At 43.4% G+C, this 72,089-nt stretch overlaps 4 protein-coding genes across 10 annotated transcripts in view; 1 reads left to right on the top strand and 3 right to left on the bottom strand.

The window, feature by feature from the left end:
• The window catches only part of LOC135528494 (dihydropyridine-sensitive L-type skeletal muscle calcium channel subunit alpha-1-like), a 48,303-nt gene extending 44,394 nt beyond the window's left edge, over nucleotides 1–3,909 (bottom strand). Inside the window, exons 1-2 of the mRNA XM_064957610.1 lie at nucleotides 3,384–3,909; nucleotides 840–945 (exon numbers count right to left, since the gene is read on the bottom strand). Coding sequence (XP_064813682.1) covers nucleotides 840–945; nucleotides 3,384–3,580 — 303 coding nt within the window. The 5' untranslated portion in view covers nucleotides 3,581–3,909. The remainder of the gene's footprint in view (nucleotides 1–839; nucleotides 946–3,383) is intronic.
• Nucleotides 3,910–5,230: 1,321 nt separating this feature from the next.
• LOC135528500 (proton-transporting V-type ATPase complex assembly regulator TMEM9-like) lies at nucleotides 5,231–15,769 on the bottom strand. Of its 3 annotated transcripts, none has more exons than XM_064957618.1 (6): nucleotides 15,720–15,769; nucleotides 15,187–15,349; nucleotides 13,082–13,173; nucleotides 10,348–10,456; nucleotides 7,332–7,463; nucleotides 5,231–6,991 (listed from the first exon to the last, which is right to left on the bottom strand). In XM_064957618.1, the coding sequence occupies exons 2-6, from the start codon at nucleotides 15,280–15,282 to the stop codon at nucleotides 6,839–6,841; spliced, it is 582 nt and encodes a 193-aa protein (XP_064813690.1). In that variant the 5' UTR covers nucleotides 15,283–15,349; nucleotides 15,720–15,769; the 3' UTR covers nucleotides 5,231–6,838. The 3 variants fall into 3 exon arrangements, with proteins under 3 accessions (XP_064813690.1, XP_064813689.1, XP_064813691.1); XM_064957617.1 differs by having other exon boundaries at nucleotides 15,716–15,756; XM_064957619.1 differs by having other exon boundaries at nucleotides 15,687–15,754.
• A 22,784-nt stretch (nucleotides 15,770–38,553) lies between these two features.
• On the top strand, nucleotides 38,554–67,501 carry LOC135528503 (complement C1q-like protein 4). Its single transcript, XM_064957625.1, has 3 exons — nucleotides 38,554–38,745; nucleotides 40,216–40,881; nucleotides 65,094–67,501. Exons 2-3 carry the CDS (start codon nucleotides 40,330–40,332, stop codon nucleotides 65,271–65,273), a joined length of 732 nt encoding a protein of 243 aa, XP_064813697.1. The 5' UTR covers nucleotides 38,554–38,745; nucleotides 40,216–40,329; the 3' UTR covers nucleotides 65,274–67,501.
• Nucleotides 67,502–70,237: 2,736 nt separating this feature from the next.
• The window catches only part of LOC135528501 (myosin light polypeptide 6-like), a 13,306-nt gene continuing 11,454 nt past the window's right edge, over nucleotides 70,238–72,089 (bottom strand). For all 5 annotated transcript variants that reach the window (XM_064957621.1, XM_064957620.1, XM_064957623.1 and 2 more), the window contains exon 6: nucleotides 70,238–70,896. In XM_064957621.1, coding sequence (XP_064813693.1) covers nucleotides 70,868–70,896 — 29 coding nt within the window. In that variant the 3' untranslated portion in view covers nucleotides 70,238–70,867. The remainder of the gene's footprint in view (nucleotides 70,897–72,089) is intronic.

Genomic DNA, 72,089 nt, shown 5'->3' with positions numbered 1-72,089 from the left:
GCAGTTCAGACTGGCACCCAGCCTAGTTGATAGCGTAGCGGTGTTAAGATGATGAGTGGCTGTTGTCCAGTGTATGCGGGCGGAAATTACATCCTGGCTAATCTTGGAACCCAGAAACAAATCTCTCCTGCTAACAGTCTGTCATGATCGACTATATCCAAACTAATGTCACGGTCTCATTTACCATGCTGGTGTGACACTGTCAAAAAGGCTCCAAAATCTCAACCTCATACTCTGAAAACCTCTATATAACTTTCAGCATGTAAACTAAAACCCTTCCACTGATTCCCTTGCCTCCTAGTCAGTATATTTCCACATGTTGCCCTACGTATAGCACTGTTTTAGCTCTGGAGGCATGTTGAGGATGAGGATGGGACTCAAGGGGCCGATGTACTATTGCTGGAGCAGTTAGCTACTGGACATGACAGTCTGACCTGGCGATGACTCGAAAGGGGAAGCACCGAGATGACCAACTGACTATGACCAAACACTTTGTTTCGAAGGAGATTACTTGGATTTCAAGCATTTGTGCCATGTATTAGCCTACCAGTCATACGCTAAGGATAGAAGGACACAGCTGTTGTCCAACTGACGACCGGCAAGTTTGTTCAACATGCCTTAGTTGCCATCAGCCACAAAATACCCTCTTACTGCAGGTTGATGTGACATCACTCCACTGGGAAAACCCCCCAAATGTAGCCTCAACTGTGGGGTCATTGGAGTCAACACGGGCCAGTAGGTTTTCCTAATGTATGGTATACTCAGTGCATGTCATAATTATGTTACAATCAGAACAGCTTTACACACACAAACTGAAGATCAGGTCAGTAGGTTCTCACCAGGCTGGTATTGGTAGCGTTGTTGTCGTCTTCAGGCATGGGTAGGAACACAGCCAAGGCCACACAGTTGGCAAAGATGGTCAGCAGGATGATGATCTCAAAGGGTCTGGAGAGGATGGCTCAGGAAGACAACAACCAGGCAGATACACACAGGGCTAATATTGAAAAATATGAGACTGGACCAGACAGGAACATTGAGCTATTGAGAGATATGCTGTTGATTTCACTGTGATGCTTCCTGAGATACGACCTTGATGGTGAAAACAGTCAAGTGATTTCCTCATTTGTTTTGCGTCTGCATGTCCGTGAACCGATTATTTTAAAATCGTACGCAGAAGAAGTTCTAAATGTAATTGAGTTGCTACTGGCAGCCTGCATTAACCCTGTTGGCCTTGAGATACTCAGCTAGCCTCTAAATCGAAATGCACAACAGATTCGAGCCAATGTCATTTAAGTAGTTGAACATGTTGTTACTCCAACTTGGCGAAAGTGAAAAACTGACACATTTTCATTTTTGTCAAAAACAACTTTATATCAAATTAGTGCCTTTGATTTGATAGCCTGCACATGCGCAGTTCGACGCGAGGTGACCGTTAGACCCGATTACGTATTTCTGCGCATGAGTTTAACTAGCTAACATCGCCTTGAAAACAAGTGTGATCCGGGATTTCTATTGGGGAAGCAGTTTCTGACTATCTTCCTACTGTAGATTTATGTCAACATGAAACACCATTTTAGCAAACTAAAACCGACTTCCTGAGCTTCAAATGGGCCATTGAGTCTTCACATAGGAATTAATGGTGTGGAATCATCAATCACTTTGTCCATATAAAGTTGGACCTGACCCATCATTTTTTGGATTACTGTCCCCAGTGGCAAAAAGTGACATCCCAAAAAACACAGAAACTATACAACACCAATGGCTTCTAGCCTCCCACGTATACCTTCTGTCCCTAACTGAAACGAAATAAAAACTAGCAAATCAGGTCTGAAAACGAACTAAAACGAAACTGAATTAAAAATAAAAACGAATATAAACGGACCATGAACCTGCCATAATCCTGCCCGCCCTGCTCATTCCCACCTCTAAGTGGAGCTATGTCAGAAATCCCCTGCCAGCTCAGCAGCAGTGTCTCAGTGTGATGCCACAGGACAGCTGCACTACTGACCACCAGCCCAGAATATTTACAAACCCTTTAAACACACTTTATACAAACTCAAATAAGTCCCACAAACTCAAATGAGTTGCCTATGATGATGCATTACTAAGGTCGGTCTCGTGCATGGCGTTGTGTCTGGCACATAGGAAAAGTCATTTTTACAAGTGTTGTATAAAGAGCATATATTTTTAGCTTCTATTTCTAGAACATTCTTCTGCTCAGAGTACCTGAGGCCTGGATTCTGTGAGCACAAAGTGATGTGTAAACAATCAAACTCTCTTTTTATGGTTGAATGCAAAGAGGATGCTTCATCCTAACAACCGACAATGCCTGCAGAAAAACAAAAGTAGGTGCCATCTTTAATCTATGAATAGGAAGGACATCCTGTCAATTGGCAAATCATTCTACAAACCATAATCTATGATGGACACAAGCAGTGGATCTAAGAAATAACAATCTCCACCTCCACCATCAAAAGTCCTTTTGCCTCTGGCCAGGAGAAATAGTGTCGACGAATACTAGATGAAATCTAGATGAAATGTTTTTACCAATGTATAACCAGCAGACAGCTAAAGTAAAGGAGACTGATCCGAAAACAGGGTGGGAAACCCCCAGAGTAGGAAAACATCCTTCAACAACCTGTCTTCAGGATCAAGCTGACTGTCATAGAGATAGAATAACTAGAAAGGGTGGAAAAGCCCCTCAGCTCAGACCATGGCAATTTGAAAGTGCACCCAATAACACAGTAGATGCCGTATATAATACCGTAGATATTATGGCTACTCAACTATATGACAGTGAAAAGACTGGGGTTACATATTTCACATAGACTCTGGGTGGGCAACCCAGGCAGGCTGCATAACAAATGTTTTAACACCTACAACAGTTCCTCAACAGAGATTTGAAAGAGGATTATAGACATGGCTGCGCTTAGGAACTAAATGCACCAGCTGGGAAGTTCCCTGTTCAACTATTCGTACACTTTTAGCATGGCAGGCAGATTGCTTTTGCATATGTACTTGATCTAAAAAAAACATTTGGCAAGTGACACATTTAAAGTCTGTGAAATGTCCAAACGAGAGTGATACTGTAGAATGGAACGTTCAACCATCAAGCACATAAATGTTCTGTAGAGAATATAGGCATGACATGAGTAGAGAGCATACAGAGAGTATAACACCCGACTTTGTCTCGGGCCTTAACAACTCCCGTGCCAACATATCCAACAAACACCGGGCTTCTCGGGCCTTATCACTTAAATAAGTCACATGGAACATTTCTTCGACAGAATCAAAGAGCAAGAGTCAGGATTGTGTTAAAGAGCGCAGGGTGCATGTGTGCGCGCAATGCATTTCTGTGTACTGTACAGGCCCTGAAAGGATACTTCCACTCTACGATGTTAATGCAGGCTTTTCTGAAGGGGTTTTTGAGAGTGAAGAAGAAGAGGGATCGGGCGGGGCGAGGGTTACCCCCCGTCGCCTGCATCTTCTTCAACTTATCCCTCTGCTTCCTCTTCAGCTCCTCTTCGTTCATGATGAACGACGTCAACGCAGCCATCGCCGGCTCACCGCTGGACGCCATACTGCCCTACTGTCCCGCCCGGGACAAAGCTTCTAAATCCTGGGAAGATACGTCCTCTCCTCTAATCACCACCAAATATTCCAGAAACAGTTGTATCTGCTACACAACTTTGTGTTGTGACTCCACTGTGGCCCCACTTAAGTTCCAGAGCTCCCACAATCATTAGGTCGTCGGTTCTGTGCTCTCTTCTCTTCTGCCTCCACTCCCTTCCCTCTCTCTCCTTCTTTCTGTCCTCCTGACTCTTGTCTCTCTCTCCCTCAGAGCCACAGGAACAGGGAGAGGACAGCGATCCACTTGGCCCAGGCTCCTGTTAGAGGAGTAAACTGCACCAGACCAGGAGAGGAAAACTTAGAGGAGCTGTCTCTGAGCTGCTTTAAGAACAGCAGCTGGCCCGGTCGCCTCCCTGATTTAAATATAGAGCACTGACGATGGACTGACTGTAGCCATGCTTGGGGATGGCTAACAGGCTGGAGGTGGAGGGTAGGGGGACTGACAGCAGGGGAGGGGGTGAGGGGGGGGTGAGGAGGGTGTAGGGGAGTAGAGGGGTAGCTTGGGGGGTGAGGGCGTGGGGGACGGTGCGCACAAGGAATGAAGGGGGAAGCACGATCAGTCAGTGATAGAGGAAGTCCTCCTGAGGCAGCAGAAAACACAGCCTGTACCCAAGAGAGACAGAGAAAGTGTGCAGCTGTCCCCTTACCGACTAGAGATCTAAAGAAGACACGAATCTGTGAACATGAAGAAGAGGAAAGCGGGAGACCATGAAGGAGGTACTTGTAGCAGCTCTAGCGGCATTGTTTGAACACATGAAAAAGAAGAGAGGAGAAACGAGGGAGGAGAGAGGGAGGAAAAGAGGTGTGGATGTTCTTTCTTGCCTTCAGTGGCCAGGACAGGCTGACTTGTTGTGCTTCTGTGACACAGTGCAGATGGAGTGTTTATATCATAGTACCAACCCAAACTAGTCTACAGTATAAACATTCTTCATCTGAACAGCACAGTGAGTTGGCAGGCAGGAACACAAAGGATGCATCCCAAATGCCACCCTACTCCCTATTTAGTGCGCTAGTTTTGACCAGGGCCCTGGCCAAAAGTAGTGCAATATATAGGGAATAGGGCCATTAGCGACGATTAAGAGTCTTCTCATGTTGTCATGATTTCTCTGAAGTGTTACACAACATATTTACCTGTTTGACATTGATCTCGACACCATAATTCCACAGAACCCCTCTCCAAGATAGGGCAGGTGGCCATGTCTAAACTGCATCAAAAGAATACCATTCACGACTTCTAACTTCCTATACCAAACAAAAACAACAACACTACAACACACAAGTATTTAATTTAAAACTTGTAAGGTTAATCATAAAGGCTGTGAAATAGCTTATCACAAGTCCTCTAGCTACTGCAACGTTGTTAAAAAGGACTAAGCTAAGTGTTCTGTTAACAAAATGTGCGGTTGGTAATTTTGTTCTTTGAAGTATTCCCCCCCAGCTAACATAGACAGGCCTATATAAAATACCAAATGATGTGCTGCCATCTAGTGGTCATGAGTAATACAAGCACAACAGAAGAGACAACAAGGGCTCTAACATAATAAATGAAGACAAAAGCGGCTTCAAACTACTTTAAACAGATTTCACCAAACAACTTCAACAGGATATATATAAGCTCAACCAAGGGAACATTATTTTTTTTATTGTTTTCCAAGCATGATGTAGACAATTACATCAAACAGACATTCTTTCAACAGTGCAAGATATGACAACTGTAATAAACAAATGTAATAACCGATTCAAACGTATCAGTTGATGTCTTAAAAATCAACATACAGGCCGATCATTTTCACATGATGAAAATTAGATTCAAAACAACGTCAATTAAAAAGAGTGCATCTGCATTTAAATACAACAGCTGAAGAACAAAGAAAAAATAATTCAACAGACATCTTCATCATTCCGTAACATGCATGTCTGCGTTCATCATTCCGTAACATGCATGTCCCCCCCCCCCCTGCACACACACAGCACAGAGCATCAGTCCTCGCTAACAATGTGAGAAACAATCCAACTGACTGCAATATTCCCCTCTGGAATCATTCAAAGCCATTTGGCAGTCCAGTAATTCCAAAAACCATTAACCAGTGATTCTACACTTAATAACTACATTATAAAAGAGCGTTTTCAAGCCAAGCCATTCACATTCAGCTACCTCAGAGGTTTCAACAAACTCAAGTCTCCACTTCAGAACCTCTCAAAACAAAGTCAGCAAAACTATGAATCATTATCACAAGGCTCAATAAAAACCCGAGGTACTGAGGTAGCTTCACAACACAACAATGCTACAATGAGGGTTGAAAATATATATATATATATTTAAAAGGTGCTTAAGCATATTAAGACATTCTGAATCAGTCCTATTTTTTCCAAGCGTTTTTTTTTTTACGTCATTGCAATATATCCAGTTTCATTAAACGGTATACACCGAGTATAACAAACATTAGAAACACTTTCCTGATATTGAGTTGCACCTCCCACCCCCTTCTTGCACTCAGAACAGCCTAAAATCGTTCCACAGGGATGCTGGCCCATTTTGACTCCTATGTTTCCCACAGTTGTGTCAAGTTGGGTGGATGTCCTTTGGGAAACTGTGAAGTGTGGAAAAACCCAGCAGCGTTGCAGTTCTTGACACAAATCGGTGAGCCTGGCACCTACTACCATACACCGTTTAAAGGCACAAATATTTTGTCTTGCCCATTCACCGTCTGAATGGCACACACACAATCGATGTCCCAATTGTCTCGAGGCTTAATCATCCTTCTTTAAAACTGTCTCCATCCCTTCACTCTACACTGATTGAAGTGGATTTAACAAGTGACATCAATAAGGATCATAGCTTTCCCCTGGTCAGTCAGTGTCATGGAAAAAGCAGGTATTCTTAATGTTTTGTACACTCAGTGTATGACGCAGAGATGCTGTTTTGTTATACTCCTCATTTGGTACACATCTATCACATCTGTATTCTTTAGCTTTGGAGTCATGACTGCAACCACCATTTTGGAAACAAAGGACAATTTGAGCCAGCCATCATTCCAAACAGCATTACTGTACATAAACTGTCCTAAAGGTGCTGGGAATGTATTGAAATGGCAAAGGAATTGAAATCCTGAACAACAACGATGTAGCTAATGACAGTATAACAGCAGCAGATGTGGACAAAGCTCAGGAGGTGACTAGCCTCTGATCTGAAGCCAGCCATTGGGGTTTAACTAAGCATCTTGTGTCGGTCAAAGACAGTCTTGCGCTGTTCCTGGACCTGCTTTTTCCACCGCTGTTGTGCCCCCTCGACCCTCTCCAGTACGGTGTTACTTCTGCCTCCCTGAGCAGCGCTGCCACCCTCAGGCTGCGGCCGCATGTCCTGTGAGGGGAGACAGAGACAGAGCACAGGACGTTAGAGACACAGGACGTCACACACACTCCTGTGTTCTTCACCTGTTGACCTTCCCCGGTTAACCTCAACGAAACATAGCGGTATCAAGGAGAGAACTAAAGTCATTCAAGCACAAAGCTTAATTGATAGGTAATGTGTGTTTATGATCCCTCTGTGTGATGACTGTGTGGAGGAGCAAAAGCTTTGGCACTCTACAGCGGATAACTGGAAAAAGAGCTCCTGTATATGTCTGACCTTCCAGAATTCAAACAGTTAAAGTAACTCATTCATTTGTGTATGCCTATGTGTATTTAAAAGGTTGGTTGACCTCAGAGTCCTCGTCGTTGTGAAGGGGCTGGATATAGGGGTCATGTTTACGGATCAGAGGGTCAACCAGCAGCAGGAACAGCATGTAGAGGAGGAGGGAGCCCACCACTGACAGGTAGATGAGGATGGTCACCTGGGACAGAGGATATAATGCAGCTTTGATTACATTTCGGGAAAACAAGGCCTTTGGCTGCTTTCTGAAATGCAAAGGCAAATATTAAAACATATGCAGGAATACAAAGAGAAGAAAATATGTATTATTACAAAAAAGCAGAGGGAGAGGGATATTTCACACATTACTTCTATATTATAAATATATCATTTATTATAAACATTATTGGCAAATGCAGTATCTAAAAAAGCATGGCATGTAAAAAGAAAAGAAGTAAAATGACCCATGAACACCAACATGTGAACTGCATAGGAGCATGTCAAATCTAGTGTCAAATTAAAGTTAAGAGTACAGATATTTATTTTAGAAATTAAGGCATATATACATTTTAGCAGCTATTTTCTATCCTAAATATTAAGAACAAGCAAAGGCTTGGATTTCTGGTCAGATAGAAAAGGGGTCTAAGAAAACATCGACCAGAAAAAGTCTTAGTAAGTATTAGAAATACATCAAAACACATTACTGTCGACCTAAAGACCCCTGCCAAATAATATCAACAGTTATATTTTGTTTTGGAGAAATGATTTACCTTGTGAAAGTTTAAGAAACATTGCCCTGTGCCCTGAAATTCCGTTAAAGATATTTTCTAATTTCTCTCCTTCATGAGGGAGCATAATCAAATCAAAGTTGATTTGTCACGTGCGCTGAATACAACAGGAGTAAACCTTACAGTGAAATGCTTACTTACAAGTTCTAACCAATGGTGCAAAAAAGGTATTAGGTGAACAATAATGAAAGTTCACAGATGTAACAAGTAAAAGGTAGACCTACCAATTAGTTATAGTGCTTTTACTAATATATATATGTATTTGGAATTAAGTGATTCAACTCAAAATTCTGTTAACAATTTAAAATGAACAAAAATATAAACGCAACCTTCAGCAATTCCAACGATTAAAGTTCCAGTTAATTAGGAAATCAGCCAATTGAAATAAATAAATGAGGCCCTAATCTATGGATTTTACATGACTGGGAATACAGATATGCATTTTTTGGTCACAGATACCTTTAAAAAAAAAAGGTAGGGTCGTGGATCAGAAAACCAGTCAGTATCTGGTGTGACCACCATTTGCCTCATGCAGCGCGACACATCTCCACATATTGGCGGGAACTGAAACACGCTGTTGATCCATAGACGTGCTCAAAGGGTGACATGGCTGGTGAGTATGCAGGTCATGGAAGAACTGGTACATTTTCAGCTTCCAGGAATTGTGTACAGATCCTTGCTGTGCATTATCATGCTGAAACATGAGGTGATGAATGGCGGCGGATGAATTGCACGACAACGGGCCTCAGGATCTTGTCACGGTATCGCTGTGCATTCTAATCGCCGTCCACAAAATGCAATTGTGTTCGTTGTAAAAGTAAATGTAATTGCTAAAATATACTTAAGTATCAAAAGTAAAAGTATAAATAATACATCATTTACAAACAAAGCACTTGTGTTTCGTGAGTCCGCCAGATCAGAGGCAGTAGGGACGGAGATTCTCTCTTGATAAGTGCGTGAATTAGACTATTTCCCTGTGCTGCTAAGCATTCAAAATGTAACGAGTACTTTTGGGTGTCAGAGATAATCTATTGAGTAGAAAGTACATATTTTCTTTAGGAATGTAGTGGACTTTTTATTCACTTGTATCTACTCTTCTCTGTGAAGACTAGGGCTGGGAATTGCGAATGGAACTCGTGACACAATATTATCACAAAACTTTGGTGACGATACGATATGTATAGCGATTCTCAAGATTATCAATGTACTGTGATTCGATACTGTCATTTCATTGATGTTCTAAACAAGCTATATGATGAAAAATACAGGAGTTTTGGCTCAGGTACAGCCAACTAGCGCTAGCTAACGATAACTAGCAAAATTATTATTATTATCATCATCATCATCCTTTTGGGGAGGAGGAAATCAATACTTTGACTCAAAGTATTGATATAATATTGTCCAAAATAACATTGCGATATGCAACCAAATCATTTTTTTCCTCCATCCCTAGTGAAAACTGTTTGCGTATTAACTCAGGTTCTTTCTGACTCGTCCTTTCCTGAAGTTTGAGATCTGGGAAAAGGACCTGAACTTAGATGACCACCTGGGAACCTGCACCACTAAGCTCCGCTCTGGCACTCACAGCGTAACCTGTGGTCTGAGTAGTGGAACCTTCTACTACACTTACAGTTACCAGTAAGCCAGCCATAATGTACAACATTCGGCCATTACATACCTTAATGAAATTGTAATGAATTTTACTGATAAACATTAAGGTGTAAAAAATAAACAAACATGCATTTCAGTACAATCTGGTTCTCTCATTATCTGGCATTTACACTTATCAGATTTGGGCCTTACATACAGTACATGCTGTATGGATAGTCAGTGAATGTATTATTTTAGTCATGGTTTTGAACACCATGCTCCTATACCATTTCCTCTTTAGCATTACCATCTGTCAGTTTTTACCACAGTTGGGAATCTTCGGTTGCTCAGGTGTGGAAATGCTGGAACCACAACTGTATTTTAAAGGGGGGGGGACAGAAACATTCTCCAGAGAGTCCGTAACATGAACCAAAAAACACAAAGAACAAAAACCCTATTATAAAAGCTGTTCTGTTCCGTTCTCCCACAGCCCACGCCATAACATAACTTAAGGCTAGAAACCATCTGCTAAGCGGACAGTAAGTCCTTAGTCCCTTTCCACCATTGCGGAGTTACAATCGGTGACCCTTAACCTCGGGAGAGTTATTTAAGAGGCAAAATTGTTCCTATGGGCACATGGAATTTAACCACACCCAACATCAGTTAATATCAGTTGATGGACTGTGTGTAAGGGTCAGACCTCAGTACCTTGATGGTGTTGCTGCTGCGTTCTTCATACTTGCACTCACACAGCAGACAGTAGGCCTCCACATCATGGCCCGGCACTGGCATGGGCTCCACCACATGGAGGCACTTACTGGGGACCGATAAATACACATATTATGATGGATCCAAGATGACATTATGGACTTGGCCAAGATGTAGTCTGCATTCTTAGAATAACAATAACGAGGACATATACAGGGGGCACCGGTACCGAGTCAGTGTGCAGGGGTACAGGCTAGTTGAGGTAATCTGTATATGTAGGTGGGGGTGAAGTGACTATGCATAGGTAACAAACAAACAGCAAGAAGCAGGATGTAAATTGTCCGGTGGCGATTTTTTGAATTGTTCAGCAGTCTAATGGCTTGGCGTTAGAAGCTGTTGAGGAGCCTTTTGGTCCTAGACGTGGTGCTCCGGTACAGCTTGCCATGCGGTATCAGTGAAAACAGTCTATAACTTGGGTGACTGGAGTCTCTGACAATTTTATGGGCTTTCCTATGACACCGCGTATTATATAGGTCGTGGATGGAAGGAGGCTTTGCCACAGTGATGTACTGGGCCAGTCGCACTACCCTCTGCAGCGCCATACCAGGCGGTGATGCAACCGGTCAGGATGCTCTCGAAGGTGCAGCTGTAGAACGTTTTGAGGATGTGGGGGCCCATGCCAAATCTTTTCAGTCTCCTGAGGGGGAAAATGTTTTGTCGTGCCCTCTTCATGACTGGCTTGGTGTGTTTGGACCATGATAGTTCTTTGGTGATATGGAAACTAAGGAACTTGAAACTCTCAACCTGCTCCACTACAGCCCCGTCAATGTTAATGGGGGCCTGTTCGGCCCGCCTTTTCCTGTAGTCCACGATCAGCTCCTTTGTCTTGCTCACATTGAGGGAGAGGTTGTTGTCCTGGCACCACACTGCCAGTTCTCTGACCTCCTCCCTATAGGCTGTCTCATCGTTGTCGGTGATCAGGCCTACCACTGTTGTGTTGTCAGCAAACTTAATGATGGTGTTGGAGTCGTGTTTAGCCACGCAGTCATGGGTGAACAGGGAATACAGGAGGGGACTAAGTACAAACCCTTGAGGGGCCCCAGTGTTAAGGATCAGCATGGCAGATGTATTGTTGCCTACTCTTACCACCTGGGGGCGGCCCTTCAGGAAGTCCAGGATCCAGTTGCAGAGGGAGGTGTTTAGTCCTATAGTCATTAGCTTAGTGATGAGCTTCATGGGCACTATGGTGTTGATCGCTGAGCTGTAGTCGATGAACAGCATTCTCACATACAGTTGAAGTCGGATGTTTACATACACTTAGGTTGGAGTCATTAAAACTCGTTTTTCAACCACTTCACAAATTTCTTGTTAACAAACTATAGTTTTGGCAAGTCAGTTAGGACATCTACTTTGTGCATGACAAGTAATTTTTCCAGCAATTGTTTACAGACAGATTATTTCACTTATAATTCACTCTATCACAATTCCAGTGAGTCAGAAGTTTACATACACTAAGTTGACTGTGCCTTTAAACAGCTTGGAAAATTACAGAAAATAATGTAATGGCTTTAGATGGTTCTGATGGGCTATCTGACATCATTTGATTAAATTGGAGGTGAACCTGTGGATGTACAGTTGAATTCGGGAAGTTTACAAACACTTTAGCCAAATATATTTAAACTCAGTGTTTCACAATTCCTGACATTTAATCCTAGTAAAAATCCCCTGTCTTAGGTCAGTTAGGATCACGTTTGACCCAAGTTAAACAATTTAAAGGCAATTCTGCCAAATACTAATTGAGTGTATGTAAACTTCTGACCCACTGGGAATGTGATGAAAGAAATAAAAGCTCTAATAAATCATTCTCTCTACTATTATTCTGAAATTTCAGTCTTAAAATAAAGTGAAATGTCAGAATAATAGTAGAGAGAATGATTTATTTGAGCTTTTATTTCTTTCATCACATTCCCAGTGGGTCAGAAGTTTACATACACTCAATGAGTATTTGGTAGCATTGCCTTTAAATTGTTTAACTTGGGTCAAATGTTTCGAGTAGCCTTCCACAAGCTTCCCACAATAAGTTGGGTGAATTTTGGCCCATTCCTCCTGACAGAACTGGTGTAACTGAGTCAGGTTTGTAGGCATCCTTGCTCGCACACGGTTTTTCAGTTCTGCCCACAAATTTTCTATAGAATTGAGGTCAGGGCTTTGTGATGGCCACTCCAATACCTTGACTTTGTTGTCCTTAAGCCATTTTGCCACACTTTGGAAGTATGCTTGGGGTCATTGTCAATTTGGAAGACGCATTTGCAACCAAGCTTTAACTTCCTGACTGATGTCTTGAGATGTTTCTTTAATATACCCACATAATTTTCCTCACTCATGATGCTATCTATTTTGTGAAGTGCAACAGTCCCTCCTGCTAGCAAAACAGTCCTGTAGTGTAGCATCCGCGTCCTCTGACCACTTCCGTATTGAGCAAGTCACTGGTACTTCCTGCACTAGTTCTTGCTTGTAAGCAGGAATCAGGAGGATAGAATTGTGGTCAGATTTGCCAAATGGAGGGCAGGGGAGAGCTTTGTATGTATCTCTGTGTGTGGAGTAAAGATGGTCTATAGATTGTTTTTTATTTTTTTGGTATGGAACTTGAAATCCACCACCCCTAGATTGGAAGACTGGGCTGTGAATTCAGCATTATGTGCATTCACATGTTATGCACTAGAAAATCACTCACCAATCTTTCTGGGAGACATTCCTGCTGTAGATATGTCCGGTGATGTTCCTGTAGGGTGGACAGATACACTTGCAGCGCACATCTTCAAAACTCTGAGAATATAGAGGTCTTTATTACTATACAGTGACATGTGCATTATCAAAAAAATGACAGCAGCAGCAGTATACACTAGCTTATACAAGGTCTATTTGTGCTGTCTTGTCAACGCCATTGCAGTCATTGTCATTTGTCACGCCAAACGCTGTAGGCCATCACAGCAATGCAGAGCTGCCAACTCTCACGCATTGGCTGTGAGACACATGCGTTTGACCCTCTTCTCACGGCACATCTCTAATATCTCACGTCATTGAAAAGTACTGCTTTTATTTTCCTAATTCGTCCATTATAGTCAGCGCATTAACTTTTCAACTGTGCTCCAAATCGTTTTGAAATCGGAGCATCTGCACCTGCAGGTTAACATCACGAGCAGAACCTCTAACATCGTCCTGTCTTGCCACAGCACTGTGAACCGCGGAACATTGAAGCATATGATTGGTCTCGTTATGTTAGGGATCAAGTGGATTGGATGCATGTTTTAGAGAAACGCCACTCAAGATTAGAGTGGAACTGAATGGAAAGAGAGAACTTTATCCACTGAGTTTATATAAGTAGAAACAATAGTAGCACGGTAGAGCTGTTTAATGTCCAATGTCAACAAAATAAGGCTGCTGTTGCTCCCGCCCCTATTGCAGAATGCAGCCGTTTGACAGCATGTTAAATCCACATTTGCACCTGGTTTGGTGATTGACATTTAGGCTGTGCCAACAAAAAGGCAGCAGCAGACAGACCTACAGTATGTTTTAGCAGGGAATTTTGGGCAGGGTGACCTAATTTTATTCTACAGAGGGGACAATAAATATAAACATTATTTGGTTAGGGTGTAGATTTATGTAATCTTGTTTTCATGAGTTTTTATTATCTATTTACTTTATTTAGTCTGATCAGTGGAACAATTCTCCTGCTTAACAATGGGCTAAAATATAGGGTTGATTCGTGTGCTTGTCAGCAAAACACTGCTGTTATTCCCCACACTTGTTTTATTATTCCACTTCGACACTATTTTTCCAGTGTAATCACATATTTAAAATCTTACCGACTTGGGTCTTTGAAAATGAATCATATTAAATAATGTATTATTCAGCCATTAATGGACCGTTTTGATTGAGTCATACAAATCGTCACCAGATATTATATGCTCCAGGAATCAAATAACATTTTAGACATTTTAGGGGGGACTCACAACTCATAAAACACATATTGCATCTATGTAGAGTGAGACGATGACAATGATATTAAACTAGAAGGAATAAGCCACCTGAATATTGAAATTCATTAGATGTTTATTGAAGGTTGGGTGATTTTGAGAAATGAATGTTATAACAAGAACATTTTCAAACACCCAGCACTTGGGGAAACATTAGGGGTGGCCAACCCTCCTGGAGAGCAAGCAGGATTTTCAGCCCTATTTTAAAGAGATAGTTTACCTAAATTACAAAATGTTTGTGCCCTTACCTTGAAAGCAGTCTATGGACAAGGAGAATACAATCTTATGATTTGGTTATCCACTGCCATAAACAATTAATATTAGTATTTACTGTACAGAGTTTTGGTGTAGTGGTAACACTCGCCGGCACATGTCAGATACAACTTTCCACATGAGAACAGGGACCAATCCCTGCATCCAACCTTCCCATTTTCCTGTCTCCCCATCTCATTTAATTACTGTCTGAATAAAGTGTCAAACAGCCAGATAATTATTTAAAAAATATTATAATAATGTGCATACTCAACGTAACAGTTGTCCTAAAATAAATTATCTTCCACTCTGGTCATAGGCCTAAATCATGTCAGAATATGTAGAATTGCAGGAAATTAGCTTTACAACAGGACCCCCAGACCCCCGTCTAGGGGTTGTGTCATTGGGCAATGAAATCCACATTGCAAATATCACACAAAGCTTTCTTCAAAAGTTGCCAGCTATGGCAAGGGAATTGGCAAGACAGCAGAAACGGATCTGGGACTCAGGCTAGAATACACCAGAGTTGATGGTCCTGGAATTGATATACCTTACGAGCGTGTGCAAAGGAGATGGCGTCACTGAGCAGTACAACCAGCAGGCCGACTAAAAGGGACTTGGAAGTCTGTTCTCTCCTGGACGACATACTAACAGACAGACCAGACCGGCCAGGTAGCAACCTCCTTACTCTGGACTGGAGGAAGAACACTACCCTATATGTGGAGGAAGAGGGCACACGCGCACCCACAAACACACTCTTTATGGCAAATCTTAGTTAGTTTAGTTACATGTTAGTTACATAGCTTGATACTACATATCATTCCATTAAGTTGTCTCCCACATGTTCTCTCTGGCTACATTTTGAAATAAACAAATTAATTTACAACTGCTGTCAACAGTGATACAGCAACAACAGCTAGCAAGCTGTCAACAGGGCCTAAAATGGAAGCGAAGCCGAAGACATTCGTGCCATTAATGTATATGTGTATGTTGCAAATTAAACAGAAAAAAAATACCACACCAGCGATATACTTATTAGCAAGTAAATACCTTGGAAACGTTATTTATTTCATACGCACATACCACAAGATGCCTTCAGCTGTTCTTCTTCAGTGGTGTTAACCGTTGTTGGCAACAACTTCCATAGTGCCACCTACTGGGTTGGAATAACAATTTTAAAAAGTGTGACCAATTAGGATCCCTGGCATTATACAATTTGTGTACATCATTGCATGCGATTTGATGTCTATTGGGAAAAAGCCTCAGTCCAGTGTGTGTAATCTATTGACAAATGTGTGTCCTCTGACTGACTAAAATGTGTATCCTCTCTCGCTCTGGTGGTAAGTATAAGGTAAACTTCTTGACCCGATCAATAGCTTTATTTCCTGGTAGTCATATCAATATCATATAGAGTCATATATAAAGAAAACTGAATTACATTATGAAAGCAGATCTAATAAAATGGAATAATCTTGCCATAAATCTCACAGGTAGAAAAAAAAATCTATAGATTGGCATGGTTGACAAAGTTTTGGTATTGACTTTCGGTAATACCAATTACCCCACCACAGACATTCTCTTTAAAAAGTACACTCGTTCATAACATACTTTACATGGGCAAATAAAATGCATAGAATAAAATGGAAAGTTTGACATCTTCCTAAGTCTGAGGGTGGTTTTACCCTTCCAGACATGGTATTGTATCAACCTGGCACCCAAGGCTTGTTAAATGCACCAAAGAGGAACAATGGGTACATATTTGAAGATGCTCATGCTCAACTCGAGAATATTGTTTGTTTTTTTGTCTATCTTCAAAGGCTTAAGCTGAGAACATGAACAACTTCATAGTTAAGAACACTATAACAACATCGAAGAAAATGAAAAAATGTAGTAATTTTGGACTGACCAAGATATCACGAAATTTTGATTTAAAATCTTTTCTCAAATTCTACTGCACAACAGCAGAGTCGTGTCTTAAGTGTAAAACGAATGACTCAATAATCCATGCATTCTGGGAACGATATAAAGAGCAAAATAAGTCATTGGGATAGAAAGTTGTATTACTGTATTACAATGTAAACATACTTTTAATCTGTCTGAATGCCTATTTCAATGTATGGTATATGGGGGCGTAGTGAAATGTCCAATGGGCTAGATGATTCTCTTCTCATCACTGATCTTGAAAAACAAAACGTATACTAACAAATTAGATATCAATCAATCCGCCATCATTAACATAATGGAAAAATCTAATAAAAAATATATATATTAAAATGGGCGACCGAGAAAAACAAATAGGTACAATTTAAGGACAAGCGGCAAACAATAATGCAGGCACTTATGGCTGGGGGGTGAGAACATGTGGGTAGGTGAGATGTAGTCATTGTTTGTGTGCGTCTGTAAGTTGTTGTTCCTATGTACACGTTTGTATCTGGAGTGGAGAAAAAAAAGTATTCTAAAACAAAATCTAAGATGAATATCTCTATAGTGAGCTACCCACTCTAGACCCTAGGCTACCCTTAATAAGCCGTACACACCAATAATGCACACAAGCAACTGAAAGGGCAGTTGGAGACACGGATACTTCCGTAACGAGCTATGTTATCCGTGTGAACGCTACTCTGTATTATTTGCTTGTCATCCTCTTTCTCGCCACCTGAATCTGTCCTATGTTTTTTTTTATTACGGTGAGATTCCCTCTTGATCTATTGGAGGGTCTTCTTGACCTGAGGACGAAAGGTCAGAATGCTGTACACTTCAGATTCAATACAGCTGCATTGTTGGGGAGTTATACAGTTCAAGAGTGCAATCCCCTTCCCACCTTTCCTATGTCATACATGTGTTAAGTAAGTACTGAGTACAGTGGACATCCGTGGTGCATTCCTGGTATCAGCCCCAAAATATCCTGCTTTCACGAGTCTTTCTCACCAGAATGAGGCTGTGAGAAATGACGCTTCACCAGCTCTGCCATTATTAGCCTCTTCTCTTCAGCATTCCTGTCTCCTGCACAGTGAGGGTCTTTACACCCAAAGGCTAATTGTCTGTTTAAGGACACCGACCTCTGCCCACTGAGGCATACAGTCACTGGCCTTTCATCACCTGAAAGGTCAGAACAGAACACTCATCATACGAATTTAGATCGTCTTTCCATTTCAATGGTCTCAATAGAATGTAAGAACGTCTTTTGAATATCCACCAAGAAGCAAAAGCATACAGGACATTTTTGTTGTTGTTGCAAAAAGTAGTCAGTTTGACCACTAGGTGATGCTACAAGGTTCCAAGTCCACAGTCACTGACTGGGCCCAATGGCTTAAGCTCCTCCATTGTGATACGGATACTTTATAATAGGGCTCATCCCTGTAGTAGGATGTGAGAGGTATTGAGGAAGAATAGCAGCTTTCAATATGCCTTGATTTCTAACGACCAGCTATTGTATGTTCTTGGAACCTCCAATTCAATCAATTGCACATATTCATGTAACCTTTACAACTGATTAAAGCACAGATATTCTCAGGACTGTTAGATATTGTGCATCAATTTGGAATATAGGGCTTGCTTGACAAAATGAAAAGAAAGGCTGTTAAGATTTGTTGTGAAATGAATGTTCCAATTAGAAACACAATATTGTAGCCTACCTTTTTCTCTGCCTCTTCACTACTCCTCACTCCACCTCTCCCACTCCCTCCAGTACTACTTCTAACCATTCTTCTTTTTGACCTTTACCTTTATATCTTCTGTAGTTCCTAAAGTGGAGTCCTCTCTTTCTCTCTATCATGTTATTGCAGAGTACACTGTTTGAATAACAAGACAACAACACCGGTAAGTGATACTCCTCTCCTCTCCTCTCCTCTCCTCTCCTCTCCTCTCCTCTCCTCTCCTCTCCTCTCCTCTCCTCTCCTCTCCTCTCCTCTCCTCTCTTCTCTTCTCCTCTCTTCTCCTCTCCTCTTCCCTCCCCCTCCCCTCTCCTTCCCTCTCCTCTCCTCTCCTCTCCTCTTCTCTTCCCTCCCCCTCTCCTCACCTCTCAGTGATGTGCTTTGGGTAGTATGACTATCACTATTCTAATAGACACAAGGTAATTACGGTGGTTGGTGCCTTGACTGTGTGTGCGTGTGTACGTGCTTGGGATTCCTGACATTTCTATTCTAATAGATACACACTGTAATTACATTGGTGGCTAGGAGGCAGCAGAGAGTGGTGATCCATCGACCAGGGACAACACAAAACTATAAATCACAACGCTATGGTTCCGCCCTCCCAACTGTAGCCGAGCACACTCGGCGAGAGAGCAATCCTGCCAACCTGGGTTTGCACATTTGTCTTCATCAAGTAGTAGGGTTGTTTTGGGCATGACTGAATTTGCTGCCAGTGCCATGGTTATCAAACATGGAGTTATTTTAGCAACTGCTGCTTCAGACCTTATTCAAAGCTTAATGTTCTACCATAGAGCACTTAACAGAACACTTCATACAGTACCAGTTTAGAAGTTTGGACACACCTACTTTTCTTTATATTACTATTTTCTACATTGTAGAATAATAGTGAAGACATCAATACTATGAAATAACACATATGGAATCATGAAGTAACCAAAAAAGTGTTAAACAAATCAAAATATATGTTATATTTGAGATTCATCAAAGTAGCCCCACTTTGCCTTGATGACAGCTTTGCACACTCTAGGCATTCTCTCAACCAGCTTAAGCTGGTATGCTTTTCCAACAGTCTTGAAGGAGTTCCCACATCTGCTGACCACTTGTTGGCTGCTTTTCCTTCACTCTGCGGTCCAACTCATCCCAAATCATCTCAATTGGGGTGAGGTCGGGTGATTGTGGAGGCCAGGTCATCTGATGAACATCATGTCATCACTCCTTCTTGGTCAAGTAGCCCTTACACAGCCTGGAGGTGTGTTGGGTCATTGTCCCGTTGAAAATCAAATAGTCCTACCAGATGGAATGGCGTATCACTGCAGAATGCTGTGGTTGCTATGCAGGTTAAGTGTGCCTTGAATTCTAAATAAATGACTGTCAGTGTCACCAGCAAAGCACCCCCACACCATCACACCACCTCCTCCATGCTTCATGGTGGGAACCACACATGCAGAGATCATCCGTTCACCTACTCTGCGTCTCACAAAGACACGGCAGTTGGAACCAAAAATCTCAAATTTTGACTCATCAGACCAAAGGACAGATTTCTACCGGTGTAATGTCCATTGCTTGTGTTTCTTGGCCCAAAAAAGTAAATTTTTCTTATTGGTGTCCGTTAGTAGTGGATTCTTAGCAGCATTTCGACCATGAAGGCCTGAATCACACAGTCTCCTCTGAACAGTTGATGTTGAGATGTGTCTGTTACTTAAACTCTGTGAAGCATTTATTTGGGCTGCAATCTGAGGTGGACCTTATCCTCTGCAGCAGAGGTAACTCTGGGTCTTCCTCTCCCGTGGCAGTCCTCATGAGAGACAGTTTCATCATAGCATTTGATGATTTTTGCGACTGCACTTGAAGAAAAGTTCTTGACATTTTCAGGATTGACTGACCTTCATGTCTTAAAGTAATGATGGACTGTCGTTTCTCTTTGCTTATTTGAGTTGTTCTTGCCATAATATGGACTTGGTCTTTTAACAAATAAGGCTATCTTCAAATGAACTTTTAACAAGGCACACCTGTTAATGGAAATGCATTCCAGGTGACTACTTCATGAAGCTGGTTGAGAGAACGCCAAGAGTGTGCAAAGCTGTCATGAAGGCTAAGGGTGGCTACTTTGAAGAATCTTAAATATGTTCAACACTTTTTTGGTTACTACATGATTCCATATGTGTTATTTCATAGTTTTGATGTCTTCACTATTACTCTACAATATAGAAAATAGTACAAATAAAGAAAAACCCTTGAATGAGTAGGCGTGTCCAAACGTTTGACTGGAACTGTACATTTGAATGATAGATTTCATTGAAAATGTTAAAGGCTTCCTCAAACCCAGGGGGACACCACAACATGATGTTGTGTAACCCTATGGATCGAAGAAGTACAGCTACTTTCTAATATTGGTTTATATAAACTGTGAATCTCTGTAACCGTAGAAGCCCCATGGATCATTCTGGGAAAGCCTGAACTATAGAGTTGTTAGTGAGAGATCATTCCAAATTAACAGCCGATAAAAAGAAAACACTGGCTCAGTCTGAGAACTACTGTTGTTCTGTTGTTCTGTTGTTGAGTCCGAGACAGCTGGTGGTATTCTCCTGCCTCGACTGAGAAGACAGCTGTCAATCACATACCCACCTGAGCCCAGGGAGAGGAGGAGGGGGAGAGGAGGAGGGAGAGGAGGAGGTGTCTGGTGAGTGTGGCACCAAGAGATGAGGTGAGGCGAGTGCACCTGAAATAGATGCAGAGTAGTAGTTGAGGTGGCAGCTCCTCCAGCCTGGCCTGCCTCTAAGGGACAGAGATGCTCGGTGAGGAGACAGAGAGGAGACTGACCACTGGAGCAAAGCGGGATATTGAGCCAGACAGAATTTGAAACCCTAGGAGCTACCATGACACATGATGGACACACGCACATGCACGGACGGACGTGCACACACACACACACGGATGGACGTGAGTGCGTGCACACATAAGGACACGCACGCATGCACTCACACAAGCAAACACACACACTCTCTCTCAGACACACACACACACACTCCATCCCACCACCTCCACACATAGAGACCCTGGTCCCTCCACTGTTTTCCTTAAGCAGCGTATGTTTTTTTGGGGGGGGGTGGAACCGATTTACATGTGCAAATGTCAGTCAGTCAGCTCCCAGCAATCACGGAGGGGTGAGACATGGACTGAATAAAACAGCAGCTCAGTGCCCTGTGTTCTGGGGTCACAGCCTTCTAAAGTGATGACAGAAATCTCTCCCCAACGACCATAGACACACACACACACACACACACACACACACACACACACACACACACACACACACACACACACACACACACACACACGGACAGACGGAAGCACACACGGACAGACGGAAGCACATGCACACACGCATGTGCGTACGCACTTTCTCATACAGGCACATACGCTCCATGCACATGCACACACACACACACTTGTAACTCTCTCACCCACACATGGACGCATGCACACACACATACACACTCTCTTTTTCTCTCTCTCTCCTCTCTCTTTCTCTCTTTCTATTTATCTCTCTCCTCCTCCTCTCTCTCTCTCTCTATTTATCTCTCTCCTCCTCCTCTCTCTCTATATTTATCTCTCTCCTCCTCCTCTCTCTCTCTCTCTCTCTCTCTCTCTCTCTCTTCTCTCTCTCTCTCTCTCTCTCCCCGTTGGGTATCAACAATCATCCACACTGTATAAACAGTGTCATAAAACAAAAACACAACTAAACAATGACATTTTCATAGACGTCCCCCAAGTCGATGCTAATCCCTGCCTGTAATAAAAACACCCACTCACGCGCGCACGCACACACACACACACACACACACACACACACACACACACACACACACACACACACACACAGAGAGGGAGGGAGCATCAGAAACCATTCAGGAGAGTAGATAAAGATCATCATCAAGAGATGACAGGAGAGACATGGAGAGGTAGAGGATAGAGGGGAGAACTGATCCCTCTCTCCGTCCATCTGACCTGCGCTACCTTTCTATCATTGTCAAAGTGAGACACCGTACATCATCGGACCAGAGCGCTCATCGCTCCTCTACACCTCAGCTGGGACCGGGACATGACAAGGATAAACGGTGCTGTCCAACAAACACAATCAACAGATTTAAGCATGTAAACGTGACATATTGGACACTTTAAATAACATAACAATTGATGTTATTATAATTTATAAACTATGCATGCTAACTGTATTATTCTGTGTTTTAATGATCGTTTAGAAGCGTTGTTAGTCAGTTGTTTCCCTGAAACTACCACACAAATAAACCTCTTCATTACCATAGTGTATATACAGCCATCCATGCACTATATCCTCATAAGATTTATATTGACAAATACTATTGATCGGTGAGGCTAAATCCCGTAGCACGCTATTATGTATCAATATGCTGTGTCTTTCTATTGTAACCATGTATGTAAAGATGTCAAATGTTTAGGAAGAAGGCTACTCTTCCTGTCTCTCTCAAATATCTGAAGCTTTAATGGAATGTCAAGAGAACACAGGTGAATTGGGTATCAGTAATGCAATGGATCGTTTCCATGGAGATGTCAAGACAGTGTTGCCTTGTTAATGCAGCCTCTGACATGCAGGATCACTAGCGATGCCTTGTAGGAAATGTACAGCATGTACTGTTTTCTTCCACCGTCTGCTATTGTACCCTGACACGTTGTGTGCTTCGCTGATGCAGCCATTAGTGATTCTCATCCAAGGAACTTGAGTACGTTTTCAAAGGGTCCACAAAAAAAAAACAAGGGAAGAACTGAAAAAAGCTAAATATCATCAGTGCGCCTCAAAATATTGGACATAAAAAGGATGTAACGACAGCCCAAACTGTGGAACGGACAAGTGCCTCAATGGCCAGTGGTTTGACCTGATGCTGTGGTGGTACCAAGGGCATCGGGAAGAAGAGGAGGACATGAGGGATTATTTGGTGATTTATGGTTGGGATTTAACGATAAATGGTGGCAACCAACAATGACACTCTCCTTATTACTGCATGTATATCCCTTCTCCCCCTCCTTCCTTGCCTCGTCGTCCTCTTCCGTCTCCCCCTCTTCCTATAAATGCAACATGTAACAATTTCAAGGAGTTTACTGAGATAGATTTTATATAAGGTAATCAGTCAATGGGAATACATTCATTAGTCCCTAATCTATGGATTTCACATGACTGGGAATACAGATATGCATTTGTTGGTCATAGATAACTTACAGAAAAATAAGGTGTGGATCAGAAAACCAGTCAGTGTCTGGTGTGACCACCATAGGGGCGGCAGGTAGCCTAGTGGTTAGAGCGTTGGGCCAGTAACTGAAAGGTTGCAAGATCGAACGCAAGATCGAATGTTGCATCTATATTTTTGTTCAGCGTACTTGCAATTACTTTTGGAGTCATATGTCCTCAGTTGTCCTAACATGTTCAATACGCTGCTTTTAAAAACACTGTGGTTGATGTTGTTTGATTCTCTCTCTGTTAATTCATCACTGTTGTGTATAGAGTAAGCTAACGACACGACATAGAGCCCACCAAGTACTTATGTTGGACGGCACACCTTTCAGAAGGTCTGAAATGACAATCTATTCCCTAGTGCACTAATTTTGTCTCAGTACTTTTCTGCTTGACCAAAGTTAAAAGTAGGGCACTGTGTAGTAGGGAATGCTGATTTTAGACCCATATTTACTTCAGGGTTTTGTCTTTCATCCTGTTCCTATCAGGAGACATTTCCTCTCTGTCTAATTGTCATTCCCTGAACTGGCTGATTAGGGATCAGAGATGGACTTCCCAGTGTAAATGCTGCTTGCATTATTCATTCTAGCCAGTCTGCCTGTCAGGGGTGTGTGTGCGTGTGTGCGTGTGTGTGCGTGTGTGTGTGTGTGCGTCGGTGTGCCAGTGTGTCATGTGTACGTTTGTGTGCATGGGCGTGCGCGCCGCCAGGCCCCTCAACATGAATAATTGATCTGATCTGATTAAAGTTTTGCCATGATTACCCCCTCACCTCACCTCTCCTGGTTGATGAAATGACACAACACCTGCCTGTGTTCACATCCCTGTCTCTTTAAGTTGTTCCCTTCATCCCCTCAATCAAGCTAGTTTCAATTAAAAAAGGGTGTTAAAGTAGCTTTGTTTTCCGATTGTTTCTGTGGTTATATGAAAGACAGTTACTTGTCTTCAGTGCCTCCTTTTCATTTGGTTCCTCCCGCAGTAACACAATTCAGGCCAATAAAGAACCCTGATTGGACTAGTGCTGAACAACAACTGTATTTTCCTCCAACTGCTTCAGAATGATGAATCCTTAGACGCCGATTTTAAACACTTTAACAAGGTTCCATTGAGAGCAAAACCTTGATCACCTTGACTCTCCTGTCTGCCTCCGCGCATCATCCATTCCCTCCCTTGTCCACTCCACACATTCTGCTCATTTTGTAGTTGGATCACTTCTCACTCTCTCCTCTCGTAACCTTCAAAGCCCAACTAAGTATGTCACTTTGATCTGTCTTCCAGAGCCAAGGAACGAAATGCATGACAGAGAGTGTCTTCAGGAGGGAGAGATGGAGGGAGGGAGGGACGGACGGACAGTCGGAGGGAGGGAGAAAGAGAAGAGTGACAAGTAATGACCGTGGCTACAAGCTGTGACCTTTGGAATGATCAGGGAAGCATGACTACCAGGCCCCACGTTACAGACGAGGAACAATTTGGGGGAGAGGAAGAGGAACGGACAAAGATTTTGTGTGTCTGGTTAGTGGAAGACGTGGTAGAGATGATTGATGGGATAGCATTTCTATGCCATTTGCCCTTATAAAGAAGACAATAGATGACATGCACCTCAACCCAGTATCAGAAGTGAATATATCACAGAATTGTTGATGGGATTCTAACTGTTCATGTTGATCTGATTGGCATGAGAACAGAGTGTACAGGACTAGAGCAGGACCGGTGATAAGTGAGATGAGCGGAAAGGAGAGGTAAAGGGAGTACTTGTCCAGCCCAAGTCCCTGGTGAGGAGCTTTCAAGTCGCTAGTCTTCCCGTCTGCCCTGTCAGGCCTGAACAAACACCTGTCACACACGCAACCACACCACCCAGCAGCAGCATCACACAAGGCTGGCCTGGGCCTCACCCAGGGCCAGTTCTTGGCATAAGCGATGTAAGCTGCTGCTTGGGGCCCCTGGCCGCTAGAGGGCCCCCGACACAATATATACAGTGCCATTGGAAAGTATTCAGACCCCTTGAATTTTTCCACATTTTGTTAGGTTACATCCTTATTCTAAAATGTATTCAATAGTTTTTTCCCTCATCAATCTACACACAATACCCCATAACAACAAAGCAAAAACAGGTTTTTAGAAATGTTTGCTAATTTATATATTTTTTAAAAAACTGAACGATTCTCGTTGGTGGAAGGAGAGGAGGACCAAAATGCAGCGTGGTAAGTGTTCATCATATTTTAATTGAAAACTGAACACTACACAAAATAACAACGAAGAGAAAACTAAATAGTTCTGCCAGGTGAACAGGCACTAAACAGAAATTAAACACCCACAACCAAAATGGGGAAAACAGGCTACCTATGTATGATTCTCAATCAGAAACAACGAACGACACCTACATTTACATTTACATTTAAGTCATTTAGCAGACGCTCTTATCCAGAGCGACTTACAAATTGGTGAATTCACCTTCTGACATCCAGTGCAACAGCCACTTTACAATAGTGCATCTAAATCATTTAAGGGGGGGGGTGAGAAGGATTACTTATCCTATCCTAGGTATTCCTTGAAGAGGTGGGGTTTCAGGTGTCTCCGGAAGGTGGTGATTGACTCCGCTGTCCACCTGTCTCTGATTGAGAACCATATTAGGCCAAACACATAAATATAGCAACATAGAAAATAGAACATAGACTTCCCACCCCAACTCACGCCCTGACCAATCTAACACAAAGACATAAAAAAAGGAATTAAGGTCAGAACATGACACTCAGTGCTTTGTTGAAGCACCGTTTGCAGCGATTATTTACAGCCTCGGGCCTTCTTGTGTATGACACTACAAGCTTGGCACACCTGTATTTGGGGAGTTTCTCCCATTCTTCTCTGCAGATCCTCTCAAACTCTGTCAGGTTGGATGGGGAGCGTCGCTGCACAGCTACTTTCAGGTCTCTCCAGAGATGTTTGATTGGGCTGGGTCACTCAAGGACATTCAGAGACTTGTCCCGAAGCCACTCCTGTGTTGTCTTGATTGTGTGCTTAGGGTCATTGTCCTGTTGGAAGGGGAACCTTTGCTCCAGCATCAAGGATCTTGCTGTACTTTGATCTTTCCCTCGATCCTGACTAGTCTGTCAGTCCTTGACGCTGAAAAATATCCCCACAGCATGATGCTGCCACCACTATGCTTCACTGTAGGGATGGTGCAAGATTTCCTCCAAACGTGATGCTTGGCCTTCAGACCAAAGAGTTCAATCTTGGTATCATCAGACCAAGGAAACTTGTTTCTCATGGTCTGTGAGTCTTTCAGTGCCTCTTGGCAAACTCCAAGCGGGCTGTCATTTGCCTTTTCCTGAGGAGTGGCTTCCATCTGGCCACTCTACCATAAATTCCTGATATGTGGAGTGCTGCAGAGATGGTTGTCCTTCTGGTAGGTTCTCCCATCTCTACAAAGGAACTATGGAGCTCTGTCAGAGTGACCATTGGGTTCTTGGTCACCTCCTTCAAGATTTAGGGAACTCCTTCAAGAATGTTGGAAAAGTATTCCTCGTGAAGCTGGTTGAGAGAATGCCAAGAGTGTGCAAGGCGGTCATCAAGGCAAAGGGTGGCTACTTTGAAGAATCTAAAATCTAAAATCTATTTTGATTTGTTGAACACTTTTTTGGTTACTACATGATTCCATATGTGTTATTTCATATTTTTGATGTATTCACTATTATTCTACAATGTAGAAAATAGCTTACAAAAACAAAAAAAAACCTTGAATGAGTAGGTGTGCCCAAACTTTTAGATTGGTAGTTGGTCTAGCCAGCTATCTAAACTTGTAGTAATCATGGACAAATACCAACCAGCCATGAAGGGCTTGTGCACAGGGGCCCTTACCTCCAGAGGAGCCCCCATTGAATCTGTTAGTCATTCTCACTCAGATCATATTAACATGGCATAAGTCATTACAAAATGTGTAGAATTGCAGGAAATTAGCTTTCAAACAGCAACATTTTCTTTATTCCCCATGACATAATATGTAGAATTGCAGGAAATTAACTTTAAAACATAACATTTTCTCTCCCCTGTCAAGACGGGGGCCACAAAATGTTTTTGCCATGAGGTGGGGGGCCCCCAACCAAATCTTGCTTAGGGCCTCCAAAAAGCTAGAGCCGGCCCTGGCCTCACCAGCAATCCGCTTGTCTGCGTTCTCCTTCCGTAGAGGCTTCACTAGAGGATGGGAGGAATACTAAGAAAGCAGCCATAGATTTTCTTTCTGTTGGGGAAAGAGAGCGAAGGAGGTTAGGGGTTTGAATGCTCACATCAAACTCCCCTCCTTCTCTTTTCTCGCACCCGTTTCTTTCGCTCCTCTCTTCTCATCTGCTCTGCTCTGGAGGGACCTTCTGTTTGTCAGCCAAGCACTGGAGCGTTTCCCCCTAAACCCACCCCAACGCACCTCTATCTCACTCTCTTTCTGTCTGTCTCTCTCCCACCATCTTTCTATCTCTGTCTCTCTCTCTCTCTCCTACAGCCTCTTTCATTCTCTCTTCCTCTGCTTTAAACTGCCTTCACTCTTCCAGCAGTTAGGAAAGAACCTGATGAAGTCAATAAGGGAGAGAGACAGAGAAAGATGGAATGTGAGAGAGACATAATGGATGGAATAAAACAGGGTGGGGAAGCTGTGCACTACTTGGGTGCAGAGGAGTGAGAGAGGCAGCGGGAATGAATTTCAACCATGGAGATGCTTCCTAATAAGAAAGGCAAAGGCTGCACAGAATTACAAATAAGAGAGAGAGAGAGAGAGAGAGAGAGAGAGAGAGAGAGAGAGAGAGAGAGAGAGGAGAGGGAGAGAGAGAGAGAGAGAGAGAGAGAGAGAGAGAGAGAGAGAGAGAGAGAGAGAGAGACAGAAAGGTGGGAAGAGAGAGAATAACAGAAGAGAGAGGCAACAGATTTGTTTTATATGAACAAAATTCAAGTGCAGCAAAGGGGTTAGGCTTATGTTTACTCTACAATAAATGTACAACAAATGTAAGACATCAGTTGGTAAAGATGAGAGGACATTGAAGATAGTGTGTACCCTCTCTCTCCCTCCCAGGCCTCTCTGCAGGTCCCAGCCGCCGCCAAAAGTGCTCACACGTGCTGGGGGATCAGAGTGTGAAAGTGGGGCTATATTGATTCTTGAAGCTGTGAGATGACAGCTATGGTCTCAGATCACCCTTTTTGTTTACAGTTGATTCACAGCAAGCACTTTTTCAGCTCTCAGCGAAAGACTGTGTGTGTGTGTGTGTGCACTCGTGTGAGTATATCTACTGTACAGTGCATTCGGAAAGTATTCAGAACCCTTGACTTTTTCCACATTTTGCTACGTTACAGCCTTATTCTAAACTGGATTCAATTGTTATTCCCCTCATAAATCTACACACAATATGACAAAGCAAAAACAGGTTTATAGACATTTTTGCAAATTCTTTTTTTCTTTTTTTTAAACACCAGGAATATCACATTTACATAAGTAGTCAGACCCGTTACTCAGTACTTTGTTGAAGCATCTTTGGCAGCAATTGCAGCCCCGAGTCTTCTTGGGTATGACGCTACAAGCTTGGCACACCTGTATTTGGGGAGTTTCTCCTATTCTTCTCTGCAGATCCTCTTAAGCTCTGTCAGGTTGGATGGGGAGTGTTGCTACACAGACTTGTCCCACTCCTACGTTGTCTTGGCTGTGTGCTTAGGGTCATTGTCCTGTTGGAAGGTGAACCTTCGCCCCAGTCTGAGGTCCTGAGCACTCTGGAAAAGATTTTCATCAAGGATCTCTTTGTACTTTGCTACGTTCATCTTTCCCTCGATCCTGACTACTCGCCAAGTCCCTGCTGCTGAAAAACATCCCCACAGCATACTGCCACCACCATGCTTCACCATAAGGATGGTGACAGGTTTCGTCCAGACATGATGCTTAGCATTCGGGCCAAAGAGTTCAATCTTGGTTTCATCAGACCAAAGAATCTTGTTTCTCATGGTCTGAGGTGCCCTTTGGCAAACTCCAAGCGGGCTGTCATGTGCTTTTTACTGAGGAGTGGCTTCCGTCTCGCCACTCTTCCATAAATACCTGATATGTGGAGTGCTGCAGAGATGGTTGTCCTTCTGGCAGGTTCTCCCATCTCTACAGAGGAACTATGGAGCTCTGTCAGAGTGACCATTGGGTTCTTGATCACCTTCCTGACCAAGGCCCTCCTCCACCGATTGCTCAGTTTGGCCAGGCAGCCAGCTCTAGGAAGTTCCAAACTTATTCCATTTAAGAATGATGCAGGCCACTGTGTTCTTGGGGACCTTCAATGCTGCCGAAATGTTTTGGTACCCGTTCCCCCGATCTGTGCCTCCACACAATCCTGTCTCGGAGCACCAAGGACAATTCCTTTGACCACATGGTTTGGTTTATGCTCTGACAACAGTGGGATCTTATATAGACAGGTGTTTGCCTTTCAAAATCATGTCCAATCAATTGAATTTACCACAGGTGGACTCCAATCACGTTGTAGAAACATTTCAAGGATGATCAATGGAAACAGGATGCAACTGAGCTCAATTTCAGGTCTCATAGCAAAGGGTGTGAATACTTACTTAAATAAAATATACCAAAATAAAATAATAATACATTTGTAAAAATTTCTTAAAACCTATTTTGCTTTGTCATTACGAAGTATTGTGTGTAGATTGATGAGGAGAAAACCTTTCATATGAAATAAGAAGTCCTATGGGAATAGAAAATCCTTACTCCAGACCATCCTTAATAGCCACAATACTCTCTCACGTGTTTTAGGGGACACAGGGCAGGATGGTGTGGAGCGCTTTCAGAGCTGCCAGGTTTGATAATGTTGTGTTGTCTGTGGAGGCAGAGGAGGGTGAGTCACTGTGGCATTTGGTAGGAGAGCCCCGGTGGAGACCTGTCTGCCTGCAGACCTCTATGCCTGCAGTTTGGTGCCGCAGCTGGAGCAGCTGGATCAAACTCTGCCGCTCCAGGGGGCTCCAGGACGCTCCAGGACGCTCACAGGCTCAACACAGCACCTCCCCGATGAGGGGCATGTCGGAAAACCCCCACACTCCCCAGGTGTGTGTGTGTGCGCTACTCCCCAGACTAGAGCACTGTGAGGTTACCCACGTAGAATTAGAACTGACAACATGCTTGTCTCTCCTCTCTCATCTGTCAGGCTTTTTACCAAACAAACACCTCTGAATGACCTTTGATGGCTTAGCATGTTACCCACAATGCTTTGGAGGAAGCTGACATAGAAAAGGCGTGTCACATTTTTTTGACATGTGAAAGATTGTCATAGGCTATTGGTTCCTGAGTTCTTAATTAAAGAGTGCTACTCAACCCCCCAGATAGAATGAGAATATTCAGTGTATTTCCACCTTTATAAATCAGACTTTTTGTCATTGGGATTGTGCTGTGGACATGAATGACTGTTAGTTTATCGACCCTCCTACCAAACCATGTTAAACCTACTGGCAGGTCTCACTGGAGACCAAAGCTTACATCCCATCCTTTAATCCCAACACAAAGTGCCATCCTTCCCTCCAGCTATTTACACGACCTCTCATTCCATGGCTCCTTTCATTTCTCTGTTTTTACATTTCTCTCGGCTTTTCTCCCTCACCCCCTCACCATGTGACGGGTGTGAGGCGCATGTGGATTTCTGTCTGTCTGTTGGTTTCCATCCAACATGCTAGGATTTCCTGTAGTTCCCCTTGAAGCTTCATATAACACATCAAGGGACACACATTATGTGGGCAGAGTTCAAATGGCTCTATGGGTATCAGCTCTGTTTGATACAAGCACGGCCTCGTCTTCTTCATATGAAGTTCATTCTCTGAATCTGAGTTCACCCGCATTCACACAACGAAAACCACAGTCAGAACTCTTGGCTTGTGGAATCCAATTAAAAACTGCTCATACAAAATTCCTCTACTTTATGCCACGACTTGAGTACAGTAGTGAGGAACAGTTTTAAATATACACCAGAGTTGTTTCTAGTCTATGACAAAGATAAACTTAGTGACTGGGGAGATCATTTTAGAGGGGATCCATCGAGTGAAAAAATACAACGCATACAGAACTTTTAGTAGTGTTCCCGAAATACAGTATTATTATCCTATTAAATTCCATTCTGAGACCAAACCCTTATTAGTGTGCCCACTCCTTGTCCAAATCCTTTAACCTATTTGACTAATTTGAACTTCACTGATTTTCAAAATGAACATCATAAAAATGTCAGTAGTGGGTAGCTGTCAGGCGGTGGGTGTAGCTGGTGCATGAAGTCAGGCGCAGGAGAGCAGAGATGTGTGAACAACGCACTTTACTCAAGAAAATAGCACAAGTAACAGTACCAATGTGCGAACAATAACGGTTGCCACAAAACACGGGTGAAAACAGCACTAGAAAATTGTACAGTATATCATAGACTACAGTTGAGGAACAATGGAAAAATAATTCTGTTTTGAAAGTTGATAAACAGTAACCTTAAACTATCTGAAAATGTAGCTTGCTAGACTATCTTACATGGATGGATGCATCTCCCTGCCATGGTTGCCCTTAGTTTGAAGATGTAATCCGGAGGCAGGTGTTTTATAAACAGCCTTCTGTGTGTTCTCTTTTCAACTCCCTCTGCATTTTTGCAATCAAATGCCAGAATTTTCTCCATCTCCTTAGCTATCATACTCTAATTCCACCAGACATTCCACTGATTTCTAAAGTCGGTCCTCCTTGAGGGTATATTATTTGAGCCATAAAATGTTCATATGATAGGTAAGATATACAAAACCTTGCAGAGAGCATTTCCAACTGACAATCTCTTAGAACGAAATATAAACTATTGGAACCAAGACTTCAAAATAACTGATGTTGGCACAAGATTGAAGGAATGTTGAAGCATAACTAACAAAATTACATTTAAGGAAAATGTATGTGTAATCCAGTATAAACTAATGTATAGAATTTATTATACAAGAGACAAAATTCAAAAATTATCCAGCACAACGGCAGTCATGTCTTAAGTGTAAAACTAAGAATGACTCAATTAATCCATGCATTCTGGGAATGCTATAAAGTCTAAAAGTTATGGGCGGAGTTAGAAAGTTGTCCGTCATAAGTTTTACAACGTAAACGTTTATTCCGTCTGTCTGCATATTTCAAGACATGGTATATGGTGGTGTAGTGTCATATGGGGGTGTAGTGAGACACCCAATGGGCTGGATGATTCTCTTCTCATCACTCATCTTGAAAAACGTCTACTAACAACCTGGAAATCAATCAATCCGCCATCATTAACATAATGGAACAAGAAAATGATTTATTATTGAAATATTGAAATAGAATGGGAGACCAAGAAAAACGAATTAGTACAATTTAAGGCCAAGTGGCAAACAATAATGCAGGCACTATGGATGGGGGGTGTGATCATGTGGGTCTGGGGCAGATGAGATGTCGTCATTGTTTGTGTGCGTCTGTAAGTTGTTGGTCATATGTATAATAAGTTTGTGGGAGTAAATATATAAGTATTCATTATACATCAGACTTTTTGTGTACAGATAATGCGGCCGTAAATTATATAAATAGGAAAGCTTCTTCTTTTTTTTAACCAAAAATGTATGTGGACTTAAAGAGAGAAAGAGAGAGTAGAACATCTCTCAGTATGCCTGACCATGTCTCAGAGCTTGGAATGGAGGAAGAGGGGGAAAGCAAGGAATAACTGGACAGACCAGGAGGGAGACAGGGAGCGATTGAAGAAAGAGGAGTTAAAAAAAACAGACGGAGAGACCGAGAGAGAGAGAAAGAGAGAGAGTGAAAGTGAGAGAGAGGGTGGAGCATTGGACAGGTGACAAATAGTGATTAATAAATGTGGTCTGGGCCGGCAGTGTGTAGGGAGGGAGGGAGAGAGAGAGAGAGAGAGAGAGAGAGAGAGAGTGAGAGAGAGAGAGAGAGAGAGAGTGCAGGGCATGTAGCTGGTATTATTAATAGGGAGAATGAGAATGGCTGTGCAACTCAATCTGCACACTGTCACTCTGCATCAGGCCTCCTAATCAGAGTCTAATGGAACAGCACAGCACAAACATGTTGTACACACACACACACACGCACAAACACACAAACACGCACACGTGCTGTGCGGGCAAGTGTATACCTTCCCTTTTCCTGCCTTAAGAATTCTCTTTCCTTCCATACCGTTGTTCTCATTGTTGAGAGGCCATACCAAACTGGGGGGTATTGACCCTATTTCTAACTAACACCATATCAAAGTTGGGCAAGACATCCTCTCCATCTTTATTTGGAGGTCAGGTCATGCCTTCCTTCCTTACTTTCTTTTGTCACTAACCACTTGTAGTATAGATGCCCCACGTTCTGTTTCTTTCTCACCCCAGCTCCCACAATCGTTATATTGAGTAATAACTCTCTCCTGTCCGTCGTTTGGTGTGTGTGTGTGCGTGCATGTCTGTGTGACATTCTGGCCTGTCCTCAAACAACCCTGTAGAAGCCGTTGTATCCTCTGTATCCTAATGACCCCCAGATTGATTGCTATCTGTCCCCCTGGCAGTGGATGAGGATTAGATAGTTGGATCTGTGTTTAGTGGTAGTGTAGCTCGAGCTGTGGGTAGCTTTGTTGCTGAGGAGTGGGACCCTAGGGAGTAGCAGTGGTGGCCGTCAGACATCCAGCTGTGACCTGCCTCTAGGGGATCCAACAACCATCCTTCCGATGTTATCACTCCACCCTTCACCATCCCCTTCACCCATCTCTCCAACACCATCCGTACATCCCCCTCAGACTGGAACTCACACTGATGCTGATCTAATATGCGGAACGTTCTCGCTGAAATCTACCTCGTGGTCTATCGTCAAGCAGGTTTGTATATTTTGTCGTTACAATGTTGTAAGACAATTCTGTTGAAATTGAGGTTCTGAGACTATTGCAAATTCTGTGGCCTGCTTTCCAACCATACTCAAAAAGGGGAGAGATGTCTCCTTGGTTAAGGCGAGACCCTAGCTAAACAAACAACTCAAAATGTAAATGGAATGTCCTGTTCACACCTCTGCTTACCAGAAGCATGGATGCACACTGCTCAATAACGCAAAAAAAGAACTCTTCTCACAATAAATACAAATCTAACAAGGACAAGTAACGGTAGATAGAGAGCGGGAGAGAGAGAGAGGGAGAGAGAGAGGGAGAGGGAGAGGGAGGGAGAGAGAGAGAGAGAGGGAGGGAGAGAGAGAGAGAGAGAGAGGGAGGGAGAGAGAGAGGGAGAGGGAGAGAGAGAGAGAGAGAGAGAGAGAGAGAGAGAGAGAGAGAGAGAGAGAGAGAGAGAGAGGGAGGGAGGGAGAGAGACAGAAGGAGGGAGTGAGAGAGAGACAGACAGCTCAGAGACATATGCAAATTTCAATATTAATGAGCTCAGTAATATTTTAACAGCCCCTAAAAATCCAATTCGGACTATATTGCCTCTCACTGCTGGCCATGATTATCTATCTGTTGTCCTGTCGGTGACTGAGACTGCCTCTAGAGCTCTGAGGAGTGTTCTATTATGTTGTAATGTTCTAGAATTCTAATGGTTTTAATGGCACTGGCAGACTCCCCAAGCCACAAAATGAGACTGACATACCATTTAACACAACACATACCTGTGTTGGATAGGACTGGACTGCACATGTTAAGTCCTCAAACATTACCCCATGGAGCCCTAGTAACCCAATCTAGCTTAGTCCCGCACCCACCCTTTTCCTTCTCTTAACACTCCATCTGAATCTAGTCTCACGTTGTCATACTTTCTAGACTTTGACATATTCAGTAGGCTAATAGCGAGAAAGCTTAACGCTTGTTAGGCACAATTTTGACCTTCTCTGTTTTTATCTCTCTGGCGGGCTTCTCCCGCGCTCCCTTGACAGTGGTCATATCTAAAGAAAGAGGGATAGAGGTAGAACGATTGGCAATTGATGAAAAAGAGTCATCATCAATATGTATTTCCCCAGAGCCTCCCACCAGCTTCCCATCTCAGTCAATAAACTTTAAACATGCAGAGGTGTGATTACGCCTGTCATGGAGAGAGACACAAATCTCGGAGGATACAGAGGTAAAACCTGCATTTAAAAACAAGTTATTAAAGCCATTAAATGTACCAATACCTTTATAATTATGCATACATTTATTTTACAACTATGTCCCTAAACTGTTTTGACCACAATTGTTTAGTGAATGAATTGGGCAATTGAGATGCAGTTACTGTAAATTACTATTATTGCAATTATTTTAAGTTATTTATTTTATTATCATATAACTATAATAACACCTGATGACAAAAAGAACGGAGAGCAAAAACATGGATCTTGGGAAAAAAAAGTGTGTGTTTGTGTGTATGCGTGTGTGTGTGTAAGAGAAGAACAGTTCTCTGTGTGGCTCAGTATCTCTTCCTAATGAGGCCTGATAACGAGGGAAAGCGACACACACAGACAGACAATAGTCTAGGCCTGCGTGCGTGTGTGCGTGCATGTGCATGCGTGTGTGTGTGTGTGTCACTCAGACAAATGTCTGGGGAACATTTAGTGTCTTCTCTCCATTCCTCACCCATACGTACAACAATAATTCTACTTAGTCATCCTCGCCTTGTTTCTTCCTCCTTCTACTTCTCTTTCTTGCAGGATTGCGCCTACCATTTAATGGTTTTGCCACAGAAGTCTTACCAACAGGTAACAACAGGTGGGTTAAGGACATGTGATGTAGTTGTAGAGAAGCACGAACAAGCAGGCAAATTGTAGGTATTTTTTACAACATTATATAGCTGTTTGTTTCCTTCCTCCCCTCTCATCAGGGTAGGTGGAAATATAACCATTAGCATTGCCATTCATCCCATCTATTTTGTGTCCTTTTGAAAAGAAAAATGGTTACAAACTATGGAAGCCCATCTCTGCCACCATTTTTTTTTACGTCGATACTATCTCAACATTTCAACATAGTTAGTAAAAATGCTGAGTAACGTAAGTACAAATTGAACTTATACTTATAGGATATGTTCCTTAATTTGTAACATTGTGTGGTGATTTCAGAGGCGGTACCACAGGACTGTTTTCCTGGAGCCCAGAGTTTTCCCTAATCTGGTAGGTTAACATAACCAGGTAAAACTCAGAACCCTAGCTGTAGGGTGTGACATGGTAATAAAGCAGCTGTAAAACGGTTTTATATGGGCTATGATGGGACCAGATTTTTCTAATCAGGTCATATTGTAAAAAAAAGAAGAAAAAAGACAACAACTATGATTGGATAAAATAACTAACAGAGCTGAGCTTGATTTATGCAGGGTTAGTTCTATTGTCCATTGCAGTTGTTTTCTAGTTTTTTTTTACGTAGTGTCCACTGCTGGAACATTGCAGCGGGGACTTGCTTCCATTAAGCCACAAGAGCATTGAGGTCAGGCACTGATGTTGGGCGATGAGGCCTGGCTCGCAGTCGGCGTTCCAATTCATCCCAAAGGTGTTTGATGAGGTTGAGGTCAGGGGTCTATGCAGGCCAGTCAAGTTCTTCCACACTGATCTCGACAAACTATTTCTGTATGGACCACAATTTGTGCACAGGGTTATTGTCATGCTGAAACAGGAAAGGGCTTTCCCCAAACTGTTGCCACAAAGATGGAAGCACAGAATCGTCTAGAATGTTATTGTATGCTGTAGCATTAAGATTTCCCTTCACTGGAACTAAGGGGCCTAGACTGAACCATGAAAAACAGCCCCAGACCATTATTCCCCCTCCACCAAACTTTACAGTTGGCATTATGCATTCGGGCAGGTAGCGTTCTCCCGGCATCCGCCAAACCCAGATTCGGCGTTGGACTGCCAGGTGGTGAAGTATGATTCATCACTCCAGAGCGGTGAGCTTTACACCACTCCAGCCGACGCTTGGCATTTGCGCATGGTAATCTTAGGGTTGTGTGTGGCTGCTCGGCCATGGAACCCATTTCATGAAGCTCCAGACGAACAGTTATTGTGCTGACTTTGCTTCCAGAGGCAGTTTGGAACACGGTAGTGAGTGTTGCAACCGAGGACAGACAATTTTTATGCGCTACGCACTTCAGCACTCAGCACGCTACGCGCTTCAGCATTCAGCACAAGCTCACTCGTTCTGTGAGCTTGTGTGGCCTACCACTTCACGGCTGAGCCATTGTTGCTCCTACACATTTCCAATTCACAATAACAGCACTTACAGTTGACCAGGGCAACTCTATCAGGACAGAAATTTGACGAACTGGCTTGGAAAGGTGGCATCCTATGACGGTGCCACGTTGAAAGTCACTGAGCTCTTCAGTACGCGCCATTCTACTGCCAATGTTTGTCTATGGAGATTGCATGGCTGTGTGCTCGATTTTATACACCTGTCAGCAAGAGAGTGTGGCTGAAATAGCCGAATCCACTCATTTGAAGGGGTGTCCACATACACTATATATACAAAAGTATCTCAAACTTTGAAGTTAGTATCTTGACATTTTTAGATAGTATCTCGACATTTTTATATAGTATCGACATAAAAAAGAATAATTGGAGGTGGGAATGGGCTTCCATATAAAATATATTTCATTATGTTCCCCTATAATAGCCCAAGGGCTATATTTTGTAATAAAATGCTTGCAATCAAAAACACAAGGATAGAGAGAGAGAGGGAGGGGGGGGAGAGAAAGAGATAGAGGGAGAGAGAGCGAGAGATCTTACAGGTGTTGCCTACACAGTGAAGGAGTGGGAGATTTTTTAACGCGGTTTGTTGGAGATGGAACAAAATCAGTTCCTCAAAGTAACTCGGTTTTTATAAACAAAAGGATGCTCCGTGTTCAACACTCAACAGTAACTTGGACAAGCTACCGAGGGCGACAAAAAAAACATTTCTAGCAACTTCGGGTTGGTTATTTCCCTCATTTATTGAGATCTATGTTGGACTTCATAAGTAACCACATTGTACTGATCTCAGTCGAAACGGGGAATTACCGTAGAAGTAAGTGGTGGTGAGGAGTGATTTTTTAAATTCCTTCTCTTCACTTCCCGGGCTTCTCCTGCTTAAAAGTGCGCGCGCCCTCGGCTATTTATTTGACGCGCGAAGTTGTTCGCGGAGTCTCATCGCACCTGGGAGGATTCGTACCTGGATACACTCCATTCAAAGACGCTCGGTGGAGATATCTTCTTGACTCCAGTGTCATTACAGTAGGAAGACAGAGAGTGAGTAACAATAAGGCGCAGTGCATGCTTTTTGATTTGATGTGTCCGTTCCCCAGATTTGTCATGGAGAGAGTGAGACATGTTCTGAACAGTGATACAAACGAATATAAATACTGTAGGCTACCTATAAGCTACTAATAATTCGATTAAGTATATAACAAATAAAATTACTTGATAATTGGAAGTGAATTAAATTCCTTTAAAAAAGGCTGTTAATTAAATATGTAGGGATCGCTTGGGATGAACATAAAACTACATTTTGTCAGATTTTGTAACATTTTGACCTTGTAAGGCCTCATAAACGATTTCAGTAATTGCCTTATTTGTGCATGTATCTGAAAAGAGGACCGGAAATTAAACACTGTCCTCCATGTAGAAAATACCAGTTGTTTTAAATGAGAGTGGTCAGTGTCAATCCTCAAGAAGCGTTTGATTTGTAGCTTGGATAATTATATTAATTGGATGGGATAATATAAAAGAATAGAAATATAAACACTATATGAATGTATTTTGTTTCCTTCATCTTTCCACAGACCTTGTGCGTCCCAGAATAGAGGAATATACCTTGGATCACAAAATAAAGATTTTATTGGTTTCTCTCCTGGCACCCTCCAATTAGACCAGGACACCCTATAATACCACTACCACCCTTTAAACACAGAGGACTAAAATTATTCTGACAGGAAGGAAACTCTGAACATATCTACTTTATTTTTTCCTTCTCTTCCCATCTTTTCCCTCACAGCCATGACACATTTAGTGCAGACACCTCTATTAGGTGAGATGCAGTCCTTCATAGGGGGACATTAAGTAAAGCAGATGTGCTCTATTTAATTAACAAGAGACTGTGAATGACTCTTTATTAAACAAACAAAAAACAATTGCCAACTACAGTACATAATTAGCTGAATTTGGCACCTGATGTCGAATCAGTGAGCTCTGGATAAGTTCTGATGTCACAAGTTTAACTATTGTACCCTCTCTTGGGCTGGGTTTGGTTGATGTTTGATGCACAGAAAAGAGAAGGAATTTATTCAAAGCAGAGACTAGAAGAACTCTGGAAGACAAGAACTGGGAAAAAAACGGGTGAAAGAGGCTTAATGAAATAAATGATGTTTTCTATAAGCTGTCCAACACAATCCAAGCCAGATCTTTGTCCAGATCAACTACAACACAGTGTTGTCTGAACACTGATTTTAAAATAGTTAAATCCTGCTCCTTCACCACCCCTTTCCCTTCGTCATCCCCTTGTTCCTCTCTTCCCTTTGTCATTGATCTCTCCGTCTGCCATCTTCCTTTTTCTCGCCCACATTCTACTCAGGGTGTCTCAACGGACCCTCTCTATTGGCTGCCTGTGGTCCTAGTCTGAGAGCACCATATTCATACAGCAGCCAAACCTCTCCATGCACTCCTTCTAGTCTTTCATTCACCCATCCCCCTTACACTCTTTCATATTCTGTCTCTCTATAGTCCACCCTGGCACCCGGCAGCATTCCGTCTAAAGGGGAGGAGGACTTTCTGACCCTGGCTGCCTCTCGGCTCAGCCGCTGGAAGTGTGTCATCGGCGCCGCCGTGGGCGTGGCCATGGTCCTACTCCTCCTGATCGCCATCCCTCTATTGGTCCACACCGCCAAAGGTGGAGGAGCTAACCCAGGAAGTGGCGGAGGGGGGACCCATTATGAGATGCTGGGGAGCTGCAGAATGGTCTGTGATCCATATAGTACTGCCCAACCAGGCCAGGAGCTGACAGCCGTGTCCCCCCAACCGGACTACCCTGGGCGGAAGAAAACAGGGTACCGCGGGGTCCCTGGGATCTCTGGTCCTCCGGGCGACCCAGGGCCCCCTGGGGAACCAGGCAAGCCAGGCCCACAGGGGCCTCCCGGCCCTGGACCTAATGGTTACGTCCCCTCCTTCTACAGCCCTAAGATTGCCTTCTATGCAGGGCTAAGGAAACAGCATGAGGGCATCGAGGTGTTGAAGTTTGATGATGTGGTGACCAATGTAGGGAACTACTATGAGCCTAGCACTGGGAAGTTCACCTGTCCTCTACCAGGTATTTACTACTTCACCTACCATGTTCTGATGAGGGGTGGAGACGGGACCAGCATGTGGGCCGACCTGAAGAAGAACGGACAGGTAGGAGAGATAGAGAGTGTGCGTGTGCGTGCATGTGTGTTTGTCCGAGCTGCACATCTCCACTGACCATTACCTCAGAGTCTCTAATTGACTCACTTTCACCTTTGCTATACAAGATTGGTCACTTTCAATTCACATCACATTCCTACGGGCCGCAGCAACACGGCAGCAAAATATAGCTAAGAAAATATTTTCCCTCATTAAAGAGAAGTCGTGATTTAAAAACACCATTTACACTTTCAAATCACAGTTACTAATATTTGTATTCCCATAAGCCGTAGCCAAATGACAAGTGGCAGTATGCTGTCGTCGGTCTTCACCAAAGGAAAGTAAAATTAGTCGATATAATACACCAGGATTGTGTCCCAAATGGCACCCTATCCTCTATATAGTGCACTATATAGGGCCCATAGGAATAGGGTGCCATTTGGTATTATACTCCAGGACTTAAATATCTCCTAAATGTAAGCGCTAAGGAGCACTGGAGAAATGTCTGTCCTTCAGTGTGTGTACCAAATGGAGCCCTATTCCCTACATAGTGCATTACTTTTGACCAGAGCCCTTTGGGCCCTGCCCGATCAAAAGTAGTGCACTATAAAGGGAATAGGGTGCCATTTGGGACACTGGCTGTCACAACTCGGACGAGTCAGCTTACACGTCAGATAGATAAATAAATAATGAAAGTGAAACTGACAGGCCACTCATCCACTCATCCCTCGTTCCCTGTTCTCTCGTTCCCCTGGTACTAATTAAAGATAGAGGGCCTGATGGTGGGAAGAGGAACAAAAAATTGGAGAGGAAAATAAGAGGTGTGGGATAAATCACAGGGATTTAATTTGAGGACTCTTAACACTGCTATGTTTTCATCTGAATAAATCAGACAGTCACCACATTCTTTATTTTAGCAGTGTGGCATTCAGTCCTTTAAATGTGTCCAAAGCCTGAGTGAATGTATTTGGCTACCAGTTAGCGATATCACATATATTGTCATTCTAGTCATCTCATCACCCTGTTAAATCATTCATAACTCCTAGATTAGATCCCCTGAAACACCACCCCCACCCCACCACTTCTGCCTCCGCTCTACCCCCGTATGCCCCTCTACCACCCTCTACACCCTCCTCTCTCTACCCCCTATCCTCCACTCCTACCCTCCTCTCCCTCCTCTCGTCATTGTCCATTGATTGTCCATAAATTATAGTTTCACTCAATTCAATTATTTAACGTCACAGAGACCCACGTCCATCTCACAACCATCAGGTGGCCCCATTTATTTTAACAGTTTATATAGAGATCAGATCTCATATTAGAAATTGGTTTAAAGGGACAGTTTACCACTTTTTACCCTCTTATTCATTATCTCCAGCACAATATCAGTGTTCATGAAATATAAGAAGATTTTTCGAGTTACCTCGACTGCAGCCTAGTCAATTCCTCCAAAAGTTTTTCAGGATATGTATTTAGCTTACTTAATCTCGGAAACCGAGAACTAAAATCTTGCCTAGTTGCATCTGATGCTCAAGTCCTGTGGGGAGATGTGTTATACAAGTTACCAGAAAGAGGGGCGAGAGCAAGGCGGTTGCACCACCCTTCTCTCTCTCTGCAAATTGCGGGCAATTCTATGGGCCAAATGTCCCCTCCTCTTCTGAGATTGGAAAGATGCAAGTACCTGCGAAATCATGATTTGTCCAAATGGTCAGTGACGAAAAACAAGCGCACCAAGACAATGTTCCTTGTTAGTCGTTGCGTCCCACAGTCTGTTGACAAATGCAATGATACCAGTTGTGGTACGTGCATCTGTCCACGCAAGAGATTAGATGTATGTAGATAGAAGGTGGTATAAATGAATCACTACTGTTTTGCTGCATGGTCTTATTCTTGTAAGAGTTCAAATTCAAGTTGATGATCATTGATTAGTAATGCCTGACCTGTGTCTATATATTCCTCTCTGTCACGTAAACTGATTTAGATGGTGGCTGCCTGACCAAGAATAAAGTAATGTCCTGTTGAATTCTGTATGCTGTCTCTTGTCCAAGTCGTATCGTTCATTTACCTGATGTTAACTCTTCGTACCCTCCAAACGGTGCATTACATTCTGAACACCTGAGGCAGAAGAGCTCTATGCCTGAGGCTATATCCCTATCAGTGATGGTATAGTATCTACAAAATGGCCGCTGTGTCCAACATGCTGTATTCCTCCTGACTTCAGAGTCAAAGGACCTCTTCTTCCGTTGCCGCAGGTGCAGCAGTATTGCAACTTTGTGAGAAAGTTGTGTCCCCCAAATGGCAGCCTATTATCTCTAGAATGCACTTTTGACTGCAGCCTATAGTCCTCAAGTAGTGTTCTAGAGGGATCAAGTAGTGTCCTATAGGGAATGAGGTGACATGTGGGACACGCCCCACAGTGTCTGGCTATAGCTGTGGCTTTAAAGGGTTATAAACACAAAATATCAAAGTCGTGGAAATTACTTCTTCATAGCCACAAGGGCATTGAGTTGGTCTGACTGATTAAATTAAATGAATTAAGTAAAAATATGAACTTGGGAGAAAATGTGTTCCACCCTGAAAATCTATGTGAACGCCCACGCCCCCACCAAGCTTCTCTCATTTGTGGTGCTACATTCAAACTACTTCTTAGTCACCATTTACATAGTTACATTCTGTTTCCAGACATCGATCAATGCCTCAGTTATTTTCCATGCTCTGGTCAGTGTCCGTATGGTAGTTGTTTCTAAATGAGACGCAGGTTACGGAGTCCACACAGGACATGAAGCATGTCTATAGCCAGCCAGCCAGCTAGAGGTGCAGCTAAGCCCTGTGTGTCTGTCCAGTGTCCACTCTAAGGCAGATTGAGTAAGTAAGTAAGTGTGTGTGTGTGTGTGTGTGTGTGTGTGTGTGTGTGTGTGTGTGTGTGTGTGTGTGTGTGTGTGTGTGTGTGTGTGTGTGTGTGTGTGTGTGTGTGTGTGTGTGTGTGTGTGTGTGTGTGTGTGTGTGTGTGTGTGTGTGTGTGTGTGTGGTGCTATGGCCGTAACCTTATTAGATCTTAGACATGTTATAGAAAGCGACTGTATGTGGCTGTTAGTAGTGGTTCTATACAGTATGTGGTGGTTAACAGTTTAAAAGCCCATCAGTGGTAATATCTTGTGTTACCATAACATAACCATTTTGACCAAGGTAATGATATAGACAAAAGTAATATAGGCTACATATATTTGCTCTTAGCAATGTGTTTTCTCGTAGATGATTTAAATAACAACGATTGATTGTCATCTGTAAAGGTCAGCTTGTCATTCTGCTAGACGTCCGTAGTGACAAGCCAATATTACATTAGCATCTCATGTTGCTGATGACAGTGATGCTGTGTTGCTGTGACTTCTCATTGACACCCAGCATATGTCATCCTCCTCATTATTTTGGGCAAACTGTGAAGGGGTGCTTTTTTCCCTCAGGCATATAGTCGGAGGGAGGCTCAAGTTAAAAACGCTGGCATGTGGCCACTTTTGATTTCCCCAATTATTCAAAGAAGGAACAGTATAAGTATAAGTATAAGTCTATTATTTTGTAAGATTTTTTAACATATTTTATTATGCATGTATTAAGCATAATATTTGGGTGCAGGGGCTTTTATGGTAGAAATATTGCTCCAATATGTGAAAGGATTATTTACGTAGGCCTGCTATTTTTGCTGGTAATGGTGAAATGACAGAGAGACAAACAATTGTGAGGGAGGCATGGTAGGATTATGAAGGAGATTCATGTGGAGGTGGGGGTTGTGTGGGAGCAAGAGAGAGAGAGTCAGAGCAGAGAGAGAGAGGGACAGAGAGAGAGCGAGCGAGAGAGAGAGAGCAACAGGGGGATGGAGATGGCCAGGAGAGGGGGAGTGAGATCCTCCATGTGAGGCCGCCACACTGAGCTGATCCTGGGGCTGCGAGGAGAAAGGGGGCCCCTGGGGCCAGCCTAGAGCCTGGGGCTGTCTCTCTATCTGTGTCTGGCTGGGCCTGGCCCTTCCAACACAGAGTCTCTGGTAAACGGTCCTGGAAAGGAGGGAGCGAGGGAGGCAGCTGCACTGTCATTTCATATACAACCTGGGATGTGTGAACGTGTGTGTTGAAAGAGTCAGACAAGGGTAGACGAAAGGAGAAACACAAAACAGAAGGACCAGAGGGATGAGAGGAGGGGGGTGGTGATGAAGGAGGGCTGGGTGTGGCTAGGGTAACAAACTGATCAAGCACAGCTATTCTGTGAGACCAGCAGGGAGATGTGAGGGTATACAAAGCCTTGTTTTTATCTGTAGTGCCTTGGTCCAGTGGTAATAAAACTGACAGGATTCATTGGCTGTGATATACTGACCTATTAGAGCGAAGCCAATAGAAAAGTAGCTCTTTAGAGAGGGGACTCTCTCTCTCTCTCTCTCTCTCTCTGCTGCACATGGCAAGACAAGACAGGCAGGCAGAGAGCGAGAGCGGGGTGAGGAGAAAGCAGTAGAAATAGAAGATTTATTGAAAAGGTTTTAGCTGCCCCAAGAGGACTCTTGGTTGGGTTTTACAGGGAAACAAGCTACTTTAGCATTGCATTGTTTTCTAGAGTTTTGTTGGCATTTTACATGAATGAGGGTGAGTGCTAACAACATCTAATGGGCTACCTTCTTATAAATACAGTTGACTATGTCAGTGGCATTACTGTGATATGCAAAAGATCTCATTTACAATATATTATACTTTGGGCTAAATTGTACATTTTGATACCATATGTCAAGGTTTCTCTTCTTCTCACAGTCCTATACAATAACAGTCTAGACTACAAGGTCTGAATATGTAATTAAAATGAAAACAAAGTTTATTGGCTGCGTGCACAGATTTGCAGATAAATGTGCATTTGGAAAGTATTCAGACCCTTTCCCTTTTTCCACATTTTGTTATGTTACAGCCTTATTCTAAAACGGATTAAATGAATTGTTTTCTTCGTCAACCTGCACATTACCCCATAATGACAAAGCGAAAACAAGTTGAGACATTTTTCCAAATGTACAAAAAAATTCAAAACAGAAATACCTCATTTGCATAAGTTTTCAGACCGTTTGCTATAGGACTCGAAATTGAGCTCAGGTGCATCCTGTTTCCATTGATCCTCCTTGAGATGTTTTTTTTTTTAATTTAGGAGGTAGGTCAGTTTTAATATTGCAGATAGATGTAGCTTCCATCAATGTAATTGTCTGCATCATTTCCAATCCCCCACACATATTTTTGTAAATATATACAGTTGAATTTCAAGTTTGGACACACCTAATCATTCAAGGGTTTTCCTTTCTTTTCCGAATTCTCTAGATTGTAGAATAATAGTGAAGGCATCAAAACTATGAAATAACACATCATGTAGTAACCAAAAAGGTGTTAAACAAGATTAGATTCTTCAAAGTAGCCACCCTTTGCCTTGATGACAGCTTTGCACACTACTGGCATTCTCTCAACCAGCTTCATGAGGGAGTCACCAGGAATACTTTTCCAACAGTCTTGGAGGAGTTTCCACATATGCTAAGCACTTGTTGGCTGCTTTTCCTTCACTCTGCGGTCAAAGTCATCCCAAACCACCTCAATTGGGTTGAGGTCAGTTGATTGTGGAGGCCAGGTCATCTGATGCAGCACTCCATCACTCTCCTTCTTGGTGAAATAGCCCTTGCCTAGCCTGCAGGTGTGTTGGGTCATTGTCCTGTTGAAAAACAAATGATAGTCCCACTAGACGCAAACCAGATGGGATGGCGTATCGCTGCTGAATGCTGTGGTAGCCATGCTGGTTAAGTGAATTCTAAATAAATCACTGACAGTGTCATCAGTAAAGCACCTCCACGCCATCACACCTCCTCCTCCATGCTTCACGGTGGGAACCACACATCCGTTCACCTACTCTGCGTCTCACAAAGACACAGTGGTTGGAACCAAAAATCTGAAATTTGGATTCATCAGACCAAAGGACAGATTTCCACCGGTCAAATATCCATTGCTCGTGTTTCTTGGCCCCAAGTCTCATCTGAACAGTTGATGTTGAGATGTCTGTTACTTGAACTCTGTGAAGCATTTATTTGGGCTGCAATCTGAGGTGCAGTTAACTCTAATGAACGTATCTTCTGCAGCAGAGGCAACTCTGGGTCTTCCTTTCCTGTAGCGGTCCTCATGAGAGCCAGTTTCATCATAGCTCTTGATGGTTTTTGCGACTGCATTTGATGAAACCTTCAAAGTTCTTGAAATTTTCTGGGTTGACTGACCTTCATGTCTTCAAATAATGATGGATTGTCATTTCTCTTTGCTTATTTGAGCTGTTCTTGTCATAATATGGACTTAGTATTTTACCAAATAGGGCTATCTTCTGTTGTCACAACACAGCTGATTGGCTCAAACGCATTAAAAAGGAAAGAAATTATACCAAATTAACTTTCAACAAAGCACACCTGTTAATTTAAATGCATTCCAGGTGACTACCTCACGGAGCTGGTTGAGAGAATGCCAAGTGTGTGCAAAGCTGTCATCAAGGCAAAGGGTGGCTACTTTAAAGAATCTAAAATATAAAATATATTTTGATTTGTTTAACACTTTTGTTTGGTTACGACATGATTCCATATGTGTTATTTCATAGTTTTTATGTCTTCACTATTATTCTACAATGTAGAAATTAGTAAAAATAAAGAAAAACCCTTGAATGAGTAGGTGTGTCCAAACTTTTGACTGGAACTGTACATACAGTGAATTCGGAAAATATTCAGACCCCTTGACATTTTCCACATTTTGCTACGTTACAGCCTTATTCTAAAATTGATAAATTGCTTTTTTCCCTCAACAATCCACACAACAAACCCCATAACGACAAAGCAAAAACAGGTTTTCCTAATTGTTTGCAAATGTATAAAAAAATCTAATAATGAAATATTACATTTACATAAGTATTCAGATCCTTTACTCATTACTTTGTTGAAGCACCTTTGGCAGCGATTACAGCCTTGTGTCATCGATGCTACAAGCTTGGCACACCTGTATTTGGGGATTTTCTCCCATTCTTCTCGGCAGAATCTCTCAAGCTCTGTAAGGTTGGATGGGGAGCGTCGCTACACAGCTATTTTCAGGTCTCTCCAGAGATGTTCGATAATGTTCAAGTACTGGCTCTTGCTGGGCCACTCAAGGACATTCAGAGACTTGTTCCGAAGCCACTCCTACGTTGTCTGGCTCTGTGCTTAGGGTCGTTGTCCTGTTGGAAGGTGAACCTTCGCCCCCAGTCTGAGGTCCTGAGCGCTCTGGAGCAGGTTTTCATCAAGGATCTCTCTGTTCTTTGCTTCGTTCATTTTTCCCTCGATACTTACTAGTCTCCCAGTCCTTGCTGCTGAAAAACATCCACACAGCATGATATTGCCACCACCGTGCTTAACCGTATGGGTACGGGTCAGGTTTCCTCAAGACGTGACGCTTGGAATTCAGGCCAAAGAGTTCAATCTTGATTTCAACAGACCAGAGACTCTTTTCGCAAAATCCAAGCGGGTTTTCATGTGCCTTTTACATAGTTTCTCCATCTGGCCACTATACCAGAAAGGCCTGATTGGTGGAGTGCTGCAGAGATGGTTTCCTTCTGGATGGTTCTCCCATCTCCACAGTGAAGCTCTGTCAGAGTGACCATTGGGTTCTTGGTCACCTCCCAGACCAAGGCCCTTCTCCCCCGATTGCTTAGTTTGGCCGGGCGGACAGCTCTATGAAGAGTCTTAGTGGTTCCAAACTTCTTCCATTCAAGAATGATGCAGGGCACTGTGTTCTTGGGGACCTTCAATGCTGCCAAAATGTTTTGGTACCCTTCCCCAGATCTGTGCCTCGATACAATCCTGTCTCGGAGCTCTACGGACAATTCCTTTGACTTCATAGCTTGGTTTTTGCTCGGACATGCATTGTCAACTGTGTGACCTTATGTAGACAGGTGTGTGCTTTTCCAAATCACGCGCAATCAATTTAATTTGTGGACAACAGAAAGTAAAAAGCCGCCCCCTGCTGCTCATGCTCCCAGATGATATTTATTTACGACAGGCATCAATATCCCAGGTGGGGGTGGAACGTCCTATATATAGGGGCAGTACTCAATGACATCACTTCCTGAAACAGGAGGTAAAGAAAATGTAGAACATAGTTTCCCAATATTAACATTCAATTAATCAAAATATATGATCATACACAGGGAATGTGATCAATATTTACAGTAATACACATACAATATTAAATTAGGATAAAAAACAAACACAATTTAGACATTGAAACTATAGTCAAACTCCTCGTTATGGCCAAGAGGAGACAGTGTGTTCAGCCTGTGGATCCAGAAAGAATCCCTTTGAAGAAGTTTCCTCTCAATGTCCCCTCCCCTGCGTGACATCTTGACCATTTCTATTCCAAAGTATCTCAGAGAACTAATTGGGTGTCCAGCTTGTACAAAATGAACAGCAACCGGATGTTTTGTCTCACCTGTTCGTATGTTGCTGCGGTGCTCACTGATCTGTGTCTTAAGGCTTCTATGGGTTTTCCCTATGTAAGACAGACCACAAGGACATTTCAACCTGTAAATAACATTGGTGGTAATCAGGCCCTTGATCTTAAATCGTTCTCCTGTGCGGGGGTGGGTAAGCTGCATTGAGAACACTGGCCACATTTGTAATTATTTTCCGGAACCTTGTCCAAAAAACTTTCCCTTTTCTCTGGTGGGTAATCAGATTTAACCACAATATCTCTCACGTTTGGAGGTCTTTTAAAAACCATACGTGGGGGATATTTAAAAATGTGTTTTGATTATGGGTCAGTATCAATAATGTACCAGTGCTTCCTGATAATGTCCTTCAATGCCTTACCCAATGGTGAGAATTGGGTAATGCATGATGGTACATGCTCTGCTTTTTCTTTGACTTTTGGTTGAAAGCTTTCCAACTGTGTTAGTCCTTCAAAACGATAAAACGATCATTGGCATGTTTTACCCAATTGTCTTTGTACCCCCTTTGCTTAAACCTTTGTGTGAAGTCCGTGGTCTGTTTCTGATAAGCAGCATCAGAGCTGCATATTCTTCTGATATGACTGAATTGACTTATAGGGAGACTTTTAATAAGTGGACGTGGATGAAAGATGTCACCTCTAAGGAGGGTATTCCTGTCCCTAGGTTCCCTAGTGGTTAGAGCGTTGGGCCAGTAACCGAAAGGTTGCTGGATGGAATCCCCGAGCAGACAAGGTAAAAATCGGTCGTTCTGCACCTGAGCAAAGCAGTTAACCCACTGTTCCCCCGGCGGCCGAAGACGTGGATGTCGATTAAGGCAGCCCCCCTTCCGCACCTCTCTTATTCAGAGGGTTTGGGTTAAATGCGGAAGAAACATTTCAGTTGAAGGCATTCAGTTGTACAACTGACTAGGTATCCCCCTTTCCCCTATAGAGATCTGTATAGAGGGTGATTTTGTCCTTAATCACCATCACATCAAGAAGACTGATTTGTGATAGGTCATAGTTAATGGTGAAGTGAAGGTGTTCATTCATAGAGTGTAGATAAGCATGGAATTCCAAAAGTTCTTCCTGGGTGACAGTATAGATCACGAAAATGTCATCCAAACATCTCCGAATTAGGAGAATATTGAAGAGAAATGGGTTAAGGTCTGGATTCAACATCACCTGTTTTTCAAACATTCCTAGATATAGGTTAGCATAATGAGGAGCCATAGTGCTGCCTGTCACTGTGCCTTTTGGTTTGGAGGAAAAAGTATTCTCTGAAGATAAAATAGTTGGAGGTTAGTACTAGTTCAACCAAGTCCACAATGCAATTGTTGCTGGGTAGAGCATTAGGGGTAGAACTTGAGGGCCTCTTGGCCGCCCTGATGGGGGATGTTAGTACATAGACTGTTAACATCAAAAGTACACAGAATATGACTTTCAGGTATATGGTCCACTGAGTAAAAAACAAAAGTAGAAAATCAATAGAGTCTCTAGTATACTTGGGAGGGAGATTGTCCAGAGTTTCACAAAATGGTCTACAAAGGTAGAGATATTCTCTGTCAGAGATCCATTACTACTCACAATGGTCCTGTCTGGTATAGGTGGTGTCATGTGCTTGTGAATTTTTGGTAGAGCGTATATGACAGATGTGATTGGGCAGTCAACTTTCATAAACTCATATTCTGTTTTTGTAATTTCCCCTTCATTCCACATTTTTGACCATTTATAATGGATTAGAGACTTGAATTGATTAGTAGGGTCCTTTGGGAGTCTTTTGTAAAATTCATCATCACTAAGTTGTCTCAGAATTTCCTTTTCATAGTCGACTGGATTTAGCATCACTATTGCACCTCCTTTGTCTGCAGGTTTTATAATGATTTTTCAGTTCCATAAGAGTTCCATAATATATTATTTCTCTGCTTTGGACATATTGTGGAATACCTTGTACTATTTACTCTTAGTCTGGAGATGATGTACATCTTTCTCAACTAGGCGGCAATATGTTTCAAGAGAGGGATTTCTTTCGGGTGGTAAAAATGTGATTTTCCTCTTACAATATGTATTTTCCCTTGTCATGTCCTCAGGGCGAGAGTCAGGTTCATTGTCATTCAGGTTATCAATGGGGGAAAAACTTTAGAACTGTTTCCTGTCTGGCTGCTAATATATTCAATAGATTAACATTGGCAGGTGCATAGGGAGCAACCCCATTACCAAAAAAACTCAGTCAATCTCAAACTCATAGCAAAGGCTCTGAATACTTATGTAAATGAAGAATTTAAAGTGTGCAAAAATTTCATTATGGGTTATTTTGTGTTTTATTTTATTTCATCCATTTTAGAATAAGGCTGTAATGTAACAACATGTGGAAAAAGTCAAGGAGTCTGAATACTTTCCAAATGCACCGTATATACAGATTATATATATAATGATGTGTATAGACAGTATGGACTGTGTATAAATAGAAAAGGTGTGTACAGCAGTAGTTAAATAGGATGAGCCATGACTAGAATACAGTATATACATTGAGTATACAAAACATTAAGAACATTTTCCTCATATTGAGTTGCACCCCCTTTTGCCCTCAGAACAGCCTTAAAGCTTACAGACCCTTCTTTAACCTGTCTCCTCCCCTTCATCTACACTGATTAAAGTAAATTTCACAAGTGATATCAATAAGGGATCATAGCTTTCACCTGGATTCACCTCATCAGTCTATGTCATGGAAAGAACAGGTGTTCCTAATGTTTTGTGTACTTAGCTTAAATTTAAAGTGGGTTAAACAATATGTAAACATTATTAAACTGACCCGTGTTCAATGATTCTATTTACATAGGGCAGCAGTGTCTACGGTTCAGGGCAGGGTACTGGGCTGGGTAGAGGCCGGCTAGTGGTGACTGTTTAACAGTCTGATGGCCTGGAGATAGAAGCTGTTTATCAGTCTCTCGCTCTCAGCTTTGATGCACCTTTACTGTCTCCGCCTTTTAGATGGTAGCCGGGTGAACAGGCCTTTACTGTGTACCTGATACCTGATTACTAATTACTCTGGCGTGAAGGATCAAAAGATCTCTATTTTGAGAGATTTATATGACATAATCATGAAGTCTTTTATTGGTTGCCTTGAAGTCTCAAATACAGGTTACATCACTTCTTCAAAAAGTCAGGCACCGTACATAGGCAGAGCCAGAGCTTCCTTCGTTATAGTACTCTGAAGGCTAATTATATTATATTTCAGCAGCTCTACCATATCCATGTTTGTGCCCCAAATGGCATCCTATTCCCCATTTAGTGCACTTCTTTTGACCAGAGTCTACTAGGGCTCTGGTCAAACGTAATGCACTATGTAGGGAATAAGATGCCATTTGGGAAGCAATCCATGTCACTTGGAGTTAATACAGGTGCTGGTCATTACAGAATGGGCCAGGGGCCTGACATTTTAACACGGCCGTATGAAATCACTTGACCTTTCAGGTGATCTATTAAAAGATTACGGGATTAAAGATTAATAAGAGCCAGGGATAGCTTCAATCAGAGGGAATGAAGACAGTATGTCCATATTGCACATTGTATTGAGGTCCCTACCACTTTGCCCATTATTTCCAGATAATGTACAGATCGTCCGCGTGGGACTACAAATGAATAGATTAACGATAGCACCACCACAAAGTTAATGAGAGGTTAGGGAAGATGTTGTGTTTAAGAAGTATAGCAGGACATATTACCCCTCCGTGATATATTATAAAGCAGTATAGACAGTATTAGTGTAGACAAGACCATTGCAAACGTGGTAGAACGTTAAATACCAAATCTCTATTACTTTTGATGGCAAGGGCAGGGGAAAAACTGCTGTCACTATGTCACCGCCATAACCTCTAGCTCCAACCACATGTACTGTCCCCTAACAGCAATGAAGGAAACTACCACGAACACAGACACATACAGGTGGAGTAAACATGGGAAATATCCCCTGGAGGAATCACGTCAGCATGATTCATTAATTAGTATACTGATTTCACGTAACTCGTAACAGACATCGACATTGTCTAGGGGGGACAGAATGGGTTTAGACCAGGGCTCTCCAACCCTGTCCCGGGGCAGCTACCCTCCTGTAGGTTTTCGCTCCAACCCCAGTTGTAACTAACCTGATTCAGTTTATCGACCAGCTAATTATTAGAATCAGGTGCGCTAGACTAAGGTTGGATCAAAAACCTACAGGATGGTAGCTCTCCAGGAACAGGGTTGGAGAGCCCTGGTCTAAACACATTCTCTTTCTCTCTCTCTAATGCATTGTTCACTTGTCTGGCTATCATGACATGTTGCATGTCTTGTCTATACATCTGTCTTGTGGTGTGATCTTAGTCTGGCCCTCACACCACCCATCTCCCTATTGCCTCGTCCCTCAGCCCACACACGTCTATATTCCTCCCCTCTCATTCCCTGATTTCTCTCTCTCTCTCGCTCTCTCTCTCTCTGTCAACCTTTTGCCATCCTTTTACTGTCATGTTTTTTCTAAGTGGTGCGTCTCTGTCATGTTCTTTTTCTTTCGTCCTCCATTCCCCTTGCTCACTGTAGAACTATCCTTCCTTTATTCTATCCCTCTGACTGCCCACTGAGCATAGATGGTGCAACAACAACAGAAAGCATACAAACAAGCCGGCATCATCTGCCGGTAGCCTAGCGGTTAAGAGTGTTCGGACAGTAACTGAAAGGTTGCTGGTTTGAATCCCCAAGCTGACTAGGTGAAAAATATGTCCATCGTGCCCTCGAGCAAGGCACGTAACCTTAATTGCTCCTGTAAGTTGCTCAGGATGAGAGCATCTGGTAAATTTCTGTTGAGTATGACTTGTACAGAACGTGGGGCCAGTGTTCTCTTGTTAGGGTCTGCCCTGAGATTGGAAGGTTTGGGCTTCAAACCCCAGTTGAGTCATAATAAAGACTCTAAAAATGGGACCCGATGCCTCTCGTTTTGGCACTCAGCATTAAGGAGATGGATTGGGGGTAAGGACTTCGGGCCATTCTGGCTCAGACAAGGCTTACTTACTAATGATTAGCCAGGTATGTACACTCTTAGAAAAAAGGGTTCTTCAGCTGTCCCCATAGAGAACCATTTTGTGTTCCATGTAGAACCTTCTGTAGAAAGTGTTCTACATGGAACCCTAAAGGGTTCTACCTGCAACCAAAAAGGGTTCTTCAAAGGGTTCTCCTATGGGGACAGCCGAAGACCCCTTTAAGGTTCTAGATAGCACCTTTTTTCCTAAGCTTAGCATATAGATATCATAATGCCGCTTGTTCTGGAGAAGGACATAAGAGCTCATATGTGCTTATAAAGCATTATTATACCTTTCAGCCTTAAGTCAAGTGTTACCAATGACACAGTACAGTGGGTGGGATTGAGAGTCATGTTAGTTGAGCTGCAGATCATATTCTGAGCCTGTCGTGTGGTGCGGTGTCTTGGAGATGTGCGTCGGTTGTCTGGAGAGCTGACAGAGATCGAGTGGCCTGTGCTCAGAGCCGTGGCTGCCTGGACATGGAGCCTGATAGAGCCAAGGACAGTTAGGCTACTGATGCCAGACAGACATATGACTACAGTTGAGTTGAGATATAAATCTTATATACTCACCCCTCTCTTTTTTAAAAAGACTGTGAATATAAGATAATATGTACTTTATTGTCCATTACCCCCCCCCTCCCCTCCCCACGCACACACTCTTTTTGGTCATCAAAGACCTGCTGTAGCTGTGTATGGGGTGCTCACGCATGTGTAATGAAGCAGAAGGCTGACTGGCTAGTGTAGAATAGATGAGGAAGAGGTTAACATGGGACAACGGGTTGTCTATGGGGTTGGAAGTCATCCAGTCAGGCAGTCAGATCCAGAAACAGCAACAGTATCTTCCACCACCAGCTATTGACCTGGGTACGGTTTCCCAATAACGATGGAATTTAGGCTTACGAGTGTTTTGACGATGCATCTTTCCTACAATGGCTGAAGATGTAACATACGTTTCCCAAAACACCATGCAGAGGGAACGTTCGCAAGTCCTTGAGGAATGTGTCGATACTGATAGGAACGAAAGAAAGGCAATGCTGCCCTCGGATCAGCTTTCTCCATTCAAATCTTACCTTAACGTTAGAATTGTTCCACAACACTGACGACAGATCAGCTCCTAGAAAGATATTCTAACCTATGGCTGCAAATATTGAGGAGGCTTATTCTAACCATAGACATTAAAACCAGTAGATAGTGATAGCGCTGACGTCATCCACGGATTCCTATTTTCGTGACGTGACTTTTCATTAATGTGAAGTCTGTTATATCAAATCAATTCTCTAGGTGTTATTATTATTATGTGATTAAACTAATCATGTAAAAATTAATTAACCAAGACGTCGGGGCACCACAGGAAAATGTTGTTTAAAGAGTTAATATCTTCAGATATTTTCATATGTTATCAATTATAGTCACTTATTAATGTATCATTACCTCATCAGTCATTCTGAACGTCGACATTTCTTGTAGTCTGCACAAACCCTACTTTATTGATGAGTCAGGGATACACAAATTGGCTCAATTATTTATTTACGAACTAATCAAACAATTAAAGAATACACAAATACACACTGACATTATAGAGTAAATAGTCTCTAGAAGACTACCAAAACAGGACAGTTTGGTTATAACACGGTGGGGAATTCAGAGAGAGGAGGCTCACGAAAATACCAGATTTTTAATCTAATAGCTGCTCATTCGGAAAAGAGAATGCAATTTATGTATTTACGATTGAGCCGTCCTTATTCGTCCAAATCCTTTGGTTATGGCTCTGGTTCGGCCACCAGAGATCACCATGTCCTTAGGTAGAGCTTCTGGTCGTGGTGGTGGTAAGAATGGTACTTCGACGTACCCTGTACAGTAGTTCTTAAAGTTGATCTCATTAGAATGCTTCAGAGATTGTCGGTGTTCTTGTCCTAGGCTACGTACGTTTCCATCTGCAGATTGATAACGTGACGTCTAGAATTAGCTTCTTCTGTAGTGATCGATAGTTTCAGAGTTTAGAACCACTTTGCAATATTCGGCTTACACGTCAGTCTGCTTGGTCTATAGAGTGGTAACCATTTCAACGTGGGGCCCAGCGTCCTCACGTTCTCTGGTCTTGTCCTTTGGTAGAGTTGTAGTTTTATGCCTTAGTCTGCATGGCCTATGGAGTGGTAGATTTCTGAACCATTTGTAACGTGCAGCACCAGCTGAATACGTAACTGGTCTTTATTTAAATTCTTCAGTGCATCCTTTTCAACACTTTGGAGAAAAGGGCATTCCATTACGTTTTGCATAATCTCTGTGCTCACGTGGGAGTGGTTACTGACTTGATAAACTTTACATGAAAAACCATTTTCTCATTTAGAAGACTAAAATCAGATTTCTATTTTCTCAAAAGTATTCTGATACTTGCTCATTCATTTTATAGAACATTCAGATGCAAACCTCATAATTGAGAAGTGTAGACAAACAGATACAGTTACAGTATGTGGTTCTACCGTCTTTCATTACATTTACATTACATTTAAGTCATTTAGCAGACGCTCTTATCCAGAGCGACTTACAAATTGGTGAATTCACCTTCTGACATCCAGTGGAACAGCCACTTACAATAGTGCATCTAAATCATTTAAGGGGGGGGTGAGAAGGATTACTTATCCTATCCTAGGTATTCCTTGAAGAGGTGGGGTTTCAGGTGTCTCCGGAAGGTGGTGATTGACTCTGCTGTCCTGGCGTCGTGAGGGAGTTTGTTCCACCATTGGGGGGCCAGAGCAGCGAACAGTTTTGACTGGGCTGAGCGGGAACTGTACTTCCTCAGTGGTAGGGAGGCGAGCAGGCCAGAGGTGGATGAACGCAGTGCTCTTGTTTGGGTGTAGGGCCTGATCAGAGCCTGGAGGTACTGCGGTGCCGTTCCCCTCACAGCTCCGTAGGCAAGCACCATGGTCTTGTAGCGGATGCGAGCTTCAACTGGAAGCCAGTGGAGAGAGCGGAGGAGCGGGGTGACGTGAGAGAACTTGGGAAGGTTGAACACCAGACGGGCTGCGGCGTTCTGGATGAGTTGTAGGGGTTTAATGGCACAGGCAGGGAGCCCAGCCAACAGCGAGTTGCAGTAATCCAGACGGGAGATGACAAGTGCCTGGATTAGGACCTGCGCCGCTTCCTGTGTGAGGCAGGGTCGTACTCTGCGGATGTTGTAGAGCATGAACCTACAGGAACGGGCCACCGCCATGATGTTGGTTGAGAACGACAGGGTGTTGTCCAGGATCACGCCAAGGTTCTTAGCGCTCTGGGAGGAGGACACAATGGAGTTGTCAACCGTGATGGCGAGATCATGGAACGGGCAGTCCTTCCCCGGGAGGAAGAGCAGCTCCGTCTTGCCGAGGTTCAGCTTGAGGTGGTGATCCGTCATCCACACTGATATGTCTGCCAGACATGCAGAGATGCGATTCGCCACCTGGTCATCAGAAGGGGGAAAGGAGAAGATTAATTGTGTGTCGTCTGCATAGCAATGATAGGAGAGACCATGTGAGGTTATGACAGAGCCAAGTGACTTGGTGTATAGCGAGAATAGGAGAGGGCCTAGAACAGAGCCCTGGGGGACACCAGTGGTGAGAGCGCGTGGTGAGGAGACAGATTCTCGCCACGCCACCTGGTAGGAGCGACCTGTCAGGTAGGACGCAATCCAAGCGTGGGCCGCGCCGGAGATGCCCAACTCGGAGAGGGTGGAGAGGAGGATCTGATGGTTCACAGTATCGAAGGCAGCCGATAGGTCTAGAAGGATGAGAGCAGAGGAGAGAGAGTTAGCTTTAGCAGTGCGGAGCGCCTCCGTGATACAGAGAAGAGCAGTCTCAGTTGAATGACTAGTCTTGAAACCTGACTGATTTGGATCAAGAAGGTCATTCTGAGAGAGATAGCGGGAGAGCTGGCCAAGGACGGCACGTTCAAGAGTTTTGGAGAGAAAAGAAAGAAGGGATACTGGTCTGTAGTTGTTGACATCGGAGGGATCGAGTGTAGGTTTTTTCAGAAGGGGTGCAACTCTCGCTCTCTTGAAGACGGAAGGGACGTAGCCAGCGGTCAGGGATGAGTTGATGAGCGAGGTGAGGTAAGGGAGAAGGTCTCCGGAAATGGTCTGGAGAAGAGAGGAGGGGATAGGGTCAAGCGGGCAGGTTGTTGGGCGGCCGGCCGTCACAAGAAGCGAGATTTCATCTGGAGAGAGAGGGGAGAAAGAGGTCAGAGCACAGGGTAGGGCAGTGTGAGCAGAACCAGCGGTGTCGTTTGACTTAGCAAACGAGGATCGGATGTCGTCGACCTTCTTTTCAAAATGGTTGACGAAGTCATCTGCAGAGAGGGAGGAGAAGGTGGCAAAGAGCTTCCTAGGGTTAGAGGCAGATGCTTGGAATTTAGAGTGGTAGAAAGTGGCTTTAGCAGCAGAGGCAGAGGAGGAAAATGTAGAGAGGAGGGAGTGAAAGGATGCCAGGTCCGCAGGGAGGCGAGTTTTCCTCCATTTCCGCTCGGCTGCCCGGAGCTCTGTTCTGTGAGCTCGCAATGAGTTGTCGAGCCACGGAGCGGGAGGGGAGGACCGAGCCGGCCTGGAGGATAGGGGACATAGAGAGTCAAAGGATGCAGAAAGGGAAGAGAGGAGGGTTGAGGAGGCAGAATCAGGAGATAGGTTGGAGAAGGTATGAGCAGAGGGAAGAGATGATAGGATGGAAGAGGAGAGAGTAGCGGGGGAGAGAGAGCGAAGGTTGGGACGGCGCGATACCATCTGAGTAGGGGCACTGTGGGAAGTGTTGGATGAGAGCGAGAGGGAAAAGGATACAAGGTAGTGGTCGGAGACTTGGAGGGGAGTTGCAATGAGGTTAGTGGAAGAACAGCATCTAGTAAAGATGAGGTCGAGCGTATTGCCTGCCTTGTGAGTAGGGGGAAGGTGAGAGGGTGAGGTCAAAAGAGGAGAGGAGTGGAAAGAAGGAGGCAGAGAGGAATGAGTCAAAGGTAGACGTGGGGAGGTTAAAGTCGCCCAGGACTGTGAGAGGTGAGCCGTCCTCAGGAAAGGAGCTTATCAAGGCATCAAGCTCATTGATGAACTCTCCGAGGGAACCTGGAGGGCGATAAATGATAAGGATGTTAAGCTTGAAAGGGCTGGTAACTGTGACAGCATGGAATTCAAAGGAGGCGATAGACAGATGGGTAAGGGGAGAAAGAGAGAATGACCACTTGGGAGAGATGAGGATCCCGGTGCCACCACCCCGCTGACCAGAAGCTCTCGGGGTGTGCGAGAACACGTGGGCGGACGAAGAGAGAGCAGTAGGAGTAGCAGTGTTATCTGTGGTGATCCATGTTTCCGTCAGTGCCAAGAAGTCGAGGGACTGGAGGGAGGCATAGGCTGAGATTAACTCTGCCTTGTTGGCCGCAGATCGGCAGTTCCAGAGGCTACCGGAGACCTGGAACTCCACGTGGGTCGTGCGCGCTGGGACCACCAGATTAGGTGGCCGCGGCCACGCGGTGTAGAGCGTTTGTATGGTCTGTGCAGAGAGGAGAGAACAGGGATAGATAGACACATAGTTGACAGGCTACAGAAGAGGCTACGCTAATGCAAAGGAGATTGGAATGACAAGTGGACTACACGTCTCGAATGTTCAGAAAGTTAAGCTTACGTAGCAAGAATCTTATTGACTAAAATGATTGAAATGATACAGTACTGCTGGAGTAGGCTAGCTGGCAGTGGCTGCGATGTTGACACTACACTAATCAAGTCGTTCCGTCGAGTGTAATAGTTTCTACAGTGCTGCTATTTGGGGCTAGCTAGCTAGCTAGCAGTGTTGATTGCGTTACGTTACGTTAAAAGAACGACAATAGCTGGCTAGCTAACCTAGAAAATCGCTCTAGACTACACAATTGTCTTAGATACAAAGACGGCTATGTAGCTAGCTAGCTACGATCAAACAAATCAAACCGTTGTACTGTAATAGTTTCTACAGTGCTGCTATTCGGGGGCTAGCTGGCTAGCTAGCAGTGATGATTGCGTTACGTTACGTTAAAAGAACGACAATAGCTGGCTAGCTAACCTAGAAACTCGCTCTAGACTACACAATTGTCTTAGATACAAAGACGGCTATGTAGCTAGCTAGCTACGATCAAACAAATCAAACCGTTGTACTGTAATAGTTTCTACAGTGCTGCTATTCGGGGGCTAGCTGGCTAGCTAGCAGTGTTGATTGCGTTACGTTACGTTAAAAGAACGACAATAGCTGGCTAGCTAACCTAGAAAATCGCTCTAGACTACACAATTGTCTTAGACGTTAGCTAGTCATGATGTTTCAACATCAAAACGAATTTGACATGAGGGTTATTTTGGTCTCCACTGACCATTTCCACATTCTAAAAATAGAAATTTTGCTTCATCCTGAAATTTAGGGGAGGTAGGAGTTTTGGCGGGAGAAGGTACTTTGTTCTACTAAGGTCTCTCCCTCCATACTGTTTGGCAAGGGAAGGTATTTACGACCATCATAAAACTGGCCAACAGCGCCAGGAGAGGGGGGGGGGGGGTCTTTGGCTATCTCCATCTCAGGACTGACAAGTCATTACACTACGGAAAACTCCCGATGGCGCATGAAACCAGAAGTATTTGAATTTGAAGGGCGCCATATTTATCTGAATGGGGCTGAATGGCACCAAAATATCGCTAAGGATCATGGTGAAAGTGGCCGTAAGTGGCAAAGGATAATGGTCAATGTAGTAATTTTCTTCCTGCCTGAGAGAGTAAATTTATGAGCACACCACACCCCCTTAGGTGCACTTGCAAAGAGCGTGCATGAGGGCGAGAGCCTCCACGTAGCCTGTCGGCCAATGATTGGTCTGTGTCTGTGTCAGCGCGTGGTCCTGTGTGACGACAATCTGGTCGTCAGAATGGAAAGGGGGTTACCTAGTCAGTTGTACAACTGAATGCCTTCTACTCAAATGTGTCTTCTGCATTTAACCCATTTAACCCAACCCCTCTGAATCAGAGAGGTGTGGGGGGGCTGCCTTAATCGACATCCACGTCTTTGGCGCCCGGGGAACAGTGGGTTAACTGCCTTGCTCAGGTGCAGAACGACAGATTTTGATCTCGTCAACTCAGGGATTCGATCCAGCAACCTTTCGGTTATTGGCCCAACGCTCTGGATCACTATTTAATTAAATATCTCAATTTGTAGCGAACTTTAAAATCATTTACTGTGGGGATTGACCTTGAACATAATAAACACGTTTTAGAACCCAAAACGGCCTTCCAAAATGTTTTAGTTTGGCTGTTCTGGCGATCGTAATTTACATAGGCTTTCTTGTGCAGACCAGGGCTTTTGGCACCGCGAGGTTGCTACACAGTAGGCGAGAGCTCGTGACTTCACGCTCCAGACCAGACACTGGGCCTACATTTACATCATTTACATTTAAGTCATTTAGCAGACGCTCTTATCCAGAGCGACTTACAAATTGGTGAATTCACCTTCTGACATCCAGTGGAACAGCCACTTTACAATAGTGCATCTAAATCATTAAGGGGGGGTGGTGAGAAGGATTACTTATCCTATCCTAGGTATTCCTTGAAGAGGTGGGGTTTCAGGTGTCTCCGGAAGGTGGTGATTGACTCCGCTGTCCTGGCGTCGTGAGGGAGTTTGTTCCACCATTGGGGGGCCAGAGCAGCGAACAGTTTTGACTGGGCTGAGCGGGAACTGTACTTCCTCAATGGTAGGGAGGCGAGCAGGCCAGAGGTGGATGAACGCAGTGCCCTTGCTTGGGTGTAGGGCCTGATCAGAGCCTGGAGGTACTGCGGTGCCGTTCCCCTCACAGCTCCGTAGGCAAGCACCATGGTCTTGTAGCGGATGCGAGCTTCAACTGGAAGCCAGTGGAGAGAGCGGAGGAGCGGAGTGACGTGAGAGAACTTGGGAAGGTTGAACACCAGACGGGCTGCGGCGTTCTGGATGAGTTGTAGGGGTTTAATGGCACAGGCAGGGAGCCCAGCCAACAGCGAGTTGCAGTAATCCAGACGGGAGATGACAAGTGCCTGGATTAGGACCTGCGCCGCTTCCTGTGTGAGGCAGGGTCGTACTCTGCGGATGTTGTAGAGCATGAACCTACAGGAACGGGCCACCGCCATGATGTTGGTTGAGAACGACAGGGTGTTGTCCAGGATCACGCCAAGGTTCTTAGCGCTCTGGGAGGAGGACACAATGGAGTTGTCAACCGTGATGGCGAGATCATGGAACGGGCAGTCCTTCCCCGGGAGGAAGAGCAGCTCCGTCTTGCCGAGGTTCAGCTTGAGGTGGTGATCCGTCATCCACACTGATATGTCTGCCAGACATGCAGAGATGCGATTCGCCACCTGGTCATCAGAAGGGGGAAAGGAGAAGATTAATTGTGTGTCGTCTGCATAGCAATGATAGGAGAGACCATGTGAGGTTATGACAGAGCCAAGTGACTTGGTGTATAGCGAGAATAGGAGAGGGCCTAGAACAGAGCCCTGGGGGACACCAGTGGTGAGAGCGCGTGGCGAGGAGACAGATTCTCGCCACGCCACCTGGTAGGAGCGACCTGTCAGGTAGGACGCAATCCAAGCGTGGGCCGCGCCGGAGATGCCCAACTCGGAGAGGGTGGAGAGGAGGATCTGATGGTTCACAGTATCGAAGGCAGCCGATAGGTCTAGAAGGATGAGAGCAGAGGAGAGAGAGTTAGCTTTAGCAGTGCGGAGCGCCTCCGTGATACAGAGAAGAGCAGTCTCAGTTGAATGACTAGTCTTGAAACCTGACTGATTTGGATCAAGAAGGTCATTCTGAGAGAGATAGCGGGAGAGCTGGCCAAGGACGGCACGTTCAAGAGTTTTGGAGAGAAAAGAAAGAAGGGATACTGGTCTGTAGTTGTTGACATCGGAGGGATCGAGTGTAGGTTTTTCCAGAAGGGGTGCAACTCTCGCTCTCTTGAAGACGGAAGGGACGTAAGCCAGCGGTCAGGGATGAGTTGATGAGCGAGGTGAGGTAAGGGAGAAGGTCTCCGGAAATGGTCTGGAGAAGAGAGGAGGGGATAGGGTCAAGCGGGCAGGTTGTTGGGCGGCCGGCCGTCACAAGAAGCGAGATTTCATCTGGAGAGAGAGGGGAGAAAGAGGTCAGAGCACAGGGTAGGGCAGTGTGAGCAGAACCAGCGGTGTCGTTTGACTTAGCAAACGAGGATCGGATGTCGTCGACCTTCTTTTCAAAATGGTTGACGAAGTCATCTGCAGAGAGGGAGGAGGGGGGAGGGGGAGGAGGATTCAGGAGGGAGGAGAAGGTGGCAAAGAGCTTCCTAGGGTTAGAGGCAGATGCTTGGAATTTAGAGTGGTAGAAAGTGGCTTTAGCAGCAGAGACAGAGGAGGAAAATGTAGAGAGGAGGGAGTGAAAGGATGCCAGGTCCGCAGGGAGGCGAGTTTTCCTCCATTTCCGCTCGGCTGCCCGGAGCTCTGTTCTGTGAGCTCGCAATGAGTCATCGAGCCACGGAGCGGGAGGGGAGGACCGAGCCGGCCTGGAGGATAGGGGACATAGAGAGTCAAAGGATGCAGAAAGGGAAGAGAGGAGGGTTGAGGAGGCAGAATCAGGAGAAAGGTTGGAGAAGGTATGAGCAGAGGGAAGAGATGATAGGAGGGCCTGATTCTAATCCTTACCCTATAATAATGTACTGAATAAAGATTTGGCACATCATTGTGCACATGTTAGGTCATACATCATGACATATAATTAGCCTACGGACAGTAACTTACAAGTAGCAAAATAGAACACATTTGATTGAACATGAAATGTATTTCAATATAATTGAAATAGGCCTATAGCCTACTGTATTTATATTTTAATGCAGTCATCTCGGTTTTAATTCGAAGCATTTTTTTACAAGTCCCTGGTTTGTATCAATTGAAAGACATTGGCAGCTTTTATATTTGTGGTCAACTTTGTTCTGAATTTATCAGTGGTGACAGAGATGTGATTCTATGTTTAGCGGAGATCTTCTGTGTATAAAGTGAAGTGGAAGGGCAGAAAAAGCATCACAACGACGCATTTAGCTGTTCTACGAGTGGCCTGAGGAAGGTGTTAGATTACGAATGTTTTCACATGCCACGTTATTGACAATGGTTATAGGAAACAGCTCGGCGATTTTACGATGTACCTACCAAGGTTCTAACAATTTACTTAGCCTTAAGATGCTTTCGGGTTAACCAAGCTTTATGATGCTAGCTTAGTGCTAGTAGCAGAGCTCAATATGCATAGTATTGACTGGCTGTCAGCGTCTCAAATGGCAACCTATTCCCTTTATAGTGCACGGCGTTTGATCAAGGCAAGTATGACCGTGGTCAAAATGTGTGCAGGGAATAGGGTGCCATTTGGAGCGCATCTGCTGTGTCAGGCCCAGCCTGAGCATCAGACAGATTCTCATTTGCATGCTGTTAAGGAGCTCAGTCTGTATTGACCCGCAGGCAGTGGATCATTACTTGTTTGTTAAAACATTTAATTGGGTTTACTCATGTGGACACGTAGGCACACATGCATGAATTAAGTTACTGTTACAATTGCCTATTTTAAAGCTATAACCTTGATGGTTTTAACTGTATTTCAAGCCATGCCATTTGCTCTGTCTGTTCTGTCCTTCCCCTAACTGTCCCTCTGTCTTCCCCTCTGTGTGTGCACGCGTGTGTGTGGCAGGTGAAGGCCAGCGCCATAGCCCAGGATGCGGACCAGAACTACGACTACGCCTCCAACAGTGTGATCCTGCATCTGGACGTGGGGGACGAGGTGTGTGTACAGCTGGACGGGGGGAAGGTCCATGGAGGAAACACCAACAAATACAGCACCTTCTCTGGGTTCCTCATTTACCCCGACTGACCCTGATCAACCATCCCTGCCCCCCCCCCCCCCACACACACACACACACACACACACACACACACACTGAAAGGATGAAAGGACATAGACTGAGTGTGTGGTTTTTGAAATTAAGGAGTGTTTCATGGGTGTGTTGAGTGTAATTAAGCCAATCATGACCAAGTATGTTTATTAACCCCTTGTGTGTGTGAACATATGAATATTACAACATGTACAGAATAGGTACACAAGGTTGCATTGGGAAATATACAGCATATGCCATATGTACCGTCTACTAACATAGTGAGTTGGACATACAGTTTAAACAAGATAATCAGTCCTACCCATGCATTCAGCATCTTGAGTGGGACCAAGGTCGGGAGTGTTTTGAATCAAGACCCGGTTAGCACACTGAGCTAGAGCCAAGGAATTAGCTCCGGGAGCCATCACAGCTTTCCAAAGTTCTCAACTTCGCTACATTTAACCCCCCTCTAATCCAGTGGGCAGTTCCGTTTAAGACCACTCGGATAGTTCCCAATCACATCCCCTAGCTAGCTGTTTCAAAAAATAATAGCCCTTGCTGTTTCAAAATAAAAGTCCCCTGCTGTTTTAAAATAAAAGTTCAAAGTACAGTATGATCCCTGTTGTTCATAATCTAGGACGGAACTGCTTTACTGTTATAGTATTATTTTTAATTATCAATTGTTTATTTATTTAAGTTATAAAAAATACCAAACAAGGAAGGACACAAAAACTGATAACAAAATAAAATGAAGACAGCATTCAAAGCAAACCCATCTGTTTAAGCACAGATGGTTGACCTTCTATAACCATCACACCATGAGGCTAGGGGAGGACGGAAGGAGATGAGTAGAATACAAACACACGCACAAAATACACACACACACACACACTGAAATGGCAACCAACACAAAAGACTGGACTGAGTGGGTGAGCATGTGGTTTTACAATGACGTGGTTTATGGTTGTGTGATGAGAGAGTTGTGTGTTGAAACAATCATCATGACCAAGTGAATTTCTTAACCGCTCCTGTCTGTTTACATTTCAGAGTGTGCACAAGTAAGGATATCAGAAAATGTACAGGGCCCGACTTTTCCAAAATCATCTTAAGTATAAATTCATTGTTAAAACCTTAGTGTGAGCATCGTAAAAATCTTCAAGCTGTTTTCCAAAACCGTCGTTATTAACGTTGCACGTGAAAACGCTCATGCCTCAGACCACCCATAGAAAGCCAAGTGCGGCGTTAGATGCTTTTCGGCCTCCAGCGTAACTTTATACACAGAAGATCTCCGCTAAACATAGAATCACATGGTTTAGCCGCAGATAACGTAAAAACACTACACATATAAAGTTGCTATTGTCTTTGCAATTGATACAAACAAGCGAGGTATACAAAATATTATTCAAATTAAAACCAGATGACTCCGTTAAAATATTGATACAGTAGGCTTATAGGCCTATGTCAATTGAGTTATATTTTGCTACTGTAGGGTACTGTCTGTAATTTGTCTCAATATAGTTAATGATGTGTAGCCTAACGTGCTCAATGATGTGCCCAAATCTTGATTTAGTGCATTATAGGGTAAGCATTAGAATAAGACGCCTCGATATTTGCAGCCGTAGTTGATCATATATGTCTAGGAGCTGATCCGTCGTCAGAATTGTGGAATAATTCAAACGTTAAGGTAAGACTTAAATGGAGAAAGCTGATCCGAAACCAGCTTTTAATGTCTTTCGATCCTATCAGTATCGACACATGCCTCAACGACAGACAGCGAACGTTCTCTGCGTGGGTTTTTTAGGTATGTTACATCTCTAAAACACTCGTAAACCCAAATCCCATCGCTATCGGGAAAATTGGGCGCAGTATAGGTGCACTAACACTTGGTACATTGAATTATCCAGCATATTCCATGTCTCTCTTCTACTTACATTGTGAACTGTACATAGTATAACCAAGATCATTAGTTCTACCCATTACACATTCGGAGTGAGACGAACTGATTATTAAAACCGGATTGCGAGTGTGTGATGCAAGATCGTGTTAGCCCACTGAGCTAAAGCCCGAAGCGTTAGCTTTGGGAGCTAACATGAGTTTTTAGTATTATGTAAAACCATCTGATGTGTATAAACACTACTCTACTCTCTGTACCATTGGGATGAAAGCCTGACAAGCTGTTGCTTCCAAGTTGTACACGGAATTGCTATTAAAATATCTATAACAACAACACTGCTGTTCACTTCACTATTCTTACATGTCTGGTTTGGATACCCGGTGATGACATTCACCAGCAACTGTAAATGTACTGGGGACTGTGTTGGAGGCAACTATGTTAACAGGATAAATAAACAGCACATATATGCACAAACACACACACACACTAATTTGACATTCATTTGGAGTGACTGCTTGGTGCTTGAACTGTCTGTGTGGAATTGGAAATGTGACCTGTGAGCAGTATGGCTGTGTGTGGTTGTGCGCGAGAGAGGATTGGGATCGAACTCCCAACGGGTGGCCACTGCCTCAGACCAACCTTTCTCTAAATGGATTTCCAATATGTCTAGTTAAGACACAGCCTTACAATGAAACATTAATATATATTGACCAGTGCTGTAGAAGATACACCCTGCTCTAAAAAAATCCATCCAATATGTTACTTTTTTAAATAGCAAGGATATCTATCTTGACAGAACTAAACGGACATGAAGTGTAACATTGTTTAAAAGTATCAGGTGTTTAAGGCATGTGGATTTGAAGCTCTAGGACGCTATATTATGTCATCCGTATGACCCGTAACAACAGGTATTAGCTGTCACAACAAACCACGTGTAACCTTCGGTAAATCTAAGATGTTATTTAAATGCTTCCTAAATAATTATGATAAGGATGAATAAGCTATATTACTCTTCACACATGTATGGAGAGCCTATGGAATTGTCGCGTGGTAAATCAAAACAACATGTCAATACATTATATTTGAGGTGATCTTGATGTCTGTGCTTAACGTGTCATGTAAAACGCATGATTAGATAGAGTTGAAAAGTACACCATTAGAAGCAGATTATTGAACTGGCTTTAAAAAAAATCAATAGTCAGTCCCATGCTTCTGTCACTTTCTCAGAGAATAAATCAATATGTAAGCCTGGTAATGACGGGAAATGAACATATACATGAATTATATGCAAGGAGATTTTACCTCAAACTGTCATTGTTACTCTCTAAATGATTTAATTGTGTGTATATATTTAGCCTATGCTTTTATCCAAAGCGATTTACAGTCATGTGTTGCGCCAATAGGAATCAGACCCTACGAACCTGGTGGTGCAAGAGCTGTGCTATACCAATTGAGTCCAAAAATCAACTTGGCTGAATGATAAACCTTCCATTATCATCTTAATTTTTCAATAATCATCCTAGTTTAGCTATAACTATTATTGGCATTGAGACAGTCTCGCAAGCAGCCTGATCTCACAAGTTCACATGCATGTTCGCCACGCAGTGGTAATCAGGCTGCTAATTACTAGGCTAATTGAGACATTTATCTCTGGGATTCTCCAGTGATATGTATCCCATTTAGACAGATAAACGTTTTTTCCCCAGTATTTTCAAATGCGAGGTTGAACTAATTTATGCTTGTATGTAATCTTTGCTCTCTCCTTATTGTAATTTCACTGTTGAAATATTTAGCCATACAGAGGACGATGTCTCCTCCTCCTTGATTGGTTCTTGAATACTACAGTACCTGTAGTATTGGCAGAGAGCAGAGGGAAACCTTTAATTAAAGGAGAGAGGCCTTCTGGATTTAAAGGGCTTTGGTGAATCTGTTGCCTGTGGGAACGAGTGGGGGATCTTTGCGTGTGTGCAAGGGAGAGTGTGCATGTGTGTGTGAGTAAAATACAGAAAGCGAAAGTGTGTGTGTGCTCAGCCCCCTCGCTTGCTCTCTCCAGTAGTCCTGGCAGATGGATTCCAGTGTAAAATTAATTGGTGGAGAGGTTTTGAGGCAGGTTGCAGGCCATTAGAGGTTCCCCTGTCGAATGCAGAGCCACGAGGATCACACGCTCACAAATTGCAGGTTTAAAATAATCAATACACTTGACTTACATCCAACACAAACACAGGCCTGTGCACATACGCTCAGTAATTAGTGGACAACCTATTCACCACTGTGCTATGATACCTTACCTTTTGCACGCACACACACCGATAGATCTCTTGGTACCTAATGAGAGGAAATAGTTGACTGGTTGTGAGGGGAATAAGGAAAAGGTCAGGAAGCCAGAGGAATCGGTCTTGGCACACTAAGCAACATAACATACAGGATTCTACTGGGAATGTTCCAAAACACTGTCATACAGTTCCATGTTCCAATCGAGAACACTGTCATACAGGATCAGACCCCGATCAATTAACTGTAGTACAATCTCAACGCAATAATTATCTTTTTAAAATTCAGTCAGAGCCAAGGAAAGTTGAGGTTGAAGTGGTTGTAAAATACACAAAAGCTCTCTTAAGAACAATATTACACTGGTTACAAGAGAACTTCGTAACTATAGAAACATGTTATATGAAGTGAAAACTATTCCCATTGCGTGCCTTTTCCAACAGTACAAACTCATAATGACAATATTCAATAAAAAGCAGACTTTTAGAATTGTAGTCGTTAAATTAGTTATGGTTTCATTGTGGGTTTATGGTTACCGCCGAACATGTCATTCACAAAACATGCAGTAGACGTTGCTTGGATGTGCTGAGTACGAATGGTCTTTTTGCAACAGACAACACTGCCCTCTTGTGCCCACTTAATAGATGGCAACAAATTTTGAGCACTAGTTAAAAGACAAAATGAGTCAGTTAAACATTTGTGGAGCTAAAATTATTGTACAATAAACACTCATAGGTGTATATGTTCACCCTGTCAAATCATGTTCACAATTTTAATTTGTTAGAAAAAAAACAAAGCACATTTTTTTTTTTCAGAAAATCATTTTTTTTTATTTGAACGCTGCAACAAATAAATGGAAGAAAAAAGGAAAACAATCCACTGAACCGCTCATGGATTTCTATGTCGTCATGATTGTATGGCTTCTTATACATATTGGTTAACTAACTGCATAGCTCTGGCAGCGATAGGAAGGGAGACATTCCCAGCCAAAGCAAGTCTTCATTAGCCTGGTCTCAGATCCTTTTTGTGCCGTCTCGACAACTCCATTGCTGTCACTATCATACCATTGACAGAGTTGGCAACTGGCAAGACGGCGCAAACAGTTGGTATGAAGTGCTCTCTCTCGGAATGTTATTGCTGGTCACGCCAGCAGCACACAAGCTTCTAATTACATGCAAGTTAGTCTTATTCTTAATTCAATGGACCAGGCTGACGCATAAAAAAAAAATAACAAAAGAAGCTTGGGTCGCTAATGGTCTTAACTTGGGCATGTAAAGGCACTTTCGAAAAAAAAAAAGAGAAAAAAAAGAGACGTGAAGAACTAATAAAATTGCACAGGAAATGGGCAGGACTGGAAACTAGTTGCAAAAAGGAGGGGAAATGCGTCACAGAAATAAAACGAAGAATAGGAAGGAATGTTCATCCCGATCTTCAACCGCTCATGACCATCCGGACGAGTTCTGTGATGTAAAGAAAGAGGAAGAGAGAAAAAACAACAACATTAGAATCCCAATTCACAGCTAATTGGGGGGGGGATCATCTCCAAATACAGCAACATCCTGGTTGTTTTGAAAATGAACCCTTCGACCTCAACATTGTTTACTTTATATAAACGGGATGCTGTTGTAGGAGGTACATCCCTTGTTTCTCCAAGTCCATGATTAGAGGAAAGTGGGAGAGGGAGGAGGACAGAGGTTGAGCGATCATCTCTATAGTATCTCCTAGTCAGCCAAAGTGGATGGATTTGGCCAGAATGACTGGTCTTGGATCCAAGAGACCGTCAAAGAAGAGAAGCCATCTTTGTTTTCTCTATGAGGCAAAGATTCGGGGGGGTCTACAGAGATCACAATAGCACTCAGCTACAATCAGTGTCCTTAAGGAGAAAAGATATCGCCAGCAAAAATAGCAAATGCACTGCAAAAAAGGGAGGAGTGACTGGTCTATTATGTCAGAGTTGGGGGAATATATAAGATATGCTCACATTGATTCAAATGGTCAATTTAGTGTTAATTCTCATGTAGGGTCTTTCCACAGAGAGACTTCCAAGGCAAACTTCCTATTTGTGGCAGCATGGAATTCATGTGATGAGGCCCAAATGAGAAAATTGCATTGTGGGTAATAACCTGCTGCAAAAGGTGCTCAATTACATTATCCAGCCCAGCTCTGAACACAACATGGAGTACAACGACCACTCCTGCTAGAGTGCTCTGCATGTACAAACTACCCCTCTATAGGGTGAATATCAATTGTATTTCCACTTTCCTTTTCTCCATCTTCTCCAAATGCATTGAAGGAAAAGGTGTGAGGAATACAAATGAGATTCCACTAATCCTTCAGACAGAGGGGATATCCAGACATGCAGAGGGGCCTGCTGTAGCAGCCAGGCTCAGGGTAGGAGAGACACACAGGGGGCAGCAGGCGAGAACAGGGAGTCTACCAATGAGTCAAGACCTCCAGTCCAAACTGCCCTACAACAGGGCTCTCTCTCACCAGGCTATCCCACTGCAAGATGTACAATGGGTTTACAAGGCAAATAACAGCTTTTGTGTGTATGTTTTGCAGGGATGCCTAAAGCAGGAGAGCCTGAGAAGAAGCCCGTTGTTCAAGTAGGCTCTATAGTATACCCTCTGCTGCCCTGCTCATACCGGCGCTC

The sequence above is a fragment of the Oncorhynchus masou genome, chromosome 33 (assembly GCF_036934945.1).
Source record: "Oncorhynchus masou masou isolate Uvic2021 chromosome 33, UVic_Omas_1.1, whole genome shotgun sequence".
NCBI lineage: Eukaryota > Metazoa > Chordata > Actinopteri > Salmoniformes > Salmonidae > Oncorhynchus > Oncorhynchus masou.
The sequence above is the reverse complement of the archived record's forward strand: the minus strand, read 5'-3'. Positions and strand labels throughout refer to the sequence as shown.

What these genes read in the sequence shown, in the direction of transcription:
- LOC135528500 (XM_064957617.1), bottom strand. An exon ending in GCAGCAGCAACACCATCAAG is followed by an intron (nt 7,464 to 10,347) that starts GTACTGAGGTCT and finishes CCTCTGTCCCAG; the next exon opens with GTGACCATCCTCATCTACCT. An exon ending in ACAACGACGAGGACTCTGAG is followed by an intron (nt 6,992 to 7,331) that starts GTCAACCAACCT and finishes CTCCCCTCACAG; the next exon opens with GACATGCGGCCGCAGCCTGA.
- LOC135528503 (XM_064957625.1), top strand. Translation starts at nt 40,330, where the DNA reads ATGGTCCTACTCCTCCTGATCGCCATCCCTCTATTGGTCCACACCGCC. An exon ending in ACCTGAAGAAGAACGGACAG is followed by an intron (nt 40,882 to 65,093) that starts GTAGGAGAGATA and finishes TGTGTGTGGCAG; the next exon opens with GTGAAGGCCAGCGCCATAGC.